General features: G+C 34.0%; 3 protein-coding genes, 1 non-coding gene and 1 pseudogene across 4 annotated transcripts; all 5 read left to right on the top strand.

Moving 5' to 3' along the window:
- Positions 1 to 11,245: 11,245 nt before the first annotated feature.
- LOC121230060 (small nucleolar RNA R71) lies at positions 11,246 to 11,352 on the top strand. Its single transcript, XR_005928012.1, has one exon. It is a non-coding gene; the product is annotated as a small nucleolar RNA R71 (small nucleolar RNA).
- Positions 11,353 to 43,676: 32,324 nt separating this feature from the next.
- Positions 43,677 to 44,727, top strand: LOC107960982 (uncharacterized mitochondrial protein AtMg00810-like; annotated as a pseudogene).
- A 1,294-nt stretch (positions 44,728 to 46,021) lies between these two features.
- On the top strand, positions 46,022 to 49,276 carry LOC107959899 (probable receptor-like protein kinase At2g39360). Its single transcript, XM_016896074.2, has 2 exons — positions 46,022 to 46,479; positions 46,612 to 49,276. Exon 2 carries the CDS (start codon positions 46,660 to 46,662, stop codon positions 49,153 to 49,155), a length of 2,496 nt encoding a protein of 831 aa, XP_016751563.1. The 5' UTR covers positions 46,022 to 46,479; positions 46,612 to 46,659; the 3' UTR covers positions 49,156 to 49,276.
- A 1,502-nt stretch (positions 49,277 to 50,778) lies between these two features.
- On the top strand, positions 50,779 to 59,744 carry LOC107959897 (uncharacterized). Its single transcript, XM_016896073.2, has 18 exons — positions 50,779 to 51,079; positions 51,723 to 51,944; positions 52,306 to 52,401; positions 53,337 to 53,389; positions 53,629 to 53,725; positions 53,820 to 53,893; positions 54,523 to 54,640; positions 55,062 to 55,175; positions 55,364 to 55,440; positions 56,155 to 56,221; positions 56,887 to 56,952; positions 57,529 to 57,636; positions 57,757 to 57,887; positions 58,081 to 58,147; positions 58,372 to 58,439; positions 58,518 to 58,593; positions 58,938 to 59,008; positions 59,090 to 59,744. Exons 1-18 carry the CDS (start codon positions 50,930 to 50,932, stop codon positions 59,478 to 59,480), a joined length of 2,046 nt encoding a protein of 681 aa, XP_016751562.1. The 5' UTR covers positions 50,779 to 50,929; the 3' UTR covers positions 59,481 to 59,744.
- A 4,957-nt stretch (positions 59,745 to 64,701) lies between these two features.
- On the top strand, positions 64,702 to 66,020 carry LOC107961476 (probable membrane-associated kinase regulator 4). The gene has a single exon (XM_016897598.2). The coding sequence runs from the start codon at positions 64,899 to 64,901 to the stop codon at positions 65,670 to 65,672; it is 774 nt and encodes a 257-aa protein (XP_016753087.2). The 5' UTR covers positions 64,702 to 64,898; the 3' UTR covers positions 65,673 to 66,020.
- The last annotated feature ends 6,069 nt before the right edge of the window (positions 66,021 to 72,089 follow it).

Below are 72,089 nucleotides of genomic sequence, written 5' to 3'. Positions count from 1 at the left end.
GCAGTTCAACAGGGGTGTGATTACACACCTTTTTCGGCTTTTGATAGTAATGGTTTACGGTGTACAGTTACACACCTATTTGCGAAATCATGCGGTAAAAATCTCCAAGTCTCAACCTTGATTAGCGAATGACTTTAAATCTCTTAAGACCTCCGATCAGGGTTGATCACACGCGAATGTCGAATATCTGTATTAAAACAGATCTTATTAACCCACACAATGATCAAATATGTGGCCTCAGTCTACAAACGTTAACTTACCAACCACAGGAATATACGGCGCAAAGTAAGAATAAGGTAGCAATCTTACCTTATAAGATTAATGAGCGGCAGAGTTTGATAACTTGCATAATATTTGCCCTTTTTCACTCCTCAGAACTTCTTACCCCAACGCACCCCACCTTGTGGGGAGGGAACAAAAAAATCACGATCAATAATATTAAGAAGCATTCGGCTTTTGAAAAAGATAGAAGAAGACAAATAGAGTGCATACAGAATTGTCAGAGAAACAAAGAAGAAACTTTGCAACTAGATACCGATTGTTAAATCTTCAGCAAAACTGAACCACCATACCACAGTGCACCAAATGATCAACCAAACACTGAATAAAGGACAAGAAACCGAAAACAAATAAGAGGGGAAGGAGGGACGGTCTGCTCAGAAAAGATCAAAAGAAAGAATGAAATGTTAGGGAGAAAAGGAAACTATATTCGGTTATTTCCTTAAGAAAAGGAAAGAGAATCAGAAACAGAGATGATCCAAGAGAGACTGTTCGGCCACTGTTGAGGAAAGGTGAGAGAGGTAATATAAAAGACATAACAATTCTGGCAGAGAGGGGAATATGGAAGATAAGAAGAGTCAAGAAGAGGCTTGGCATATAAAACTTTCAGCAAAAGAAGATAGTAAAGCAAAAGGAACTCAAAAGGTAAAGACACATTCGGCTAACACCAAAATGTAACAGAGAATGATCCCCAAAATGCAATATTCGGCCAAGTTAACACAAACAAAACGAATGCAAAAGAAACAACTATCAAAACCCCCAAAGTCCCTAAACAATTCAACACTAAGTCAATGACCGTATAGGCACCCATAGACTCCCAAATTCAGCCAACTCCTCCCCTAAACAAACTCCACGATTTTATCCACATAATCCTCCCCTTATCTCTCCATGATCCACTCCCAAGATCACTCCTTAACAACCTCCTCCATCAGAATTCCACTACAACTCAACCACTAGTCGAACCCAATTACAAAATAAATACCTCATTTTTGTTGTGCCACACTCGAACCTCAGACCTTAAGGTTCCCTTACACGCCACCTTTCCACCACACCATAGGCTCCTCTTGTATCACATTTTCCCTCAATAAACTATAAGACATATGTGCTAGTGTCCAGATTCACTTAAGATAAAAATTAAAATAAATCGCAAGAGCCAAGACTTGAACCCAGGCTCCCTTACAACCTTAATGATGCCACAACCACTAGATCACACTCTTCCTTGTGTCATTTATTTAACACAATAATTTAAAAGGCCTTAATCCATGCATCTAGGCTTTTATTAACTTAAAACCAAATTTTTTGCTAAAGCCCAGGTTTGAACCCAGGACTTCTCTGACACTCCCAAATACTCCTAATCACTTAACCACGACAACAGATAATCAATTGTGTCATTCACTTGCACAACTAAATTCCAATTCCTCCGATACGCGAAGCCCATTTCTTCTAGGCCCAAATTTGGGGTGTTACATGATCAGCCAAGGGGGTTTTTATAGCTGAATGTGGCAGCTAAAATTTGCTAAAAATGGCAGCCAAAGAGCCACCTCTTGGCCGGCCATCTATGTGGCAAAGTTGATGGCTTCAACTTTGCTAAATTTGGCTTGGGGCAAATCCATAAACCTACCAATTGTGGAGGGGCTTGAATGCAACTTTGACAAGTGTTCAAGGGCTTCTTTGCAAGCTTAATTAATCAACTAATAAGCTAATTTGGGTCAGTATATGGACGGTTTTGGGCTGCCCAATCCTTGGCCGGTTCAGTTCAATCGGTTTGGTTCAACTGGACCACTTTTTCCATAATTAATTAATAATAATTTGTTTAGCCCAAATTAAATTAGGTATAAATTAAAATTAATTATATTATGAATTAATACACATAATTGGACCATCTTAGGCTGGAAATTAATTCACCTCGATACTTCAAATTGCTTCTCGGTTTTGTGCTTCTAGCAGTGTCTACCGACCCATTTTTCACCCTTTGTGCAAATCTGTCGAAAATAACCAAAATTCATCAAAAATAATTATAAAATTAAATAAATTTAAACATGTTCATATTTTAAGTGCACTTTAATTATTTTATAAAAAATAATTATTTTTCAACAAGAATTTAACCGAATTCGCATGAATATAAGTTTAAAAGGTATGAAAAAGTGTGTAAATTTTTGTGTTTCCACACCCCCAAACTTAATTCATTGCTCGTCCCGAGTAATACACAAATTTTGAAAAGAATTTCTCGAAAACACCTTTGAAAAATTCTTTCAGAACAACATTTTTCTCAAAATTATGAATTTAATATACTTATGCTCAAAGACAATAAATTTGATAGTTATGCTACTTAAGTATACATATCGTTCAAATTAATCTCAACAACTATTATGATAGCAAAAATTAGACTAAATTCTTCCTAATAAAGTCATGTTAAACCTTACCAATGTAATTTTATTCCCTTTATTCAAGATTAAGCTGCAATCATTAAGTTTAACTTATGTCTTCATATGTTGTACGTAGCAATTTCTCTCCACTAATGTAGGTAACATTGGAACTTTTGAATCAATAGGTCTTTATCAAGGTTGTAACGTGGTTGGGCTTAAGGGTAGGTAAAAGATAGATAAATTTAGGCTTTTAAACTCTAGACTCAGCTTGTACCAGACCTTCGAAATAATTACCTTCAATACATCAACTTTCTTTGCTTTCATATGCTCTTTTGTACATCTTATTTTAAGAACTCAATTTTTTTTAAATCGAGCATTTTGCTGAATGCACTACAATTTTAGAGCATTCGATACTTCTTTTCTTCTTTTCAACTCCCCCAAACTTATTTTTAAAGAATACTTCGAATAATACTGAGTCTAGTGTTTGGGACCATTTTAAGATAGTTAAGAGAGAAGTGATGGCTAAATTTGCAAGGTTCAAATAAAATTAGGCCATATAGTCTCAAAGTCGAGTTTCAAAGGATAAAAATTTCATCATGGTTGGCTTGAAAAGCTCAAACAGTCTAACAAAAGTTACCTAAATCATTTTCAATGTTCCATGCTTCCTAGGATTTTCGCATCAAGAAACCACTAAGTCAATTCTAAAGACTTAAACTTTCATGCATGCCTAACTTTCGTAGGGAACTAAAATTTTATGGTACGATTTGCATGCTTTATTAAAAATACATTCATATCATTATTAAGCTAACATAATAATTTATTAAAATAATAGAACTTTATTTATACTAAAGTTTAGCATACTTAACAAAATTTCAAATTATTGAACAAAATATATCCTAATCATAATTAAAAGAAAATTTTATTCTGAATGGAAATAATTCAAATTCAATTTTTCGATCCCCCTACTTAAGATGAACAATGTCCTCATTATGTAAAGTGAATAGATACTATACACCAAGTAGGATTCTAGAAAAGAGGAGGTGAGTCAAATTGACTGCTTAAGTACCAAGCTCTCTCTAAATCCAATACTAGACATGTATATACCTATTGCCACATTTTATACTTTGCGACTTGTTTAAATTTTATTTATCATTTTCCTTTCTTATTATGCGAAAATAAAAAAAAATCCTAATTAAACCTAATCCTAAAATGACCTAATAACAGAAATAAAATAAGGTCAAGATCCCCCTTTTTATTTATTTGCAGACCCTTCCGAATTTGACTCATCTTTTATTCCATCATTATTACCTTTGCATGAATCGCTTTGCTCCTTCTTCGATAATGGACTCCATGGCTCAAATATAAAATCTGGAAATTTAGGCACAAAAATAAATGGGTCATTGTAAATTTTCTTAAGAGCCCTTCTTATCGAGTCATCCCCTTATTTTTTTAGTATCTCTAGTAAGCTTGTTGTTGCCATTACATATGTTGCATTATGTCCATCAACTTTGACAGTTCATCTCGAAGATCTGGGCTAGGCGGTGGAGCTTTAAACATTGAAGTTTCGTCATCAAGTTCAACTTCTGGTTCTAGTGGTTCCACCATATCAAGGACTTCAGCCGATTGCATTAGTTCGATCTCTGTGGGATCTTCTTCCTCTTTTTTGGGATCCTCACTTTCTTTAATTCGCTACTGTAGGACAGAATCTCCAGCTATTCAGTAAAGGTCTCAATCTGTGATTGTGCCCTGGCTATAACCTGTCTTCTTTACGTTTGCAAGAATTTTAGCTTTCAAGCACAGAATTGTATCGTAAATGGAAAGTAGGCTGGGCCAGAACGTCTAACGACACAATTCTGCATCTCTCTCAGGATGATTTTTCCCACATCAATGGTCTTTTCCAGTTAAGATTGAGTATAATAAGACCATTCACTCTAATAAAATTGTAGTCCCATGTGAGCTAGGCATAAGGCTGAAACGGATGAAATAGAACCATACCTTCGCAAGTGGTGTCAGATATTCTCTTTGACAAGTGTGGATTCTTTGCTTTGACACAATCCACTTAGAACCTGGAACTGTAAGTTCCTCAAGAATTTCTTGCCAATTTTCAGGCTTTATATTGCTCATCAAGGAAGAATAATCATCTTTTTCGAAAGCAGGCAATTCAAAGAACTCATTAATAGCATTTGAAGTTATTGGTACCTTGATTTCACGAATGGGAACTTTCGTCAACTCGCTTGAGGTTAAATTCGCATAGAACTCGCGAACTAGTTCCTCATCCACACTAGGACTCTTCTCACAAAATAATTCCCAATTGAAGGTTTCAACAACTTGACGAACACTGCCATAAAATCTTTGTAGTTACTCTCTTTCAATGTAAAACCTTTTTCTGGATGAATCTGTTGATTTTTGAAGATACTCTCGTATCTTGCTTTGGCTTCTTCACAATGGAACTTGTTTTATGTTTCATCAATTTGGGCGCAGGTACGAGTTCACTTGCGAGGCATAATTAACCTGAACATAAGATGGAAACAAATATTTTCTCAAAAATTTAATTAAATAAAAATTGAGAAACTAAATAATTAGATAAAAATGAAATTTAGGAGAAAAAAATTGTCTTACCACCATTTCTATAAAAATTAAGAACTCCTAAAAATAATTAATGAACAAAAGAGGTCAATTTAGGGTAGGTTAGAGGATTTCGGCTAAGGATATTGGTGTGGGGCTAGTGCGAGTAGTGGGGCTGATGTGTCGCACGGATGCTGGGCAGCAAGCAGACTCGTAGAGCAAGAGCAAGGAGCGGCACAACATGGCGTGATGAGCTGCACGGGCAACAGCCGGCAACATAGGCATGGGCGAACTGGAGCGAGAAGCAGGTGCAGCGCCAAGATGCAGGCCTAGCAAGTGCTGGAGCTGGACAAGCGCAAGTGTAGTGACGAGGAGTGGCTGCTGGGGGCACACGGTATGGGCTGCTGGACAAATGGCTGTCGGGCGGTGTAGTGGCTAAGGGGGCTTGCGGCACTAGGTGATTGGGATTTAGTAGGAATGGAGTTTGAGTGGTGAATGAAGGAGAAGGTTGGTGGTATTTATAGTGAGAGTAGTAGGAATTATAGTAGAATTCCTAATATGATTTAACAAATCAAAAAAAAAATCCAATTCTAATTCTGCTCAAAGTTAACAACAATTAATAATCAAATATATGCATATTAATTTATTAGTGCTATTAATTTATTTAAAAATAAAATAGACTAATCCTAATTCTATGCTAAATTGATAAAAATTAATATAAAACTATAATAGATATAATTATATAATAAAGATTATCATCTTATTAAAAAAAACTTATCAAATAAAATATGATTAAATTAAAACTAATCCTAACAGTAGATAAAATAAATAATAATTAATATATATTATAATAGATATAATTATATATTAATAATTATCATCTTCCTTTTTTATTAAACTAAAAAAAATTATTCTAGAAGCCTTTTGAAAATATTTACAAAAAGAGGCATCTAATTTTTATTATTTACAAAAAAGAGCAACCAAATTTTAAAAATACTACAATTAAGTCCCTAGACTTAATGAAAATTTGAAATTGAGTTGCAATTTAAACCTTGGATCAAAATTTACCCTTTTATTTGAAAAACCAAAAATTTAATTTTCTATTTAGGGAATAATTTCTCGAAAAATTATGTTAAAATCAATTCCCAGGAAATATTGGAGGGGTCACAAGCGGTCTCGCTTAAGTTCCAATCTTCTAGACAGAATTTATTTAAACATATTAATCCTGAAAATATACCCTAAATCATTTATTAAAAAGGAAAATAAGAAAATTTAAACATCCGATAAAATGAACAAAATTTGATCCCGTTCAATCTTATCTCCCCAGTAATGTTTCAGACGCTCAGCATTAACTTGAAAATTACCTCCCTTACCTTGGAGTTCAACAACTTCGTATGGATAGACGTGATGAATTGTAAATGGACCAGACCAACTTGATTTTAATTTACCTGGAAAGAACCTTAATCTGGAATTAAATAACAAGACTTGCTAACCTGCTTCAAATTCTCGAACTCGAATGTGCTTGTCATGCCATTTCTTAAGCCACTCCTTGAGTAATTTGGCATTTTCGTACGAGAACATTCGGAATTCCTCTAGCTCATTGAGTTGGAGCATCCGTTTATCCAAGTTGAGTTTTCGTTGAGCCCAGTAAGCTTTGTGCTCTAAACCCAAAGGCAGATGACAGGTTTTCCCAAAGACCAACCTATAGGGTGACATCCCTAAAGGTGTCTTGTATGTTGTTCTATAAGCCCATAAAGCATCATCCAGTCTTTTAGACCAATCTCATCGGTTCGGGCAAACTACCTTCTCAAGTATACCTTTGATCTCTTTGATCGCCAGTTCAGCTTGCCCATTCGTCTACAGCAGGTAAGCTGTAGCGACCTTGTATTTCACTCCATGTTTACCTAATAACCATTTCAACCACTTGTTCACAAAATGGGACCCTTCATCGCTGATAATAGCTCTTAGGGTTCCAAACCTTGTGAACACGTGTTTCTGCAAAAACTTAATTACAACCTTAGCATCATTTGTCAGATAAGCTTCAGCCTCGACCCACTTAGACACATAGTCTACTGCTACCAATATATACTTGTGACCAAAGGATGGAAGGAAAGGACCAAGAAAGTCAATACCCCATACATTGAACAATTCTACCTCAATGATGTTTGTTCGAGGCATCTCATTTCTATTGGTGACATTTCCAACCCTTTGACATCGATTACAACTCTTTACATAAGCATATACGTCCTTGAACAGTGTTGGCCGAAAGAATCCGGCTTGCAATACTTTGGCTGCAGTACGAGTACCTCTGTAGTGTCCCTCACTTGGAGCTGAGTGACAATGGTATAGAATCTTTTGTATTTCATCTTCTGCCACACATCTCCTGATCATTTGATTTGCACACTTTTTAAACAAATAGTACTTCACATCGTGAAGGAACTTTTTCCTTTGATGATACGTCTTATCAATTGGCATCAAACCACAAGCTAAATAGTTAGCAATATCAGCAAACCAAGGGGTATTATGGACATGATTTACCTTCAGTATGTGTTCATCCAGAAATGTCTCTCAAATTGGTATAAGAAGAGAGTTCCCTACTTGTGGGTCCAATCTAGACAAGTGATCTGCTACTTGATTTTCCATTCCCTTTCGATCTTGAATTTTTAAATCGAATTCTTGAAGTAGAAGTACCCATCGAATCAACCTCGACTTGGCATCTTTCTTAGAAAGTAAGTACTTAATTGCCGAGTGGTCCGTATAGACAGTCACCTTGGTACCTACAAGATAAGATCAAAACTAGTCAAAAGCAAACACAATAGCAAGTAACTCATTCTCTGTTACCGTATAATTCAGTTGAGCTCCTGTCAGAGTTCAACTTGCGTAGTAGATGGGATGAAAAACTTTGTTCCTTCTCTGGCCCATGACAGCTCTTATCGCGAAGTCACTTGTGTCACACATCAATTCGAATGGCAAATCCCAGTCTGGTGTGACGATTATGGGTGCCGTAACTAATCGACTCTTCAAATCTTTAAAATCCTTTAAGCATTCCTCATCAAATTCGAACGTAGAGTCCTTTTCCAATAATTTGCATAAGGCTTTAGCAATTTTTGAAAAGTCATTGATAAATCTTTTATAGAAACCGGTGTGGCCCAAAAAGCTTCTAACACCCTTTACAGATGTTGGAGGTGAGAGTTTCTCTATAACATCTACCTTTCCTTTATCTACCTCGATCCCATGTCTTGTTATCTGATGCCCTAGAACAATACCATCTCGTACCATGAAATGGCACTTTTCCCAGTTGAGTACTAGGTTTGTTTCTTCGCATCGCCTTAGTACCTTCGCTAGATTCGCTAAGCAATCATCATAAGTATCTCCAAATATTGAAAAATCATCCATAAAAAACTTCCAAATACTTCTCAACCATATCAGTAAAAATAGACATCATACATCTTTGAAATGTAGTAGGTGCATTACATAAACCAAATGGCATGCATCTAAATGCAAATGTACCGTACGGGCAGGTGAATGTTGTCTTGTGTTGATCTTCTGGTGCTACTATAATCTGATTATACCCCGAGTATCCATCGAGACAACAATAGTAGTCTTGCCCCGCGAGTCTATCCAGTATCTGGTCCAAAAACGACAAAGGAAAGTGAACTTTCCTAGTCGCTTTGTTCAGCTTCCGGTAGTCGATGCAAATTCTCCATCCCATAACCGTTCTAGTCAGTATCAACTCAATATTATCATTTTCAATGACTGTGATACCTCCTTTCTTTGGCATGCACTGGACCAGACTTACCCATGAACTGTCTGAGATGGGGTAGATTATACTCGCATGTAACCATTTAATGATTTTTTTCTTTACTACCTCTTTCATGATGGGGTTCAGTCTTCGTTGGCCATCAATAGTCCCTTTTTTGCCATCTTCAAGGATAATCTTGTGCATGCATACAAATGGACTAATTCCATGAATATTGGCTATGGTCTATCCAATAGCCTTCTTGAATTGTTTCAATACAAGGATGAGTTTCTCTTATTGCTCACTAGTTAATTCTACTGAAAAAATCACATGCAGAGTAGAAGCGTTACCTAAATAAACATATTTTAAATATAAAGGTAGTACCTTGAGTTCTAATTTAGATGGCTCATCGATTGACCCTTTTGGTTGGGCATAATCGCTTTTTTCTAATTCCAAAGATTCAGAACAAGACTGCAGATTAAATACCTTTCGATTAGCTTCTAGCAATGCTAAGTATTTGTCCTCCTCTTCATCATTCGAAGGATCTAATGTCAAAATCTGTTCCAACGGATCCTCAACATAGTTGAGCTCCCTCTCCACTATTAAATCCTCTAAATCGGCTACAGCAGAACAATCATCAATTGTGCCAGGAAATCGCATAGACTTAAAAATGTTAAGTGTTACCTGATCATCCTGAACACGAATAGTAAGCTTGCCCTTTTGCACATCAATAAGGGTCCTTCCGGTTGCTAAGAATAGTCTTCCTAAGATAATTGGCACTTCTTTGTTTGCTTCAAAGTCTAGGATAACAAAACTAACAGGGAAGATAAATTTATCTACACGTACCAATAAATCCTTGATTTTTCCTTCTGATGTGCTAAAGATCAATCTGCTAATTGAAATGTAACCGTAGTTGGTCTAACTTCACCTATCCCCAACTTCCTAAATATTGACATAGGCATCAAGTTAATACTCGCACCTAAGTCACATAATGCCTTACCACAATGCGTTGCTCCAATGTTGCAAGGTATGGTAAAACATCTAGGATCCTTCAACTTTGAGGGCAATTGGTCTTGAAGATATGCACTGCATTCCTTCGTCAGAGCTACCATCTCAAATTTTTCGAGTCTTCATTTTTTGGAGAGGATATCCTTCATGAATTTGACGTAGTTTGGCATTTGCTCAAGTGCTTCAACCAACGGCATGTTGATATGAAGTTGCTTGAGTACGTCTAAAAACTTCTTGAATTGAATCTCTTACTTCTACTTTTGAAGTCTTTGAGGGTAGGGTCTTTACTGGAACTGGTTGATTCGTCTTTTGTGGTAATTCTGCATCTAACGGAGTTGTTAGTTGATCAGAATTAGCTGGTTCTGAAATTACCTTGTCAAGCATTACAGATTTTGGTTCTTGTGAAACTGGAATTTCAACACTCGATTGAACTTCCTCTGAATCTTAAGCATCAGCTTGCTCCTTTTTAGCTTCAATGGCATTGGGCTCTACTGTCTTTCCACTCCTCAATGTCAACGCTTTGCAATGCTCCTTCCCTGGATTCCTTAAATTCTCCGTATCAATAGGTAAAGCACCTGGTGGTCGGTTTCTGAGTTCAGTTGCAAGCTGGCCCATTTAGTTTTCCAGGTTTTTCAATGTAGCTGCTTGACTTTAGATTAAGGCATCATTCTTGGCCATGTATGCGTTCAACAGATTTTTTAAGCTATTAGATGGTTCAGATTGAGTTGGTTTCTAAACTTGTTGGGGGAAACTAGGCAACTGGGTCGATCTAGGTTGGGCATAAGTATTACTGGTTCTAGCCCCTTGGTTACTCCAGGAAAAATTGGGGTAATTTCACCTGGGTTAATAAAATTGGATTGCAGTCCTTGCCTTCCTCGATTTTGGTTTTGGTTACCTATGTAGTACATGGATTCTGGGTTTGATGGACATTCTTCAAACAAATGTCCTTCACCACAATAGATACAGGCTATATTTTAAATTGGGTTGGTGGTTGTGCTGCAAAACTATTAGACCCATTAGTAGTAAGTTTTTTAACATTGAGGATATTAATGATTCCTGAGATGCGAGTAAAGCAAGAGTGTCTACTTTATGTATTCCGGAGACTCGTCTTCCTTACGCTGCTTGATTGGTTGGCCATTGGTAATTGTTACTGGCAATCCTCTCAATGATTTCATAATCCTCATTATAAGACATAGAAAGGAGAGCACCATTAGCAGAAGCGTCCACTACCATCCTCGTGTGAGCATTGAGACCATTATAAAATGTCTTAAGTTGGATGCAATATGGGATTCCATGATGAAGGCACTTTCGTAATCACTCTTTGTATCTTTCCTATACCTCATACAAGGACTCATCACCCATTTGTTGGAAGGCAATGATCTCGTTCCTTAACTTAGCATTCTTTCTAGGCGAGAAATACTTCATAAGGAATCTTGTTGCTAACTCTTGCCATGTGAAAATTGAGTTTGGTGGCAAGGAGTTTGACCAGGCTTGAGCTCTGTCTCTTAGCGAATATGGGAACAGCTTAAATTGTAATGCATCTTCGGGTACTCCAGCTAACTTGAAAGAATTGCTCACCTCCATAAACAGTCTTAAGTGTAGGTGAGGATCTTCGGTAGGCATTCCACTAAATAGGCCCACTGTCTAAAGCATATGGAACATGACTGGCTTTAGCTCGAACTATTGTGCCTCTATTCCGGGTCTCCTAATACCTGGATTAAGATCATTAAATACTGGCACGGCATACTATCGTAAAGCTCCATCCCTATCATCAGCATAAGGTTAGGATTTTGAGCAGGGTTTGCTCTATTTCCTTGGATCAGATTTTTGAAGTTCATCTCTTCGATCCTTCTCTGATTTGCTTGTCTTCTTCGATATTGAAAAGTTTGTTCTATCTCAGGGTCTACAGGGAGTAGGTCAATAATTCGGTCAATACTCATAAACACCTGAAATAATCACAGAAAAATTAATTAAGTTTAAAAATTAAATAGAAAATTAAACCAAAATGCAAAACTAACAAATTCACAAATAATGACTTTTTAAAATAGTCCCCGGCAACGGTGCCAAAAACTTGGAACGACGAAAATGTGCAAGTGTACACAATCGCAACAAGTAATAAAATGACAAGTAAATGTCGAGTTATCGTACCCACAGGCACTGTGAAAAGGATTATTTATGAATGCAATTTAAAACACTTTGGTGAAGAAAAATATTTTGTTTTAAAAAGGGTGATTAAGAAAAATAAGATTTTAAACTAAGTAACTAAAGAAATAAATCTCAAATGCCCGATTTCAAAATATGATTTAATCAAGATAACATAATTGTGTTAATTTAATTACATTTCTTTAACTTAGAATTATTAAACTCATGCTTATAATGTTACGAATAAATTCACGGTAACTCGGGAATTTTATAACTTATGAACATATTCACCTACACAAATCCATTCATCTCTTAACATATCCCTATGTTAATTCAACCGATTAAACAGATTTTAATAAGCAAACATGTTATGGCACATACATACTCATTAAATTGAACTAATCTCTTGCATATCCCTATGTCAATTCAAACTATTAATTAAATCTAATAAGCACATAAAAGACTATGTGAGGTAACAAGGTATTCTTACCTTGAAACAGTTTAACCACAATAATCTTGCAAGTTATGCAAGGAAAGTGTATCGCCAGATACATTGCTAATTTAACCTTCAACTACCTTAGAAGAATAAACATGCACTGATTAAATATTGTGTCCATTAATTACAATTGCAATCCATTTAAATAATTAATTCATTAGCTACCTCACAATTGTAATGCAAGAATAACTTAGGCATGATTTTACTTAATCAAGCATTTTACCAAGGCCTATAACAACATAACACAATTTTAATAATTTAAGCAGATGAAATGAAATCAAACCAACACGAATTAAATTCAAGCTGAATTGATTAAATTAACATTCCAACAACATCAATATTCATAGATATGTTCATCATAACAACAACAAAAATTAAAGAGATAGGGAACAATAATCAAATCCGGTGTTTTTCCGAGGCTTTGACAAAGTTGCTCCGTTCTTCGTTCTTTGTTGTCCTCACTGATCAAGGCTTCTATGAACACTCAATTTTTGCTCCAAAATGGCTGAAGAAGAACACTTTTCCAAGGGGAGAAATCGACATAAGAGCAATGGACTTGAAATGGAAAAATGAGAGGAGAAAGTGAAAGAGGAGAGAAGAGATGTAAATGAATTGAGGTGTGCTTTGAATGATCAGCCAAGGGGGGTTTTTTATAGCTGAATGTGGCAGCTAAAATTTGCTAAAAATAGCAGCCAAAGATCCACCCCTTGGCTGGCCATCTATGTTGCAAAGTTGATGGCTCCAACTTTGCTAAATTTGGCTTGAGGCAAATCCATAAACCCACCAATTGTGGAAAGGCTTGAATGCAAATTTGACAAGTCTTCAAGGGCTTCTTTGTAAGCTTAATTAATCATCTAATAAGCTGATTTGCGTCAGCATATAGACGGTTTTGGGCTGCCCAATCTTCAACTGGACCATTTTTTCTATAATTAATTAATAATAATTTATTTAGCCCAAATTAAATTAGGTATAAATTAAAATTAATTATATTATGGATCAATACACATAATTGGACCATCTTAGGCTGGAAATTAATTTGCCTCGATACTTCAAATTGCTTCTCATTTTTGTGCTTCTAGTAGTGTCGGCCGAGCCATTTTTCGCCCTTTGTGCAAATCTGTCGAAAATAACCAAAATTCATCAAAAATAATTATAAAATTAAATAAATTTCAACATGTTCATATTTTCAGTGCACTCTAATTATTTTATACAAAATAATTATTTTTCGACAAGAATTTAACTGAATTCGCTTGAATTTAAGTTAAAAAGTGTATGAAAAAGTGTTTAAATTTTTGTGTTTCCAATAGCATCGACACATGAAATACATTTGGATCCTTTCCAACTCTGTCGGTAAAGCTAACCGATAAGCCACTAGCCCTATACGGCCCAATGAAACATGGACTCAACTTGCCTTTACGACCAAATCTGAGAATTTCTTCTACGGAGATACTTTTTGTAACAGACTGATTTAGACACTAGTCAGAATAGTGGTTTTAGGACCACAAATTTGAGTAAGAAAAATATTTTAATATTATTTTATGTACTTATAGCATGATAGCATATATGTGCGAAAGTTTCGCGAGCTAATTTTATCGTTTAATAGCTCAATTTGATAAAAGGACTAAATCGCGTAAATTGAAAAAGTTGCATGCTATTTGTTAAATGTGCTTAATTGCCATGGCTTATTAAATGGGAGGTCCTTATGATGATATTAGACCACTAAATGCATGAGTGGACTTATATGGACAACCATTATGTGTTATAATGTTTTATTATTAAGAGTAAAAATGGTATTTGGTAAATTTAGTTATTTATAATAAAACAAAATAACATATGCATTATTTTGATTTTGTTTCTTCACCCGAAAATGGAAGAAGAGAAAGCCATAATATCTTGAAGCATTCGGCCATGGAGAATTGAATGCATGTAAGCTCAATTTTGTTCCGTTTTTTAATAATTTCTACGTTTTTAAAATCGTTGCTTTGTGTTCTAGCTAGTCCATGCCTAAACTTTTGAATTTTTCAATAATTTTGTGAAGTGTCATTGATGAATGCTTGAGCTTTTGAATGTTTGATAATGGAAAATGATTATTTGTTGATAAATTTAAATGTTTTGTGAAGTGATTTCTGACAAAAATGTCAAAAATGGATTAAATTGTGAAAAGATGAAAATGTGGGGTTAAAGTGTGAAATGAACAAAGATATGGGCTGCTATGAAGTTATATGAAATTCGGCACACATGGGTTTGTAATGAATTGGTGTAATTTTGTATATTTTGTGTTTTGTGAAATAAGGACTAAATTGTGAAAAATGTAAAATGTTAGGGGCTAAAGTGCAAATTGCCCTTGTATATGTTTTTGAATGAATTTGACTAAATATGTTATTAAACAAGACAAATTTGTATTGAATTAGATCAAGAAATGAGGAAATCGGATTTGGATCGGGGAAAGTCGAAAATTGTCGAATAGTCATTCCGGTCTGTTCGTGTTAGTATGAGGTAAGTTCATAAGAAAATAAATATTTTTAAATTGAAATGTATGTGCATTACATGTGCTGAATTGAGTTGTAAAGAAATATATATGTGTTGCCGAATTGAATTGAGCTTTAGAGAATCTATTCCGAGAATGGATTGATTAAATATGTGAAGTTGAGAAAGTTTCAACAATGTGACGATGTCTGAAAAGCCCCGTACTAACCATAGGAATAGTTAGGATACATATGTAATGACATAGGATTTCGATATGTGTTATCGTGTAAGACCATGTCTTGGACATTGGCATCGATTTGTGATTTATGTGTAAGACCATGTATGGGACAATGGCATCATATATGATTTCATATAAGACCCTGTTTGGGAAAGTGGCATCTATATTTGATTACATGTAAGACCACATTTGGGACATTGGCATTATACGAGCTTATGATAAATCCGAATATCCTTATTGATTCTGGACGGTACAACGGGCATTCCAAGAAATGAATAAATATGTGAAATTTGTATCCGATTCAGGTACGTGTGATTTGTTTATAAAATTCATAAATGAAATGTGAGTATGTATCATATGACCATATGTGAGATATATAACAATGAATGATATGAATTTATACAAATGAATGATGTGATATATACGCTCGTTATATGAAATTGTGGTCCTATGTTTCAGACAAGAGAATTATGAAACATGAAACATGGCTTTGATGTATGATATGTAATAAATGACCATGGATTCGTTGGTGATGTAATTAATATGTGCGAGCTTGATTTATATGATTGAGCTAATGGTTTTTATTCGAATTTGAAAGCATGGTTATATGTTCAGTGATAAATAAGATAAGTGGAGTTATTTAATGTGGTTATATGAATTTACAAGTACAATGATATGATTGATATTTGTTAAATTCGGTTTAGTGATATTGAATTATAAATGTCATTGGGATGATTTATTTGCTTATGGCTTCTAAGCTTTCAAAGCTTACTCTGTGTGTTTCTCCTATGTTTATAGAGTTTCGAAGACTTACTCGGGTTAGAAGTCGTAGGAGACCTCATCACACTACCCAGTTATCGCTTCGGTAAATAAAAGCTTTAAGTTTTTGGTTATGTGGCATGTATAGGCTAGAGAACTTTGGATATGTTTTGAGATGTGTATATCTATCCATGTGATATGGCTTGGTTATGGATGAGATTATGAATGAATTTTGGTATATGTATTGTGTTAAAAAATAGTATGTTTTAATGTGCTCATGAATGGCCAAATGAAATGGTCAATTTTGGTAAGTTTTATGGTTGATTTGAGAAGTTGATATGATGAGAAATGCTATAAATTAAAATGGATTAATATGATGTATCAATCATATGTTTTTTATATGAAGTTAGTACTTTGAATTGGTATGTTTGAGTTGGATTTGTATATGAGAATGAATGATGATATTATAGGTCAATTAGTGCATGATTTGGTATGTTTCTGAATGCCTTTTGGACATGAAATATGTTTGGTTTGATGCTTGTAGGGATGACCCAAATTGGGTGGCAAAGTGGCCATGTAAATGGCCTATTTTTGTCCACACGGGTAGAGACACGGGCGTGTGTCTCAGCCGTGTGCGACACACAGCCATGTTACACGGCAGTGTGTCCCCTGCGGTAGCCTTCTGAATTAAGGAAGTATACCCTACAGTTTTGACACGGACTAGACACACGAGCGTGTCTACTGGTCATGTGTGTCACACAGGCTCACACACAGGCGTGTCACTGATCGTGTGACATAAGTAAGTATACCCCCTTAAATGGCACATGGCCTAGCACACAGGCATGTGTGGCCATTTCGAAGGGTACACGGGCTAGACACACAGACATGTGGTCAGCCGTGTAACCCAAGTCAGTTTCGACCACGGCCAAGGCACACGGGCGTGTCTCCGGCTGTGTGGTTTAGGTCAGTATGTATGCTCTGTTTTCACATGTTCTATGACACGGGCGTGTTTGGTAACCATGTGAGGCACACGGCCTGTTCACACGGGCGTGTGATCTCGATAAAATTGTTATGTTTCGAGAAATTTTATCGAGATCAGTTTAGTCTCGAACCTTCTCCAAAGCATGTTTGAGGTCTTGTAGACCTATTTTAGGAACATTGTGAATATGATTGAATGTGATTTGATAGTTTGTAAGCTATGTATGTGATATGTTTGTAATAGGTTATGAAAGGTTCAGTAATGCCTCTTAACCCTAGTCCGGCGACAGTTATGGGTTAGAGGTGTTAATTTATTGGTATCAGAGCTATGGTTTAGTAGGTTCTAAGACTACCATAGCGTATGTGAGTCTAGCTATATATGCCACGTTTAACTTGTGATAGTGTGATATCTCCCGACTCTGACGAAAATTGTTTTGATAAGACAGATATGTTTTCCAACCGAGTTAATTCTGATAGTACAGAATTTTGTACTCAAACGTTTGAATGGAAATGTGTTGGTTATGAGTTGAAACTCATAAAGTTATGGATCAAAGAGTATGACATTTTTGTTATCGATAAATGTTAAAATTATATGAGCATATGAGTTATGATATTTGGATTATGATTATTACATGAAATGCTTTGATAGTGAATTAGTGATTTGAGTTGGCATATGAATTATGTGTTGAGAACAAAAGTAATTAAAAGCAAATGTTTATTAAATGTTTTGAGAATGTCAAATTAGAAATGAACTAACTATTTGTGATAGTATGTGTTAAGTGCATGTAAGAGAGAGTTAAATTTGAGGCTTTACTACCCTCACCCCCTTATCAGTAAAATGTTACAATGAAATTTATAAGATTTGGATTGAATAAACTCATGAGGGTAGAGTTACAGAAGTTCTTGTTCAGAAAAGTGAATGAATCAGCAAATGAAAACAATATTAAAAGAGATATTGGATAGTTCTGAAGACCATTCAGATTATGTGACGTCGCTGTTAAAGAAGAAATTAACTCAGATTAAATGACCTATTCAAGTATGTTTTCTAAAGAAAATATTAGCTAGAAGCTTTTCTGAATTGACTTCTTTTAATGAAGGGATAATGTGAAAATTTCTGATGACAGGATTAGATAGTTGAAATAATGATTGAATTGTATTGATGGCTGAGTGAAATGATTATAGTCGAGCAGTTACTATGATTCCTTCTGGGCATTCTGTGTGTATAATTATCCTCAGAAGTATATGTGACTGTTAGTTTCAGAAAGAATACTTATCGTATGAGAACAATAGTTAAACATATTAAAAGATGAAAGTATAGTTGGTTTGTTTGGGTTATGTTCGATATTGTATGTCCATCTCTGGTATTTATTCCCTTAAGTGAATATGAAAATCGACGGTAAAATCCGTATAAGGCTAATATTTTATTTCTACTGGCTATTGTTCTGTTGAATATACGTGAAGAATATATTACTTCCATTACTGTGGATTTCAATATTTATGAGTGATATTGTTCTTTCTGGACAATTTCTGGGATATCATCGAAATTGATATCATTCTATATGGGTTGTAATTTTTCGATATTCTATGTAGCTTCAAATGTTGAAATTTTGTTATTCTGGTTTTCTTATGATTCTATGTGATTATCAGTAAGAAATATCTATTTGACGAAAATGGCTATATCTATTATAATTATAATTTTCTTTTTTGAAATTTGGGAGTACTGCAATACTGTTATCAGAGTCATAGAAGTGGTGCTTCAGCATTGGTTGCTGTTTAAATCATATTTGATTTTCTTCTGTGTTCAAATGCATTATTAATAGTCGCAATGTTATTTATTGTTACGGTTAAGACGTCAGTCTTATTATGACATTATAATTTCTGTTTGATGGTTGTGGCTTCTATATAATGATATGTCTGGGTTATGTTTTTTTAACGAGAAGAAAAGATTTCTTTGAAAAGACCGATTCAGTGGTTTAGTCTAATCTGAATTATTTGATTGAAAAGTTAATTGGGTTATATGTGTTTGAATCTATCCACCGGATTGAAGATAAACTTTGAACGTACATGTGTGAAATGAAGGATAGTCTAGAAGAAGAATTCGTATTCTTGAAGACTTGATACAGAATTATATCTATCAGAACAATTCTATCTGAGAAATGTATGGTAATTAAAGTCAGTTCGATTGTTGAAGATTTCTTTTGCAATAAGATACTGCTAATTTAAACATTAGCTTTGGTTCAGCCTGAGTTGAATAAAGAGTTTATAATTTTCAGTCATACGTTATTGAATAGTTTGAAGTGTGTTCTAACAAAAAAATGTACAGTGATATCTTATGATTCTATACCTGAACTCTTAAAATACCTTGAGTTAATATTTGATGTTGCAGAGCGAGATTTGAACTTGACACAGCAAAGATAGCTCGAATTGTCGAAAAGTTTTGAATTAGTAAGTGATTGTTATCCAAGGAAAATGATTATAGTTCTGAATGTTCCGAATAGGAAACTTTCATGTGTTTTACGAGCGATGAATACATGATTGATCTTATCAGATAATGAACATATGTTAACTGAATTAGTAGTTAAATTGATACTTACTAAGTGAATTTGCGAAACTTAAAAAGAGGTTCAGCATAAATTGATTCATGATTCAGAAGTTTAGATTTGAAACCGATGATTATTGTTGTTTCAAGATAGAGTTCGTGTACCGAGAATTCCAGAGATTATGCAACAATTGTTACATATGGCTTACAGTGGTTATTTATTCATTCGAGGAGAACTTAGATGTACAATAATTTAAGACAATTATTCCAAAACTCTGAATGTGTATGAAGCGTGAAAATTCTAATTTTATATCCAAATGTCTGATCTATCCGCGAGTTAAAGCCGATCATCAAGTGCTTTTAAGACTGTTATGGCATGTGTTGCTATCTAAGTGATAAAAGATAGATGTTATCTGAACTATTGTTGATCATTTGAAGAAGTCTACACATTTTATCTTAGTAAGTACAGATGTCTCTCTTGATATATTAGCTATGTTATATATGTTAGAGACTTTCAAATCACACAGTGTATCAGACCCCATTATTTCAGGTGGCTAATCTGAGGGAGTGATTCAGATTTTCAAGGTAATGTTTCGTAGTTGTGTGTTAGAATTTGAAAGCAAATGCAGATGCTGATTCTTTAAGTCAAAAATCCTTATTTGCTTAGTGTGTGATGAATACTCAAATAACATTGTGTAATGATGATTTGATTGTGGCTGAGATGAAAGCAAGACCATTATATTTACAGCAGATTTACGAAGCTCAAAAAGTCGATATTGAAATATTAAAAAAATGAGATCAATATGATTCGAACCTTGATTTAGAATTTCAAGTTGATTCTGATGATTGTTTAAGATTTAGAGTCCAAATATGTATTCCAAGAAATCCAGAGTCAGTCTTTTATCTGTTCATTCGGGAACTACGAAATTGTATTTCAGTACTGCTTTTCACCCACAGACGGATGGTCAATTCGAGCGAATTATTCAAATACTCGAGGACATGTTGAGATGTTGTATTCTTGAGTTTGAAATCGGAGATAAAGTGTTTTTGAAAGTATCTCTATGGAAGAAAATACTCCGATTCAGCAGAAAAGGCAAATTGAGTCCGAGGTTCATTGGACCATTTGAGATTATTGAGCGTATCGGGCCAGTTGCATATAGATTGTTATTGCCATCTAAGCTAGAAAAGATCCATAATGTGTTGCTCGTATCAATGCTTCGACAATACAAATCTGATCCCTCGCATGTGATTTCTCCTTCAGAAATAGAAATTCGGTCTAATATGACATATGAAAAAGAACCGATCCGTATTTTGACTCTCGAGGTTAAAGAATTACGAAATAAGAAAATTTTTTTATTGAAAGTGTGATGGCATAAACACAGGGTCGAAGAAGCTATGTGGGAACCCGAAGATGTTTTGAGACAACAATATCCGAATCTGTTCAACGGTAAGATTTTTGGAGACGAAAATCTCAAAGGGGGAGAGTTCTAACAGCCCGATTTAGACCCTAGTCGGAATAGTGATTTTGGGACCACAAATTTGAGTCAAAAAATATTTTAATATTATTTTATGTGCTTATATCATGATAGCATATATGTGTGAAAGTTTCACGAGCTAATTTTATCGTTTAATAGCTCAATTTGATAAAATGACTAAATCGCGTAAAATGAAAAAGTTGCATGCTATTTGTTAAATGTGCTTAATTGCCATGGCTTATTAAATGGGAGGTTCTTATGATGATATTAGACCACTAAATGCATGAGTGGACTTATATGGACAACCATTATGTGTTATAATATTTTATTATTAAGGGTTAAAATCGTATTTGGTAAATTTAGTTATTTATAATAAAAAAAATAACAAATGCATTATTTTTCTTTTGTTTCTTCAACCAAAAATGGAAAAAGAGAAAGCCATAACAGCTTGAAGCATTCGGCCATGGAGAATTGAATGCATGTAAGCTCAATTTTGTTCCATTTTTAATAATTTCTACGTTTTTAAGATCGTTGCTTTGTGTTCTAGCTAGCCCATGCCTAAATTTTTGAATTTGTCAATAATTTTGTGAAGTATCATTGATAAATGCTGGATCTTTTGAATGTTTGATAATGGAAAATGATTATTTCTTGATAGATTTAAATTTTTTGTGAAGTAATTTTTGACAAAAATGTCAAAAATGGATTAAATTGTGAAAAGATGAAAATGTGGGGTTAAAGTGTGAAATGAACAAAGATATGGGCTGCTATAAAGTTATATAAAATTCGGCAAACATGGGTTTGTAATGAATTGGTGTAAATTTGTATATTTTGTGTTTTGTGAAATAAGGACTAAATTGTGAAAAATGTAAAATGTTAGGGGCTAGAGTGCAAATTTCCCTTATATATGTTTTTGAATGAATTTGACTAAATATGTTATTAAACAAGCCAAATTTGTATTGAATTAGATCAAGAAATGAGGAAATCAGATTTGGATCGGGGAAAGTTGAAAATTGTCGAATAGTCGTTCTAGTCTATTCGTGTTAGTACGAGGTAAGTTCATAAGAAAATAAATGTTTTTAAATTGAAACGTATGTGCTTTACATGTGCTGAATTGAGTTGTAAAGAAATATATATGTGTTGCCGAATTGAATTGGGCTTTGGAGAATATATTCCGAGAATGGATTGATTAAATATGTGAAATTTAGAAAGTTCCGATAATGTGATGATGTCTAAAAAGCCCCGTACAAACCATAGGAATAGTTAGGACACATATGTCATGACATAGGATTCCGATATGTGTTATCATGTAAGACCACGTCTGGGACGTTGGCATCGATTTGTGATTTACATGAAATACCATATCTGGGACATTGGCATCATACTGGGACAATGGCATCGATATTTGATTACATGTAAGATCATGTCTGGGATGTTGGCATTGTACGAGCTTATGAGCTATCCGAGTATCCTTATTGATTCCGAAAGGTACAACGGGCATTCCAAGAAATGAATAAATATGTGAAATTTGTATTCGATTCAGGTACGTATGATTTGTTTATAAAATTCAGAAATGAAATGTGAGTATGTATCATATGACCATACGTGAGATATATAACAATGAATGATATGAATGTATACAAATGAAGGATGTGATATATACACTCGTTATATGAAATTGTGGTCCTATGTTTCAGACAAGAGAATTATGAAACATGAAACATGGCTTTGATGTATGATTTGTAATAAATGACCATGGTTTGGTTGGCGATGTAATTAATATGTGCGAGCTTGATTTATATGATTGAGCTAATGGTTGTTATTCGAATTTGAAAGCATGGTTATATGTTCAGTGATAAATAAGATAAGTCGAGTTATTTAATGTGGTTATATGAATTTACGAGTACAATAAATGTATATGTGATTGATATTTGTTAAATTTCGGTTTAGTGATATTGAATTATAAATGTCATTGAAATGATTTATTTGCTTATGGCTTACTAAGCTTCAAAGCTTACTCTGTGTGTTTTTTCTATGTTTATATAGTTTCAGAGACTTGCTCAGGTTGGAAATTGTAGGAGACCTCATCACACTATCCGGTTATCGCTTCGATAAATAAAAGCTTTGAGTTTTTGGTTATGTCGCATGTATAGGCTAGAGAACTTTGGATATGTTTTGAGATGTGTATATCTAGCAATGTGATATGGCTTGGTTATGGATGAGATTATGAATGAATTTTGGTATATGCATTGTGTTAAAAAATAGTATGTTTTAATGTGCTCATGAATGGCCAAATGAAATGGTCAATTTTGGTAAGTTTTATGGTTGATTTGAGAAGTTGATATGATGAGAAATGCTATAAACTCAAATGGATTAATATGATGTATGAATCATATGTTATTGATATGAAGTTAGTACTTTGAATTGGTATGTTTGAGTTGGATTTGTATATGAGAATGAATGATGATATTATGGGTCAATTAGTGCATGATTTGGTATGTTTTTGAATGCCTTTTGGACATGAAATATGCTTGGTTTGATGCTTGTAAGGATGACCCAAATTGGGTGGCAAAGTGGCCATGTAAATGGCCTATTTTTGTCCACACGGGCAGAAACACGGGCGTGTGTCTCAGTCGTGTGCGACACACAGTCTTGTTACACGACAATGTGTCCCCTGGGGTATCCTTCCGAATTAAGGCAGTATACCCTATAGTTTTGACATGGCCTAGACACTCGGGCAAGTCTATTGGTCGTGTGTGTCACACGGGCTCACACACAGGCATGTGACTGACCATGTGACATAATTTAGTATGCTCCCTTTAAATGGCACATGGCTTAGCACATAGGCGTTTGTGGCCATTTCGAAGGGTACACGGGCTAGCCAAATGGGCATGTGGCCAGCTGTGTGACCCAAGTTAGTTTCGACCACGGCCAAGGCACACAGGCGTGTCTCCAGCCATGTGGTTCAAGTCAGTATGTATGCTTTATTTTCACACGGTCTTTAACATGGGCGTGTCTGGTAATCGTGTGAGGCACACGGCCTGTTCACACGGGCGTGTGATCTCGATAACTTAGAAAAAAAATTGTTAAGTTTTGAGAAATGTTATCGAGATCAGTTTAGTCCCAAACCTTCTCCAAAGCATGTTTGAGGTCTTGTAGAGCTATTTTAGGGACATTGTGAATATGATTGAATGTGATTTGATAGTGTGTAAGCTATGCATGTGATATGTTTGTAATAGGTTATGAAAGGTTCTGTAATGCCTTTTAACCCTAGTCTGGCGAAGGTTACGGGTTAGGAGTGTTACACTTTCAAAAATACTTTAGCACCAACCTAAAACTCAATCTCTTTTCTTTTCACATCCCCCTATGACTTCTGTTTATCTGAAGCTACTTTCAAATAGTCACGAATTACTTTCACTTTTTCTTCAGTTTCTCTGATCAAATCAATCCCATGAATCTGTTTCTCACTAAGCTCGGTCCAATACAAGGGCGTTTGGCACTTGCGGTCAGACAGTGCCTCATAAGGTGCCATCTTTATACTCGAGCTAAAACTATTGTTATAAGCAAACTCGACTAATGGTAGATATTTTTCCCATCTACCCTCAAATTCTAGAACATAACATCGGAGCATATCTTCAAGAATCTGAATTCCTCTCTCAGATTGACCATCAGTTTGCGGATGAAAAGCGGTACTAAAGTTCAGCTTCGTACCCAAAGCTTTTAGCAACTTCTTCCCAAACCGCAAAGTAAACCTCAGATCTATCCGAAATAATAGAAATAGGTACTCCAAGTAATCTTACAATTTTGGCCACATACAATTCAGCTAACTTATCAAGAGAATAGTTTGTACATACCGGGATGAAGTAAGTAGATTTCGTCAATCTATCAACCACAACACATACGACATCTTTCTTTTTCGGAGTCAAAGGCAAACCCGTTACGAAATCTGTTGTAATCCTATCCCATTTCCACTTGAGCACCATCACTGGCTGAAGTAAGCCTGAAGGCATTTGGTGTTCGGCTTTTACTTGGTGTTCGGCTTTTACTTTTTGACAAATCAAACATCTCAAAACAAACTCTGAAATATCTCATTTCATACCTGACCACCAATACAATTTCTTCAAATCATTATACATTTTTGTACTACCCGGATGTACAGATGAACAACCATTATGTGCTTCATGAAGAATTTTCTGAATAAGTTCATCATTTTTTGGCACACAAATTCTACCTCAGAACATCAAACAATTATCGGATCCGATATGAAAATCTGAATCACCACCTGATTCATAATGAACTCTTTTGGCTTGCAAATTACTATCACATTTCTGAGCTTCACAAATTTGTTGAAGGAATAACAATCTAGCTCTCAACTCGGCTAGAATTGAACCATTATCAGAAAAAGTCAATCTCATATTCATAGCTCCCAAAGCAAACAAGGATTTTCTGCTCAAAGCATCTGCAACTGCATTTGCCTTACTCGGGTGGTAATCAATTACTAGCTCATAATCTTTTAGTAACTCGAGCCTTCTCTGTTGCCACAAGTTTTAAATCCTTCTGAGTCATCAAGTATTTTAAAACTCTTATTATTAGTAAAGATATGGCATTTCTCACCATACAAAATGATGTCTCCAAATTTTTAAAGCAAACACAATGGTGGCTAATTCCAAATCATGTGTCGGATAATTCTTCTCGTGCAGTTTCAACTGTCTCAAGGCATAAGCTATCACTTTGCCCTCTTGCATCAATACATATCCTAATCCATTCGATGACGCATCACTATAAATTACAAACTCTTTTCCTGACTTAGGATGCACTAAAATTGGTGCCTCGGTCAATAATGTTTTCAACTTTTCGAAGCTTTGCTGACATTTTTCGGGCCATTCAAATTTAACATCTTTTTGCAACAGCTTGGTCATAGGAGTAGCAATCATCAAAAATCCTTTGTAGAAATGTCGGTAATACCCTGCTAAGCCCAAAAAGCTTCTAACTTCAGATACATTCATTGGCGGTTTCCAATCAACAATTGCTGAAATCTTACTTGGATCAACCCGAATACCATCACCAGGAACAATATGTCTGAAATCTGACTTCTCAGAGCCAAAACTCACTTTTACTGAATTTAGCAAATAATTTCTTACCTCTCAAAGTCTGCAATGCAGTTCTCAAGTGATTGGCATGCTTGGACTCATCTCGAGAATAAATCAGGATGTCATCGATGAACACAACCACAAACTTATCAAAATATGGTTGGAAGATTCTATCATCAAATCTATAAAAATAGCAAGAGCATTAGTTAATCCAAAAGGCATAACAAGGAATTCATATTGCCTATACCTTGTCCTGAAAGCTGTTTTCGGCACATTCGACTCTTTAACTCTCAACTGATAGTAGCTAGATCTCAAATCAATCTTCGAGAACACTGTTACCCCTTTCAACTGATCAAAAAAGTCATCATTTCTTGGCAACGGATACTTGTTCTTTATAGTCACCTTGTTGAGCTGTCGATAATCGATACAAAGTCTCATAGATTCGTGTTTCTTTTTTACAAATAACACTGGAGCACCCTAGGGAGAAAAACTCAGTCTCGCAAAACTCTTATCTGTCAACTCTTGCAACTGAGCTTTTAATTCTTTCAATTCAGTCAGAGCCATTCTATACGGAGCAATAGATATCGGTGAGGTCTCTAGTACAAAATCAATACCAAACTCAAATTTTCTAATCGGAGGTAACCCAAGCAACTCTTCTGGAAACACATCCGGATATTCACAAACTATTGACACTGGTTCAATTTTTAATTCAGACATCTTTGTATTCAACACATAAGCAAGATAAGCTTCACAACCTTTCCTTACATATTTTTGGGCAGACATCAGAGAAATCACAACAGGTAACTCACCCGACTTATTTGAATCAATCCGAAGAGTTTCACCATTTTCACATTTCAATTCAATAATCTTTCTTTTACAGTTCACTACGGCATTATGTATTGTCAAGCAATCCATACCTAAAATAACATCGAATTCATCAAATGGCAACAACATTAAATCAGCCAGAAAATAGTGACCTCGAATCGTCAAGGGACAATTCTTGCAAACTCTATCAACTAATACATGTTTGCCTAAGGGCTTTGACACTCTAATCACAAATTCAGTAAACTTAATAGGCAAGCTCTTACTAGCTACCAATTTCATACAAACATAAGAATGAGTCGATCCAGGGTCATTCAATGCAACTACATTAGTATTATAAAGAGAAAAAGTACCAGTGATAACACCGGGAGATGTCGCTTCTTCGCGAGCACAGATGGCATAGGCTCTAGCAGGTGCTCGAGCTTCAGATCTCACAACTGAATCTTTCGTCACACCTTTACTACTAGTTCCATTTCCGGTATTTCTCGGTGGCCTACCCCTGTTGGTAGTATTACTCGGCCTTACACTCTGAAATTTTTCTTTCTCAGCTATTTCAGGGCAATCTCGAATAAAATGCTTCTGAGAACCACACTTGAAACAAGCCCGGTCATTCATCCTACACTTGACGGGATGTCTTCTTCCACAATGCTGACATTCGGGTTTGTTAGACCTTACATTACCCACACTTGCCATTGAAGTAGCTTGAGATTTAAAACTCAAGTATTGCTTCCCATGGTCTCTATGCGAATACCCAGCTGATACATTAGAACGAGAATACATTTCTTTAGATTTCTTTGACTAAAATGGAAATGACTTACTCGTCAGTCTTTTCCTCAAATCTTTAGCTTCGTAATCAGCTTTCTTTTTCTCTTTATTCAACTCTTCAGCCTTACAAGCTCGCTCAACTAACACCAAAAATTCTTTCAGCTCTAAGATCTTTCAGGTCTAAGATCCCAACTAACATACAAATATCCTCATTCAATCCATCCTCAAATCTCTTACACATGATAGCCTCAGTGGAAACACATTTTTGAGCATATTTACTGAGTCTAACAAATTCTCGCTCATACTCTGTCACTGACATTCGACCCTGTTTCAGCTCAAGAAATTCCTTGCGTTTCTGATCGATAAACCTCTGACTAATATATTTCTTTTGTAACTCCTCTTGAAAGAATTCTCAGGTAATCCTCTCTCTCAGTATCACAGATACTAGTGTATTCCACCAGTGATATGCAAAATCTCTCAGAACTGAGATGGCACACTTTACACTCATCTGGTGTGCAAGACAGCTCATCAAATACCCTGATGGAGTTTTCGAGCCAAAACTTGGCTCTCTCGAGATCATTATCCACATTAGCTCTAAAATCTTAAGCCCCATGCTTTTGGATCTTATCAACCAAGGGCTTGTTCATTCTTACAAATTCCATACCTTGTTGAGCTACAAGAACCGGTCGAGGAATAGGTAGGGGTTGAGGAGGTTGGGCATTCAGATTTGTTCGATGATACGTGATATTCGTGACAAGTTTTAAATATTTATAATGAATCGTTCTTGAAACTAACTATTATCACGATGAAGGCAAGTGTACCTATCGAACAGTAGTATAGCTTTAGCAAGACCGAATTGTCGAACCCAAAGGAACTAAAAGTACTAGTAATAACTGTCTTTTTATTATCTAGCCTAAGAATAATGGAGTTCTTTTTAACTAACTAATTAACTAAACTAATAATTCACAGAAAATAGAATTGGGGAATTACTTTTGGAAAACTCGATTGATTGAGACAATACCTAAGGAGAAATCCACTTAGACTTCACTTGTTATTTGACTCTGAATCGGACGATTTATTCATTTGACTTGATCCGTAGAAATCCCTAAGTTATATAATTGTCTCTCTCGAGACTAACAATGTCTAACCCTAGGTTGAATAATTGAAATCTCTTTCTAATTAACTCCCTAGGGTTGCATTAACTCGATCTATGGATCCTCTTATTAGGTTTCACCCTAATCTGGCAAAATCTTGTCACCCTATCTCTAGGCGCGCAATCAACTCCGCTTAATTATGACGAATGTACTCTTAGACAGGGTCTATTCCTCCTCTGAATAAGAGCTTAACTTGAATCAATATCCTGGAATATCAAAACAAGAATTAAGAGCACATAATTAAGAACAAGTCAAATATTTATCATACAATTCAGATAATAATAACAAGATCTGTCTTAGGTTTCATTCCCCTTAGGTATTTAAGGGTTTTAGTTCATAACTAAAAAGGTAAACATTTCAGAAAAATAATGAATACAAAACATAAAGAAAAACCCAAAACTCCTAGAGGGAAATTGAGGGGAGATCTTCAGTCTTAATGATGAATCCGGCTTCTGAGATGGATCAATCTGCTTTTCTTGAGCAGTTCCCTCCTTCCGTCTCTGTGTGTCCTTTTCCTCCTCCTCTAGGGTGTATTTATAGGCTTTAGAATACCTAAGAACCCTCAAAATTGGCCTTTTCCGAATTAGACTCAACTTGGGCTTGGCAGGGACACGCCCGTATGACACGCCCATATGCGGTTCCTTCAGGCCATGGTCAAGCCTGTTAAATAGGCACGGACGTATGGTCCACCCGTATGAGTCGTGCTTCGATTTTACCAAATTGACACGGTCATGTGGTCTGCCCGTGTGAGGAGGTCCAAACCGTGTTGATTTCGTACGTTGGCCCATTTTCTCCGTTTTTGGCCCGTTTCTCGTTCCTTTCACTCTCCTATGCTTACCTAAGTATAAAATATGAAATTAAGGCATTAGGAGCATCGAATTCACCAATTTTAAGGAAAAATCATCCATAAAATATGCTAAGCATGGGATAGAAATATGTATAAATTACGGTTTATCATTCGAACAAACTCCGTATACCACTAGTTCATCATGTGCAAAAAGGTTTCCCTAGCCCCTTCTCCCTAACTAACTGTAGGAGGTCTACTATCAGACGGCGCTGCCCCTTGAGCGGGAGTCGGTGCATTACTTTCAACGTCATCAGTCTCAGCTCTATCAGGATCCATTTACTATATGAAAACACAATTCAAAATTGTCAGGACTCATTACACTATCATAGTTCAATTATGGCATGTATAGCTACACTCTTACACACGCTATGCTAGTCTCAGAATCAACTAAACTGTAGCTCTGATACCACTAAATGTAACACTCCTTACCTGTATTCGACACCGAAATAGGGTACGAGGCATCACCTGACTTAAGCATAAGAAAACATACATTTCTGAGCCATATATTTTGCATCAAAATTAAAAAATTTTGAAATCAAGCATAAAGTCCTTAATACGAGCCTACAAGGCCCAAAACATGCTTCGAAAGCGGTTCGGTACTAAACTGAGAACTTTAGAAAATTTTACAACACTTAGAAAATTTTTCACTAAACAGGGGTCACATGCCCGTGTGGATATGGGACACGCCCAGGTAGTCAGACCGTGTGGTCACACACGCCCGTGTCTCGGCCCCATGTAACTCTCTGACTTGTAACTCATGACCAGATTGAGCTCACACGGCCAATCATACTCCTGTATGCTAGGCCGTGTGGAAAATTAATATTCATAAATTAGGTGCATACTTCACACGTCTAGGGTACACGCCTATGTTCGAGGCCGTACTGTCCACACGGCTGAGACACATGCCTATGTCTCTATCTGTGTGATTAATTCTAAGCATTCTGCTTTACAACAATTAAGGTGCAAGGGACACATAGCCGGAATGCACGTATAACAACCCTTACCCATACCCGAGACCGGGACAAGGTACGAGGCATTACTAGACATATACTCGGACACTTTCAGAAAATACGGGTTATAAAATCTCATTCTAATTTAAAACCGATAAATAACATCATAGTGTCCCGATTATGGACCTACAAGGTCCAAAACATACATTAAAAGAGACCCGGGACTAAACTGAGAACTATAGAAAATTTTAGTAAAATTCCTAGGGTTATGCCTCACACGCCCGTGTGGAGGCAAAGCACACGCCCGTGTGCCCCACCCATGTTGAATTATTTGGATTTATTTTCAATTTCAAACCAATAGGGGTTTTCACACAGCCAAGCACACGCTCGTGTCCCTGGCCCATGTCTCTCACACAAACTAGACACGCCCGTGCCATCACCGGTGTCCAAAAACCCGGACATTCTGTTTATGATGTCATTATTCATTTTGAGGCACACGGCCGAGGCACACGCCCGTGTGCTAGGCCGTGTCCTCCACATGGTTGAGACACACGGTCGTGTCCCTGCCCGTGTGTTTACTACCATGCAAACTGACCTAAAATTTTAGGTGCAGGGGACACACGACCAGGCAACACGCCCATGGGGGCTGACCGTATGTCACACACGATCTAGAAACATGCTCGTGTGTCTACCTGTATGGACCTTTTTAGCGCTATTTTTCAAGTCTTTGGTCACCCTCTATCATCCACACACACTTATGGACTTTAATGGTATTTAACATGGCCTAATTATATTATTAAACAACCTTAGTATAATTCATTGCATGTTAACCTCATCTCATCGGTTTAGTACATGCTAAATTATCCTTTTCGTATTAGGGATTAACATAGCACATCTTACATTTAACACTTAGGCCATATTATAACCATATTCCATCATATGCTATGTCCACTCTCAAATTATTAAGTCTCATTTCAATCATCCATCCATGATAAACCTCATCTTCATATCTCATGAAACATTTGAACATAAACATGCATCATTAGTAGGTTTACAACCTACATCAATATGAGCCATATCTTATGGCCATATACAAAAAGAATAAGTATACCATTTAAGCCATTACAATGGCTAGCCAAATGACACATATAACAAAATAACCAAAAATCTTATACATGTCATTAAACAAAATAAAAGTGTTTATATACCAAAGCGGGACAAGTCGGTAATATGTTGATTCTCCAACCGTCTTCCAATCTTCATGAGTCCACGAGCTCTGTAAGACAAGGAAAAGAGAAGGGGGTAAGCATTTATATGCTTAGTAAGTCCAGATAACTAGAAAGTAAACTTACCGGTTAATTAGCATACAACCATATTAAGCAGTAATTCCAACAAGCATGAAATAGTTTACCTATCACATGCACTCAATCATCAAGTTAGTCTCATAACAATACATCATGTCATTAGTCTTAGATGAGCTCATCAATTCAATATTCCCATTTTTTATTTCAGCATGTTAATCCCGTTAAATTTCTCAAAAAATCTCGATGGATAGCCATTTACCGTCAAATCATACAAGTGATCATCTCGAGTACACACTCCCGTGAACCTTATATCTTACGGCGAGAGTACCAGTCCAGGCTAAATCTCTCGTAATAGTAACTCATAGAGCAATGTTAGGATTACCAGTCCTGGATAAATCCCTTCTTCACGACAATTGCTCTCATAAGCTCGGATCTGAATTGCCAGTCCAGGCTAAATTCAGTCCTCAATCGGATTACCAGTCCGGGCTAAATCCTTAATGCACTATATTCTTCGGGAGGCTCGATCACTTAAAGAACACCCGTACAAGCTAGAACTTTTCTATTTGAGATCATTAGATTACCCGTCTGGGCTAAAACCTTTTCTGTAACACATGCAAGATCTTATGTCATGTAAGCCATAGTTTACCCATCGGATTTCCCTTTTACATTTCAACCAGGACATTTATCATCTTTCTTTTACACAAGCACATTTCATGAATTATCATGCAATGAATATCTAAATTTTCATACATTCAAGAACATGCATGTTTAAGTATATTAAAAGTTTACTTCGGGTTATACAAACTTACTTGGTAATGGCTTCGGTTTTGTATTTCGGTTATTTTGAAACCTTTCGTTTTCCACGGTCGACCTCCGAAATTGGTTCCTCGGGATCTATATCAATAAAATTAGATTATTAATACATCACATTATTCATTTTAGGCCTAAAACTCACCCATTTTGCCTCTAACCTTTCACAATATTTACAATTTAGTCCTCAGTCTCGTATAATGAAATGCATGTAATTCCTTGGCCACCCAAGCCTAGCTGAATGTATCATAAGCTCATACTACATTTTTCTCCATGTCACATTTCTACCCCACATTTTATACCTTTTTCAATTAGGTCCCTTTTTGGTGTTTTCATGAAAAATCACCTAGCAAAAGATGTTTATCTAACATCTAACTTTCATAACCCTCCATAAATCATCAAAGAAAAACCATCTCATGCATGGGTCAAATTTCTAACATAAACCCTAGCTTGAAATATGGGTAGAAATGGATAAAGCATGTTATGAGGGTTTCAAAAAAACGAAGAACATTAAAAACAAGGCTAGGAACACTTGCTATTGAGCTTGAAATGTTGGAAAACCCTAGCTATGGAGACTCCTTCAAATTCAGCAGCATGGAGAAGAAAATGAGTGAATTTTTGCTTCATTTTCCCTTTTTATTTCATAAATTAACCAAATGACCAAAATGTCCTTCTTTACTAACTTTCCAAATTTTCTATGCATGCCCATTTTTGTCCAAAAACTTAGTAATTGGGAAAATTACTCTTTAAGGACCTCTAATTAAAATTCCAAAGCAATTTCATACAAATTGCTTCTAGAATCCAAGTTTTGCAATTTATTCAATTTAGTCCTTAATTTTCAATTGGAGTCCTTACACATTGAATTTCTTCATGAACTTTAACACATGCTTATTCTCATATCCTAAACCTCATAATGATCATAAAATAATTATTTTAACGTCGGATTTGTGGTCCTAAAACCACTATTTCAACTAGGCCCAAATTCGGGATGTTACAGCATGCCCATGGGGCAAGCCGCGTGTCATACATAGCCTAGACACACGCCTGTGTGTCTACCTGTGTGGACAAAGCTAAGGCTATTTACCAAGATATTTTGCGACCCTTAATGCACACACCTACACCACATAACATAACATCAATTCAAGCATATACATACAACCAAATCAGTCACAACCAAGACATTAACACATCATTCACTTGATACCATTTATCATACACAAGCATCAGACACTTATCAACTCAAATCATGTAATTTTCCACATCCATGAAAAGCATCATCATATGTATATACTTGTACCAATTTTAGCCAAATTCAAATGGCCTTATACAAAATAAACTTTCTACCATTATAGGCCAATACATTTGGCCAAATAAATTATGACATAAAACAAAATAACCAAGTCTTCTATACATGCATTAACTCAAAATGTTAAATTCATTGGTACCAAAATAATTGTTGATAGTGTGAGTGGATCTTCAACAGTCTTCGATCCCCGAGCTAGCTTGATGACACTATAAGGAAAGGGAAAGGAAAGGTGAGTAAGCTATATAGCTTAGTAAGTTCCTATGCAAGTAATAAGCATCATATCCAAACATTTAATGTAATAGCCTAAAATTGGGTCTAGTTGGAATAGAGGTTTCGGGACCACAAAATCTGAGATATAAATAATTATTTTATGATTATTTTTAGGTCTATGATATGATTTCATGATTGTGTGAAAATTTCGTGAAGAAATTCTATGCATAAAGTGCTTAATTCGAAGTTAGGGACTAAATTGAATAAGTTGCAAAACTTGCATTCTAGAAGTTTATAGTATGAAATTGATTTGAAATATTAATTAGGAGGTCTTAAATAGCAATTTAACCAATTTATAAGTTATGGACAAAAATTGGACATGGATGAAATTTTTGGAAAGTTTAGTAGTAAGGGTATTTTGGTCATTTAGGGGTAAAATGAATTAAAATACAAAATTAAAATCCAATTTTGCTCATCTTCTTCACCATGGACGTGTATACCAAGGGAGACTCCATGGCTAGGGTTTTCAAGCTTCCCAAGCTCAATTGTAAGTCCGTTCTAACCCCGTTTTTCAAGTTCTTTACGTTTTTGGAGTCCCGGTAACTTGATTTAGTTTATGCTAGCAATAATTCAACCTAGGGTTCATATTTGGAAAAATACCCATAGGTAAAATTTGTGTATTCTGGTGTTTTATGATACAATATGAGGTTTTAAATTATGTTAGACAACTTGTGCTACTCGGTTTTAAGTGAAAACGAGCAAAAAGGCTTAATCGGTAAAAATACCTAATAGTCATAAGTGTATGTTAGAGTGAGAATTTGATGTTGCCATAGAAGGGAAAAGTGATCATCATGTCATAAAACATAAGAATAAGGGATGAAGTTTAATTCCCGAGCCTAGGGGCAAAAGTGTAAATATGCAAAAGTTTAGGGGCAAAATTGTAATTTTTCCAAAATTTGAGTTAAGGACTGTTTTGAATAGTACATTAATTAAATAAGTAAAATATGATGTTTTAGATCCCGAAAAATGAGATTTGAACCTAGAATGAGAGAAAAATCAAAAATTGGGAAAGTTGGTAAAATGGCCGTTTTAATATCAAGGTAAGTTCATATGTATAATAAGCATTAATTTATGCATGTTTCAATGTAAAATTGATATATTTACTATGATCTCCGAGGTGTTGAAAGTATGTAAGTTGGTATGATAATAATACAATAATAATGCTGTAATTTATATTTGAAAGTTAAATTTAGTGAATTAATTGAATTATGTTAAATTAAATGATTATGGTACCAAGTTTATGAATTGATTTAAAAATATGTCTATGGTACATGAAATGCATTGAATTATCATACATAAATGTGATTTCTATGATTATGGATATTATGGGAAATTGTAAGTTCATATGATTTTTAATAAGACAATGTGTAATTTAATGTTATTGCGTTGATATTAAATGAGATGTAAGTTTATATGTAAGTAATACATCACTATTACTTGTATTATGATATTTTATAAAAATATTGGAAATATGTTTGTAGATAATTACTTGATTGGTGAAATTGTTGGAAAAGAGAGAGAAATCTCGGTTGAACCTTTGGAAAGATTGGATGATACAGATGGTATGTAGCTAGGTCACATGTATAGTGCTGAGTGCACATCATGTGTACAAGAGAGCTACAAGACATTATGATGTAGCTAGGTCGCATGGGTGATACTATGTGTACACCATGTAGACAAGAGAGCTACGGGATATATGTAGCTAGGTCGCATGCGTGGTTCCAAGTGAAGGACACCATGTAGACAAGAGAGCTACGAGATAAACTGGCTAGGTCACATGGGTGGTACTAAGTGTTCACCATGTGTACAAGACAGCCAAACTATATGATAGGTGGAGCTATGTGCTGAAACCACCAAGTATCGAGATTGATCCGAAGTGTTCAACGGGAGACTCTCTATGTGTTGCTTTGTGAGTTTTGTGATGAATATGTGCAGGAACTTGGTTATGTGAATGATGTGTTCATTAAGTGACCAGGATGTGGTAAGGTTATAAACAAGTAAGTTATACATGAGGATGATTTTATGGTGACCTTATGATCATGGGCCTATACTTGTGATGTATGAAATGTGGTGAAAATGATTTGTGATATGTATGTTAAAATGAGGTTAATACAAAGAAAGTGTGAAAGAGCGAATTAGCAATAAAACTGTTTTGGACAGTAGTAATGATGTGATTTTGAAAAATCACCAAAAATATTATAAATGGAATCAGAGACTGAATGAGATATCAAATTAACGTTTAATGAGTCTATTTTCATATAAAAGAAACATAGAAAGCAAAGGAGTTCTATATTTTGAGATATTTATGTTTTCGTGAGACTGATTCAGAATGATTACGTGATCCCCTGTTCTGACTTTGGAAAATCACAAAAATTTGGATAAAAATAATTAGAGGCTCAAAATTATATTTTTAAAATCCATAATGAGTATATTTTCAAAATAAATCAACAAGAACATTATCCGAGTTCTGTACTGTGAGATAATTATTTTTTAGTGAAGAGAGGTCAGAACTGTCAGAAAGTGAAACAAGGGAAATTTTAATGAATAAACTGTACTAATTGGATAAACAAAAAATTATGAAAATTTTATGGTGGAACGATATGTGAGTCTAGTTTCAGGGGAAATTTACAGATCTTAATTTGGAGCTCTGTAGCTCGAATTATAAATAATTAAGTGACTATGACTCGTGTGGACAGTTTGATGTGAACATTTATTAGTAAATTGTGAAATCGTACTTACAAGAATGCTATATACATTAAAGATGTGGAATGGAGAGGAGGAGGAGGAAAATAAATATATGTGGAATACATGGAAACTATGGTATATGAAATATTGATATAACGAAATAAATTATATGTGTTTATAAGAAAACAAAAAGAGAATGTTATGTATCATGACATGTATATATATATATGACAAGTCTCAATGTAATGCTTGTTGGGTATCGAATTGAATTGAAATGTTTCAGGCAAACATGTTATTCTGCGCATCTAAATCATGGTATTTTATAAAGATATCATCTAGCTTTAAATATGAATGCTTGATGATTAAGCTGAAGATATTTGGTAAGATGATAATCTTGGTATAAATGTATAAGTGGTACTATAATAAACAAGGTAAAATGAGTATGAGAGACACATGTATGATGACATACAAATGCTATGTTTGTGGTTTAATTGAGGATGTATAATCATTAAATGAATACCATGTTATATGCTTTTGATTTTGTATAAGTGTGTAAGAGATCAAGGTTGACCAAAGCTTGGAAAATAACCTAGGTATATTCCACACAGGCAGAGACACGACCATGTGTCTCAACCGTGTATGGAACACGACTTTGGGACACGGGCGTCTGGAGCCTTAAAGCATGAAATTTCCAAGATTTTCGTAAGTTCTCGGTTTAGTCCCAAACCCTTTCTAAAGTATGTTTTGGGCTCCGTAGACTCAAATGAGGGACTATGTGTAAGAGAATGAACGCTTTGAAATATGAACAAAATTTTATGGCTCGTATTTTAGTTTAATGTTTATATGTTTGTCTGGTAATGCCTCGTACCTTAGCCCGGCCTCGGATACGGGTAAGGGGTGTTACATTTAACATACAATTAAGGTGATAATAATTGGCATAAATATTATTAAGATCTTATAATCATAACTTACTCAATCATTACATTACCAAAGGTTCATCACATATCGAGCTCATTACGTATGAGTTTTACATACATACCTGAGTCATCTCGAATTGGATTTGCACACAATTCATCTTTGACATACTTATTAAATTACCCATTGACCCACTTGGAATACTAAAGGATACTCGGGAATCTCATACACAGTACCGTACCAATGCCATATCTCAAATATGGTCTTACATGAAATCTCGTATCGATGCCAATAGCCCAGCTATGGTCTTACACAAAGTCTCATATCAATTCCATATCCCAGATATGGTCTTACATGAAGTCTCATATCGATGTCATATCCTAGATATGGTTTTACACGTAATCTCAGTAACCCTAATGTCATAACATTTGTATCCTATTTATTCCTAAGGTTCAACTGGGATTTCATGCTTGTCGAAACTTTGTTGAATACGTCCAAGGGTTAATCACAATTCATACAATAATGAAGCATTTAATAATAAAGCATCTAAAACATAATTAAAACAATGCATTATTTGCATACGAACTTACCTCGGTACAAAAATAGTAGAAATGAGGCCTAATTATCAAACACTTTGTTTTCCCCCGATCTAGATCTAAACCTCGTTTCTCTTGATCTATAATAGCAAATTTAACTCATTGTTCAATTCAGCCCAAAAATTAAATTTTGAAAAAATTACATTTTTGCCCTCTAAACTTTAACATTTTTACATTTTGGTCCCTAGGCTCGTAAAATGAAATGGATTAAATTTCTTCAATTCCTAAGCCTAGCTGAATTCTTTCATGCTTATAACAGCCCACATTTTCCATTCTTTCACATTTTTACTACTCATTTTATAACTTTTTACAAATAGGTCCCTTTTAGATGTTTCAGCAAAAATCACTTAGCAAAAGTTGTTTATCTAACATCAAACTTGCATAATCTACCATTAAACATCAAAATACACACATGTCTAACATGGTTCAAACCTTATACCTTAATCATTTCTCAAATTAATGGTAGAAATAGATAGATCGAGTGACAACGACTTCAAAAATGTAAAGAGCATTAAAAACAGGACAAGAATAGACTTACAATCAAGCTTGAAAGTTTGCCAAACCCTAGCTATGTCTTCCTTCTAATTTTCAGCACAAGGGAGAGAAGACGGACAAGATTTTTGGCTTGATTTTAGCTTTTTAATTCATTTAATTACCAAATAGCCAAAATGCCCCTAACATAAAACATAAAATTTCTCTTGCTTCAAGTCCATTTTTGTCCACTAACTTAGCAAATGGTCTAATTACTGTCTAAGGACCTTTAATTTAAAGTTTCATAGCAATTAGGCACCTCTAGCTTCTAGAACACACATTTTACTCCTTTTGTAGTTTAGTCCTTTTGACTAAATTGAGTGCCCAATCAATAAAATTTTCGAACGAAATTTTTACGAAATCATTCCATAAAACTGTAGACCATAAAAATATAATAAAAATAAATTTTTCTACATCAAATTCACGATCCCAAAACCACTGTTCCGACTAGGCCCAAAATTGGGCTGTTATAACCTAGGCATACGGATACTCTTTCGGCCTCACCGTTTGACACAAGTTATACTCAACAGGATACCCTCTCGGTATCACCTGTTTAGATATTTTACTAAGGTTTTCACTTCCTAGTATACTACGTACTCTTGAATAAACACCCAATTTTAGATAAATAATTACTTAATCAATAAATTAGTCCCATAACCGAAACATGCAAGATATAAAATACGCACAAGAATTTATCTTGATATTCATACAAACGTTATTTGATCAAGTTAACAAAATATAAATAACAAAATAAAATAATAAAGGAAAAGAGAATGCTTATTGATAAATAATTGAAGTGCGGTTCCAAAATAATCTTCACTCTCAATCGTCTTCACATCGGAATAGAAAGATTTTGATTACACGAACTTAAGAAAAACTAAAATTAAAAATGAAAGAACGAAAGAAAACTGAAAATAAAGAACGAAAGAAAACTGAAAACTAAAATTAAATGTATGAAATATGTATGACGACTCCCTAAGGTGATTCCCTAGGTTGACTACCCTCTAATGAGATTATAATGAGGTTTATATATGCTAAAATTGAAGATTTTAAGTTCCTAAATTGTCCTTGAAATAATTAGGTTTTTAACGGGACAAATACACCCTCAACAGCTACCAAAACATGGCCACATATCTTCAGAATTTTGTCGCGTCGTCGTGACGTGGAAGAAGCCTTCTTCATGACGTTGTCCTTATTTTAGCCCTAGATGCTTCGATGTTCGATGTCGTCTTTTATTAGCCTATGATGTCTTGGAATTGTTGGTTAAGGTTTTGGGTCCTTAGCACGAGTCCTACCATATGCAATTGTGATGTGTGTTTACAGTCCTAATATGTATTTTCTAATGTAGTCTTAGATTTGAAACATTCAAATAAATTAATAATTTTCATCATCATACTTTTAAATGATTTTTTATTTATAATTTTATCTTATTTTTGAATTAGTATTTTTACCTCTATAAATAGATATTTCTATTAATAAATTAAGTGGAGCCATTTCATAAGCCTCGAATTATACTGTCAAGAGATTAGGGTATTATGCTTCGAACCTATGCCAAACAAGTGTCTAACAAGAGTATTAACCATCCTTTCATTCAAATCAAGAAAATTGTCAATATTCTAGTAGCAATGTTAAGAATATTTATTTTATGTTTTTTAATAAAAAAATTATATATATATATTTAAATATGCATTTTATTTTATAACTTTCTTAAGTTGAATTAATTTTATTTATTTATAATATAAAATCAAATAAAAACAATATAAAAGAACAAATAAATTATAAGTTAATGTTAATATTATTTATCCCTTTTAATTCTACACTATTTTATACACTATTTTGGAAAAAAAGTCATCTCTAAAAGAATATTTTTCTTAAAAAAATAACTGTATATTTTTTCAATAAATAAACATATATGTATATTTCTTTTAAATCACTAACATTAAACTCGACTTGTCTAAGAGTACAAATACCTATCAAATTGAAAAGCTTGACATACTAAGGTTGAACCTTGTAAAAGATCTTTTATAAAGTGTCCCATTAGTTGGTTCGGGTAGCTTTATTCCCTTTTGGTTGGTATATGTAAGATGTTTTGCCCCACTTTATTTGTCAATGTTAATGTAAATCTGTATTAATCTGGCTCTAGCATGATTCTAGCATGCAAATTAGGCTTATAATATAGGATTTCTGTCTAGTTAATTCCCATGTATAGTTCCTAGGTACTAGTATAAATACCTAGCACTTGTACAACAATAGACATGCAAAAATTCATTCCTTTTTGTTTCTCTTAAGTTTATAACATTGTATCAAGAGCTGAGGTTCCCTTTCTCTTTTTTTTCCTCTTTTTTTTTATCTTGTATCTAGTTTTGTCTTCTATTTCCCATGCTTTACATTTCTTTGCTCAAGCTGAGTCTCTTCCAAGCCGAGCCATCATACTCAAGCTATTTTGATCCATTGACTACTCCGTTAACCAAACCACTCCCACCATTTTTCGTCAATCTACTCTTATTTCTTCACTCTATTTTTATTTGATTTGTCTCTATCATGGAGAAAATGGAGATTTCTAGCCTTGACAATGTTTTCTATAAAAAACTGTCATCAGAATAGTCCTTAACTCTCCTCCTACCCTAAGGTGGAATGACGTTACTGTCATAAACATGGCCATCTCATTCTCCTAGCTCCGAAGGAGTTTTTCTTCTTCTTGGTTCATCAGTTGTTGCTACTACTTCCACGGATTCTGCTTCCTTCTCATTAAGTGACTTTGTACCTCTCCTAAAACAGGTTTTATCTTCCAATTCCTCTTCACATTCCATCTTGTCTATTAGTCCGAGTAATTCTACTTGTTATAATCATATGACACCTAATTTAGAAAATTTCTCCACATATGTCTCTACCTCCTCTCTTTCACTTTTTCATACAACTAATGATACACAAATGTCTATCACACATGTAGGTTATGCATCCACCTCCACTCTTAGTGTCCTGGACACCTATTGTGTTCGTACATTAGCTTTTAATCTCACTTCTATTAGACATTTTGTGATCTTGGTTTTAAAGTTAATTTTTCTTCCTCTAGTTGTCGAGTGCAAGATCTTACTACAGGGAAGATTCTTGGAACAAGCCAGAAAGTAGGGAGATTATTTAAGCTCGTTATGCTGCATCTACCTAAGAAAACTATCTCTGTCACCACTTTGCAACCTTCTTTACTTTAGTGGCATCTTTGACTTAATCATGCCTCTAAAAGTAAACTTCATCCATTAGTGTCTCATAGATTATTAGGATCCACCAAATTTGAGTTGTTTAAATGTCTTGAGTATCAACTTGCTAAACAACCAACTTTGTCTTTTACTAGTAGCACTTCTAATACTACATCTCCTTTCGAACTTATTCACTTTGACATTTGGGGTCCTTCATCTGTTTCTACTGTTAGTGGTTTTCAGTATTTCATGATTTTTATTGATGATTACTCTTGTTTCACATGGATTTACTTTATGAAAAATAGTTTCCAATTACCTACTATTTTCTATTACTTTAAAAACTTTTCGTACTATAATGTTGCAGAATACAAAGAATCATTTTTTTTTAAATTCTTTTCTCAATAAGGTACTCAGGTTCAATGTTCTTGTCCCTATTCTTCTCAATAAAATGGTCGAGCTAAGCGTAAACATAGACACATCCTAGACTCCACTAGGGCCCTCCTTTTTTCGGCTAAATGTCTTGAAAAATTTTGGGGGAAACTGCTTTAACTATTGTTCATACAATCAATCGTACACCCAATAAAGTTCTTAATGATCTCTCTTCACATGAATGCCTTTTTCACAATCCTTTAGATTATTCAATTTTTAAAACCTTTGGATGTGATTGTTTTGTACTTCTCCAACCTCATGAACATACTAAACTTGAACCTCATGCTCATCTTTGCTATTTTCTTAGGTATGACATTGAGCATAAAGGCTATACTATTGGATCCAATATCTAATAAATCACGTATCTTCCAGCATGTTACCTTCTAGGAGGATGTTAAGTTTTCTTCTTTGTCCACATTTCGTTTTTCCTTGTCCTCTTCTCTATCTTTTTTCATAGATGCTTTTGTTGAGTTGTTCCTCTATTCTGATGCATCCGATGAGCTCAATTCTCTTTTATCTTCCACTTCTACATCTATTGAATCTGAACCAGTTGAAGATCCTGCTCCTACTTCTATTATTCATCAGTCTAACCGGGTAAGAGAACCACCTTCATACTTAAAAGATTATAATTTTTTTGCCTTTGTCACTCTCTATGAACCCCAATCCTATCGTGAGGCTAGTACTAATTCTTCTTAGCAGCAAGCAATGTCTCACGAACTTCAGGTGTTGGAGAAAACTCATACTTGGGATCTGGTTGATCTTCCTCCTGGCAAGATACCGATTGGCTGTAAATAGGTGTACAAGATCAAGACCTGCTCTGATGGATTTATTGAGTGCTATAATCCTTGACTTGCAACCAAGCAATACACTTAGGAGTATGGTATTGACTATGAGGAAACATTTGCTCCTATGGCTTGTCTCACTTATGTTCATAGTCTTTTGGCCATATTTGTAGTTAAACATGGAAATTGCGTTGATAGATGTCAAAAGTGTCTTTCTTAATGGTGATTTACATGAGAAAATCTACATGCATCCTCCACAAGGGTACTTTCATTTTCCAATCAAGTGTGCAAACTTCAGCGTGCTTTGTATAGTTTGAAACAGGCCTTTCGAGCTTGGTTTGCCAAATCTAGCTCTACTATATCTGCACGTGGCTTTGTATCAAGTCCTTATAATTCTGCATTATTTATTCGATGCTCTAATCAGGGTATTTTCTTACTTCTTCTCTATGTGGATGATATGATTATCATAGGGGATGACACAAATTGCATTATTGAACTGCAACAGTACCTTAGTTAACATTTTGCGATGAAGGATCTTGGGCCTTTTAGTTATTTTTTGGGTATTGAGGTTTTCTCTAATCATGATGGCTACTACCTTTCTCAGGAAAAATATGCTTCCGATTTGCTTTCTCATGCCAATATTACTAACAGTAAAACCGTTCCTACTCCCTTGGAACTAAATGTCAGACTTATTCCATTGAATGACACTCCTCTTTCTGACCATACTTTGTACTGACAACTTGTCGGCAACCTAGCCTATCTTACAATGACTCGGCCTGATATTCCTCATGCAGTTCATATAGCTAGTTAGTTCTTGACATCTCCCATATCATCTCATTTTTCAACAGTTCTTCATATTCTTCAATATGTCAATAGTACACTTTTTGTGGTATTCATTTCTCTACTTACTCTTCCTTTGTTCTTCTTCGATACTCTGATGTTGATTGGGCAAGAGATCCTACAGATTGACATTCAACCACTAGTTATTGTTTCTTTCTAGGTGATTCCCTTATTTCTTGGCAAAGTAAGAAACAAACTGTTGTTGCTCGCTCTAGCACCGAATTTGAATATCGTGTTCTTACTGATGCCACTTCGAAGTTACTTTGGCTATGCCAACTACTTAAAGATATAGGACTCTTGTCTCCTATTGCTACTATCCTACATTGTGATAATCGCAATGCAATTTAGATCGCTCATAATGATGTGTTTCATGAACGTACAAACACATAGAGATTAACTATCATTTTGAATGACATCATGTTACTCAGGGAACTCTACACCTTGCTTTTGTCTCCTCATTAGCTCAGATCGTAGACATTTTCACAAAGACGCATCTTCCAACCATATTTCAAGACTTAGTTTCCAAACTCAAGCTACGGTCCACAACACCACCTTGAGTTTGAGAGGGATGTTAATGTAAATATGTATTAATATGATTCTAGCATGCAAATTAGGCTATAATCTAGGATTTTTGTCTAGTTAGTTTCCATGTATAGTTCTCAGGTACTAGTATAAATATTTAGCACTTGTACAACAATAGACACACAAAAATTCATTCATTTTTCTTTTTCTTAAGTTTATAATAGTCAAATTCTAGATTTAGATCGATCTTTTCCTTCACCCACTAACTTTGAAAGGCATAGGTTCGAGTATATGAGGTAGGCCTATTGACTTGGGATTTAGGTGTTGTTTGATAAACTGAAAATTTAAGTGATAAAAAAATAAGTGCTAAAAATTTAAGAACTGAATTTAAGTTATAAAATTTATTTGATATATTACTTAAAATTAATATATACATTTTATCCTTATTTTTTAAAAATTTTACCTTATTCTAAAAAAATTAAAATTTTAAATGTAAAGTTTTTATAGAATAATATAATATTAAAATAAATAAATTTTAATTTAATTAATTAAAAATATTCTCTATTAAGTGATAAGTAGTTCTCATTTATTTACTATTTTTCATATTTTTTATGTAAAAATATTCTATTTAATTGTTTTAATTTTAAATTATCATACCTGTCTAAAAATTTAAATCTATTTTCAATAAATTATGGACTTAGTAACCTATCATTGTGGATTTTAACTGTCTATCAATTTTTAGTAATGAATTCTTTCTTACAAATATTTTTTTATTTAAATTTAATCATAACATAATTTTAAATTTTTTTATATAATAATAGTATCTTTCATAAATTATTCATAAAAATATTTTAATATTAATAAATAATTCAAACTTTGGCTAAAATATTTGATATTATGACCTAACGCATATAGTTTCAATAATATGTTTCATACGTAACCCCAACCAATAAACATATTTAAGCATTATTAATACAAAAGAGATGCCGCAAACTTAAAATATTTATGTGAACCATTTAATTCTAAGTTTGATTTGTAAACTGTTTTTTGGTTTCCTTACACCAACCAAGGACATGGAACTGATAAACTAAAACCACCAAACGTACGACAAAGGCTTTTTAACGTTATTCACGACAGGAAAGTGAGACTCAGCTGCCCTTCATAGCTGTCTTCCTCTTCCCTCTTCAACCTTTCTATTTTATATTATTTTTGAAACTACAATCTTATCAACTTTCCAATCCATTTATTATTTTCTTTTCAATCCCATGAACTTGTCAAACATCCCACACGTTGATCCTTAACACATTTTAATTATTTTTGGGTTTGAAGTTCGCTTTCTCGTTACCTGTTTGATTTTCTTATCTGGTGCTTTGAATAGCTACAAGTTGTGGAGCTCATGAATGTGACGGTTTTTGTTTGTATTTTCAACTTGGGTTTTTTATGCGGTTGTTGTTTTCATTAGTCGGCTATCTTCTTTCAATCTTTTCTCTTTGATTAATTACTGTGTCAGGTGACGTTTTCAGGTCACCCTTTTTATTTATTCATTTGTTCATTGGGTGTTTCTCAAATTGCTCCATCGGTGAAGTAACAACCCAGCTCTCAACTTTTTTTTTATCACAGGTTAGCCTGTTTTCTTTTAGTGTACTGTGTCTATATATATAGGTTACTGTCTGCTACAATTTCTAATTTTTGCTACTGGGTTCTTGACCATCTCTTGTTTTTAATGCATTGGTCTCTCTTGATTATCTCTAGTATTTGCCATTTCCACCGCAATCTTTGTCCTCCATTGGAGATTCTTTCATGGATAATCCTGGGAATTTTGGTTTCATTATTTGGATTTTATCCATCTATGGTTTACTTCATCTTTCACTAGGATTCAACCCTGTAGATAACTATTTGATAGACTGTGGATCCATTAAGAACATATCAGTGGGTGATAGAATATTTCAAGCTGATAATTCCACTTCATCATATAATCTTTCAACCACACATCAGATTTTCGCAATTTCGAGTTCGAATTCGAATCCAACCTCACTTTACTATGATTCACCACTGTATCAAACGGCTAGAATCTTCAACGCAACTTCCCATTACAGTTTTCCAATCAAACAACAAGGGAGGCACTGGATTCGGCTTCATTTCTTTGCTTACGTATTCGAAAAGTTCGATATGAAGAAGGCGAAATTCTCTGTTTTCGCGCAAAACTTTACACTTCTCAGAGAAGCTCAAATGGGGGATGGATATATTGTTAAGGAATATTGCTTGAACATTACTTCTAATAAACTGGTTCTTACTTTTAGACCTGCTGTCAATTCATTTGCTTTTATCAATGGCTTGGAAGTTTTCTCAGTTCCGGATAATCTCTTTCCGGAAGAGGTCAGAACAATTGATCTGCAAGGTGGTAACAAGAGTCTACAGGAGCAAGCACTGGAGACGGTTGCAAGGGTCGATATGGGGAACACGACTGTTCTTCCTCAAAACGATACCTTATGGCGACTTTGGATCTCAGATAATGCGTATCTGATACACAATAATCTTGGATCATCGGTGTCAAATGTCTCAGCTGTGAATTTTACTGAAGTGACTGAGGATATTGCTCCTGCATCGGTATATGGCACTGCAACTATTTTGAACTCGAGTGATCCAAATCTGAATGCAAACTTGACATGGACCTTTGATGTTAACCCGGGTTTCGATTATCTTGTCCGGCTTCACTTTTGTAACATAATGAATGAACCTACTCAGCAAGCCATCTTTCTTGAAATCTTTATTGATTCACGTCATGCAGGTCACCTTGATCTTGGTTCAAGGACATCGGATGTTTTCGGTGCCCCATATTTCATGGATGTCTGCACAAGAGTATCCGGTAGTACTAAGCTTAATGTAAGTGTTGGTCCATCTAAGCTCAATAACCCTACGGTCATCCTCAATGGTTTGGAGATCATGAAGATAAACGATGCTAGGGGCAGTCTTGATGTTCCCGATGTTGTTTTCTCGGGACATTCTGAGATAAAAGTTGTAGTTATAGTTGTCATTGCTGTCGGATCGTTTGTCGTTGTTGTTTCAGTTGTGATTGTCATTCTTTTCTGCAGAAGAAGAAAAAGAAGAAGAAGAATGAAGCCAATTCTGGGGAAAGAACAGCACTTTCTGATGAATCGGGGACGAAAAGTTCATACTACTGGTAGTACATACTCTAATGGAACTTCCATATTTTCCAGCCCAATGATTGGCTATCGATTTCCTTTTCTGGCAATTCTCGAGGCTACTGATAATTTCAGTGAAAATTTGGTAATCGGTGTTGGTGGTTTCGGTAAGGTTTATAGAGGAATATTGAAAGATGAAACCGAGGTTGCAGTCAAGAGGGGAACTCCTCAATCAAACCAAGGGCTTGCAGAATTCCGGACCGAGATCGAAATGTTATCTCAATTCCGACATCGACATTTAGTATCACTGATCGGTTACTGCGATGAACAAGATGAGATGATCATAATTTATGAGTACATGGAGAATGGGACACTCAAGAATCATCTATATGGCTCAAATCTTCCTAGTTTGAGTTGGAGACAAAGGCTTGAGATATGCATTGGATCAGCTAAAGGGCTTCACTATCTTCATACAGGTTCAGCTAAGGCTATCATACACCGCGATGTCAAGTCTGCAAACATATTACTCGATAAGCGTTTCATGGCTAAAGTTGCTGATTTCGGACTTTCAAAGACCGGTCCTGATATTGATCAGACACATGTGAGTACCGCGGTCAAAGGAAGCTTCGGGTATCTTGATCCAGAGTATTTGACAAGGCAGCAACTAACAGAGAAATCAGATGTGTACTCCTTTGGTGTTGTCTTGCTTGAAGTCCTTTCGGGAAGGGCGGTTATTGATCCATCACTTCCCAGAGAAAAGGCAAATTTGCTCGAGTGGGGGATGAAATCATACCGAAGTGGGAAACTGGAAGAAATTGTGGATCCTTGCCTTGTTGGTCAAGTAAAACTAGATTGTTTAAGGAAGCTTTGGGATATTATTGAGAAATGCTTGGCAGAAAATGGGATTTGCAGGCCTTCAATGGGAGAGGTCCTATGGAACTTGGAATACGCACTTCAACTACAAGAGAATGAAGAAAGATCCAATCAAAACAATGAACATTCTTCACATATCAGCCGTGTTAGTACCTCAGAAACGAGTCGGCAATTCAGCCGAGCCAGTAGCGGCGTCAACGATGATGAACTTGCTGGAATTTCAATGAGTAAAATGTTTGCTGAAATGGTGATACAGGAAAGACCTGTAAGAAACATCTGAATTCAATATTTATGTGAAATCGAAGCTCAACTCAGCTTATTTATATCATTCTATAAATCTTTATATCGAACTGTACGCAAAAGATTTGATATTTGTATAGAATAGTTATTTAGTTTATTCATGTTTAATTTTTCTGCTTCGGATGGGATTTTTTTTTCGCTTGGAATCATTTAATATTGGGATAAATCTCAAAACTATGCATGAATTATGATTTAACGTGCAATTGTATACATGAACTTTGATTTTATATAATTTTATACATTAATTTTTCTTATTTGATCCAATTCTTGTAAATTATTAACCCAATTATTGATATAACGTCATTTTTTATGTCGTATTGAATGATCTCGGCTGCTTGCTTTCTGCTCATATAATGCATGCTGCTCTTGTTACTAGCTAGGTCAATTCAATGGCTCTATATGAATTAGCTATTTTTTATCCCTCCAATCCCGTTCTTGATTCAATGTGAAGACAATATATATTCGTTATAGCCTTCATGACTCGTTTAGGAATAAATTCATGGGGCGGTTGGAGTATTACAAGGGGAACTATAACAAATCTGAGTATTTAGAGTTATGAAGGTGTAGCCAGAGCACATATTGTGTTTTCTGGCTTGTGCTTCTTGCTAACAATCTGACATTGGGTATATTGGGATTTAGAAATTTTTGTGATAAGCGCATAGGAAAATTTTGTTGGAATATGGGTGTCAAACCCTTGTGGACTAACTGACAAGGTCCAACCTATAAATCCGGCATGGGGTATGAAAGGTTTTGATCCTTTTGTTTCGAGAGGAATAGCCTCTCATCATTTTGCAACAGGAACAATATAAAAATAAATTAATATATTTATTTCTTTAAATGTATATGATTAAATTAAAATTAAATTTTTAAGTATATATTTAAACCATAATTAACATTTCATTTATATAGTTACACCGAATAAAAATTTATATATACAATTGCACATTAAATTAAAATGACGTATAATTTATCCTAAAATTAGATGACTATTTAGTGCTTTATAGGTTAAAAATAATGTTTTTGTTTATTTTTTATATGATATGAATTAATGGTTAAAAACTTATTAAAATATTTATTAAAAAAAACCTTATTAGAATATAAATTAAAAAATTTTAAGATTTTTAATACAATAAAATATAAAATTTCATATCATATAAAATGTTGAGATTCTAGTGTTATTTATAGTATTAATAAAATTTTTAATTAATTTAGTATTATAAGTTAATGGGGTGTCAACTCAATTAGAAAATAATTAATATATTATTTTAATGACCTTTTTCTCTTTTCATATTTTTATATTATTTTAAAATTGAAAAAAAATAAAATTAACATGAAATAATATTAAAGATGTAGGTTGGGAGTAAAACTGACGTTGCAGCATCCTGAAAGTTATAAATTAAAGTTAAATTTTTATTTAATATAATAAAATATAAATAACTTATTTAAAACCCTTAATAAATTGATAAAATTTAGAGAAAAATGAGAAGAAAAAAAAGGGGACTTTTAAAGACAGACAAGACTGGTAGAAGGAGGTTGCGTACGAAACGACGTCGCAACTTTTTAAAAAGTCAACGTCCAAACTTGGTTTTCTTTTCTTCGTCGTCGTTCAAATTACAGACAATAATAAATTAAAAGAGTTTCCCCCATTTCTCTCTTCTTCAAACTCCAAAACCCTGACAATTCCTTGGCGAAAGAAAATTAATTAAACCGAATTGCATTGATCGATTCAGCGGCGAGAGAGGGAAAGAAACGAGATGTCGTGGCTGAGAACGGCGGTGAACAAAGCGGTAGAGGTTGGAAACAAGAATAACCTTACTCGAAACTTCAGGAACTACGCCGATACCGTTGTTCATCATGCTGGTCAAGCTGTCGCTGAAGGAGCTAAACTCTTGCAAGATCGCATTGTACATTCTTTTTTTCAAATTAAAAATATAATTTTATTGTTCCTATTATTTATTTGCATGTTGAGGTCTAGAGATTCTAATTTGAGACTGAATTTTAGTTAGTATGAAAGGCTTGCATGTCGAACTTTTGTTGTACCTTTTTCTTTTTCTTTTTTTTTTACAATTTTGGAGTAACTTTTAAGACTCTGTTTTGTTATCTTTAAATTGCAAGAATGTTAGTTTTTATTTCCAATTATATTTTGATTTTTCATTCAGAGGATAATGACTTATAAGTAGTACTGTAAAAAAAAAATCAAAATGGGATTACATTTGTATTATAATTTCATGAGTTGGCTCTGGTGATTTCCCTTCCAAAAATGGATAGGAAAACATTTAGTCTAAATTCAATTTTGACATGTCAGTAGTTCTTTTTGGCCATTTTTTAGGGCAGGACCTGATATCAACCAGGACATGAAATCAACAACAGTGGCTTAGTTAGAGCTTTATGATCTAGTCGTTTATCATATTAAAAACAGCTAGCATTCCTTATCTTGAGTTAATGTACTAATACATTTTGTTCTGTTTAGGCATGGAAATTCTTTCTCTTGTTGTGGATATCTTGTAATATTACTATCTGGCTTGCTTAAGATGTATGCTTATGCAGGCATCTCGGAATGTCAGGAGTGTAAAGCAAACTGTTAAAAGATTAGAGGAAGCAGCAATATCTTGTAGGGGTTCTGAGCGAGTTATGCTGCTGAGAAGTTGGTTGATTGCACTCAAAGAAATTGAGAAGTTAGCCAGTTCATCATCTGAAGGCAGTCAAAAGAGCCTTGGGCAAATTCTTGCTTCTGAAGATGAAAGGGAGAACCCTAAAAGAACATCTATGGTGAGTTCTTCCTTTATGTTAGTGAAAATCAAATTTAAGTGTCTTATGCCTTGCTTTACTTATTGAGTGGTAAATGATATGTCTAAGACTTTCAGTTAAATATCTGCTCAACAAGAGGAAAAGGTAGGTCCATTTTTCCAAATAGTCTGCTGTAAATTATGTATTCTTTCATGACTTAGGTTAAAGATTACCGTATCATCGTTCCACATATTTTCCTTTAAATTGTTTTACGTCAGTTGGATTTTGAAACTATTGATGTTGATGGATGGTTGTAAGTTGCGTGCCTGAAATAATCTGGCATGTTCAAAATTCATCAGTGTCTTGTATCTGATATCTTTTGGTTCTTCTTAATGATCTATAGGTCTTGTATTATGACTCTGATATTGGGGGTGCACCAATGGATTTTAGAGAGGTTTTTCTTCAGAGCCAGGCTTTGGAGGGCATAACAGTATCTATGGTATGATTTTGCATCTTGGTCATTTGTGTTATTATTTTTCTTTTGATCAGTAATGTCTTTTTCACTAATGCTAATATGATGGTTTAGAAAAATCAATATTTCAGATTATTGTGGATCTTAATCTTACCCAGGAAAATGATAAAAGAGTCTAACATGATTTAAATAAAGAAAGATAGAAATTGACATTATCATGAACCTGGTGAAGTTTTTGATATTGTCTATTGATTACTAATGAATTATGATTTTCCAAACAGAAACAAATTAAAGCCTAGTTCCGGCACTTCATGTAACCAGGCTGCAATGGCTTTACTGGAAATTGTCCTTAGTCTGGAGTGCTATGCAAGAAGTGGAATATTACTCTTTTATGTGTTGTCTAAATCAATCAGTTACTATCAATTCCGGTGAATTGTAAGGCTGCTTCAAGGCCTTTTATGCCTTATGCTATCAAAACAATCTATTTTTGACTACATAAAATGGGTTAGCGACAATGTGGAGATAATAAAAGGATACAGATACGATATATTAGAGCTCAATTTTACTGCCTCAGTATGACAGCATGTCATGGTTCCGTTAATTGTGCACATACCATTAAGTGCAAATTTATTGATTGAATCATCTTCTACGAACATTACCAAAAAGCTCTAAGTCTGTTGTGTTTTATCCAATTTAAGTGCATCTAAGATTTTTATAGATTTGTTATCTTTCTGCTGGAGTATCATGGATACTTCATGTAAGTTTGGTTTTCTGAAAATTTCATCTAATTATGATCAGGATTTGGAGATCTTTTTATCATTATTAGCTAACTTTAATGAACTAATCTTATGATAGAAAAAGCTTGTTTTGGGAAAATACACAAGTTGTTTGTTAAAAGTTTTATGGCTTTAGAGCATCTGATAATTGAGATTAAAGCAGGTTGAATCTTTTGTATGGTTCAGATTATTGAAGCACCAAATGATGAAGAAATTTCTCTGCTCTTGGAGATGTTTGGGTTAGTCCTCTCATTTTAGGTCTATTGCTTTATTACATCCCGGATACCATATTTAGAGTTAATTAAGTCTGTTCTCATTGAATATGTTGCAAAAGATGCTATTTCTCCTACCATAAAATGATTTTTACAATTGATTGCTTCTTGTAGGTTAAATATAAATAACTTATCATTATGAATATTTAACTTGAAACGTAAATTGAATTTGGCAATTGCCTTTAATTATATAATAATACTTGCAGGCTCTGCCTCACCGGAGGAAAAGAAATTCACAATGCAATAGTGAGCAGTATACAGGATCTAGCTACTGCTTTTTCTAGCTACCAAGATGAAGTGCTGGTAACCAGTCAAACCTGTTCTGCATTTTAGGAAGATTTGCATTTTAGCTTCTTTCATCTTTTTTTCCCCATCTTTTTAATATGGGACCATATAGGTTAAACGGGAGGAACTGCTTCAATTTGCGCAAAGCGCCATAACAGGATTGAAGATCAGAGCAGATCTTGTAAGGTAGTTCAAAACAAGGAGCTTCCATTTCCTGGCTTGTGTTCTGTACTTTGGCTTTTTCTCAGCTCATGCTTGTGATAATGCCAAAATCTTGTGTGTTTCTGGCATTAGTTAAATGGATTTTTATTTCATAGTTTATACATATATTTTATTTTCCTCTTGGGAATTGAGTTTTAACCTTCTAATATCTAGCTAAGATATTTCTGTTAGGCTTGAATAAAATTTACTTTGATCATAGTTTGCACATTCCAATTTTGCATCTTGTTTAGCATAAATCTTCTTCTTCATTTTATTTTTATTTTTTTGTAAGGCTAAGGTATCCTTCATGTCCGTTTTATGGTTCACGAAGATTAATCCTTTCGGGGTTCATGGCTGCCCCTCCCAAGAATGTTGTCTCTAGGGTTCGAATCTGAGTTCTCTCCCTGGGAATGGAATGTGCCTTACTAGTGTACCCAACACTTGCCCGTTTTATTTTAAGAAATTACGAATGTGCTGCTATCATTTTTTTTGGTTCATATTGTTGCGCAGCCACAATGTTAGCCAGAAAATTTTAGGATTTGAATGTGAAGTGGTCAATTGCCCATACTTACTAAGCAAGAGAGATTAACCTTTTCTTTGATTTCTGATGACAGAATGGAAAGTGAAGCTTCTGATCTGAAGAAAAAACTTGACCAAATGAGCACTTTGCTGAAGCTTCCAAAAGGAGGTCATGATAATGCATCTGAAACGACGACTGAAGCAACTATTGAGGTGAGCAGTGAGCTTGATTTGAGTTTACAGTCAAAATAAGCTATAGGACGTTGAATATTGATTAAAAAACCTGTTTAAAATCTAGTAAACAATTTGAGATATTCTTGTTTAGTTAATCTCTTTTTTTTGGGGGGGAGGGGGGGAATTGCTAGTGTGACATTATACTGGTTCATTTTTCCTTTTTATCTTGTAATTGCTTAATGCTAATTGTTTCCTTTTTCTTCATGGTTGGTTATGTGCATAATCCTTTAAGAATTACAAATCAAATAAACCATTTTCTCTAGACAGAGCTGCACAAAAAGGAAGTAGGCACTGGGAGTTCCTACAGAAATAAAATGTTGTCTATAACTATAGCTATGTCTCCCCTAAAACAGATGCTAAACTTCCCAATTGAAAGCTGATCATCCTATCTTTATGGTAGGATCTGAAAGTAGCACTTGCAGAAATACGAATCCGTTCCACTTTGGAAGGAATTTTACAGAAAAAGAAGCTTGCTGTAAACAATGGAGACTCTCCTGAGATTCATGCTCAAAAGGTAAAACTTTCTTGCTATTTGGTTGTTTCTTGGTTATTGTTTTAACAAGCTTGAATATGTGTATGCAACCTGCTTTTTGTTAAACTTTGCTTCCTCTTCCTAAAGAAGGATGAGTGTGTTCTGGCAAATGCTGCATTTCTTGAGGCTTCAGTTTGAACTTGTCTGTTTTATATTGTTTATTGGAGTAGGTTGATAAATTGAAGGTCTTATCAGAATCTCTTGCCAATTCCAGTATAAAAGCAGAGAAACGCATTTCAGATCACAGGTATATTAAGGATTTTTTAGAGTTGTTCAAAGTAATATTTGACTTTACCAATGCTTTATTCTACATAAATATTAATCACCGTCTTTTCATGTGGTACATTATTAAAGGGTCAGTGTGAACTAATTGATTTATTTAATTTTAACATTTAAGCATCTCATTAGATAATTCTGTTTTATGAAAAGAAAATTTGCAGTGATTATTTTCGGTGGTAAATAGTAAAAAGCAGTACTGCGTATTTTAGATGGATCCTATTTGAAAATTTTAAAGAAAGTAGAAGCATGTTGTAGAAACATGTACTCTCTATCTGGTCGACAGAATCACTGTTGCTTTAAAGGATGTCGGCTGAACTGTTTGGTGTGGTTTTATATTTCTTATGTCTTGCGTATGACCTTTGACCTAACTTTCCTTCTTGTTGATCTTATTTATCATTAATGATGAAAAGGTCAGCCTTGGGTTGCCATGCTATTTGGCACAAGTGGTTAAGGGATCAGAACCTGTATCTGGTGATTTCATGGAGTGCTTGACTGTAACGCTTCTACTTGTACTTCAGATAATGTCTGGATTCTGGATGAATTTCTTGAAGACAGAATACTGAAGCTAGATATAAAGCAATCTTAGCCTCATTACTTCTGATTCTGTTTAAAAATCATCTAAATATTTACTTCTGAAAGGTACATGTTACATATGAACTGGTCATTGTTGTATTACTGGCAGACTTCAGAAGGAGGAGGCCTTAACTGTTCGTGTGGTCAAAGCAAATGAAGCTGATGAAAGAGAGAAGGTTGTTTACTTGTGCTGATGTGTTCTCTGTGTGCACTGCTAGATCAAAAAGAAAATCTTGTTATCTTTCAACTTTAAGTTAAGAGTACAAGATTTGAATGCTAGAATTTTTCTCTGAGCCTAATGCTACCTGTTTTCTTGCTGTCTACAATCAAGTCCAGTTTCAACTTTAAGTCACTCTGGGGAAGATTTTTTCTATGCTTCCAACCATACATCTTTTATTCAGCGTCTTTAACTAGTTGATGACATTGGCAGTTTTAATATAGTATATATCAAAATATTTCCTGGCCGGTTTCCTCTAACTGGCATACAAAGGAATGGTCCTATATTTTAATGATTTCTTGCATCATGGTACTTCATAGCAGTAATACATTGTTGATTAGATGGTAGCGTATGCTGTTCAAATAGCCCCCTAGGTAGCATGGGTAATGGTTAGAACGTGAGACTCAACTAGGTAGTCTTATGTTTGCATCTTGAGGATGAAAAAAGAATGAAGGTTTATTTATTTACTTTTGACTAAGCTTTCATTAGCATTCATAAACAATATAAGCTTTTCATCGAAACAATGAAAGCCATGCAGGTCTGAGCAATTCAGCTTGTGAGTTTTGGTGTATTTACTTGTTTTGGGTGGGAAATCTGAATTTGTCCTCAATGAATAATATCCAGGAAATAGTAGCTGAGATTTCTGAGCTCGAGAAACAAAGAGATCAACTTGAAGCAGAGCTGAAAAAGGTCTTTCTACTGCATTCTGTTTCTAGTTTCTTGTTGCTTACATTATGGAAAATGTAGACATCTTATGGAATGTGTTTTGCATGTTTGAGTCTGATTACATACATGTATTCTATTTTGTTCCCTCTTTTACTTTTTACTTGTATAATTTCCGTTTCTTTGGTCAGCTTTCTTTTAGTTATTCATTTATTGGGATGTGACTGTATACTTTTACTGAAGCAAATCTTTTATATACTTAATTACATTTTAGGGGTGAGTGGTGAAGTTATGTCACTAAAGCTTGTAAATTGATTACCATGAAATGTATAAGAATGGTTTTTATGAATGTTTTATTTCTTTATACTATTTAAATCTTTTTTTATTATAATTTGCTGCACTTGATGGGTAATGAACGGATATTATTTCCAATTATGAAGTACTGGAGCTCCCAAAACAACCATGCTAATACAGCAGCTTGGTAAACCTTTAGGTTTGAACCTTCTTTGGGTTCATGTTATAGAAAGTTCTGTCTGTGTTTAACTACCTTCTGTATATAAAGGTGGATTCTGCCCCATTACCATTTTGGTGGAATATTTGTAGGTTCATATCTCGTTGGTTGCTGCTAATGCACGTCTACACAATGTCAGGGAAGAAAGAGATCACTTCTATGAAGCTAATGATCAGATTGTTGCCCATCTGAAAACAAAGGTGGTGATTTTTTTTCTTTCCTAATTTCTATATCTTTTTATAAAGTTGTAATGTTTATAAATTACTACATCTTGATCTTATGGTTAAAATATGTAAGAATTCTTCCTGATATGTTAACAGGAAGATGAACTGTCAAAATCGATTTCTGCATGTAAAGTAGAAGCAAAAGTTCTCCATACATGGATTAATTTCTTGGAAGATACTTGGCTTCTCCAGTCCTCATATGTAGAAACTAAGAACAAGCAAGTCGTGTATGTAATCTGGCATTCTTTTCTTCTGTTGAGTACAGACATTATGTTTCTCATTATCCTCCTTCATTGAAGGTTTTTCAAATTCTCTGCCTGAAGAAAGAAAATATTATGAATTCTGCTCTTAATTCTATAAATTAAATACTTAAATACTGGCCTTTTAACATTTTGGTTGATACTTGTTTGCATTTTACAGTGAGGAATTGGAGCGACATGAGGATTATTTTGTGAACTTTGCCATTACCCTTCTCTCAGCTTACAAGGTATGCAGTACATTCTGTTGGAAAAAATACTTACTTTGAGAACTTAAGTGATGGATAGCTCTCCCTATGTTACTTGGACCTGGGTGTACATGTCGGATACAATATATGTTCGGCATGGGAATGTTCTATTTTTTTTTTTTTTAGTTTTTCCATGTATTTAGTGGAGGGTCATATCCCTTTGTCCTCTTGGAATTATTCCTCTTGGAATTATTGTACTCTTGCAGAAAGAGCTAGGCCCTTCAATTAGCCGTATCAGTAAATTTGTAGAGAACCTGAAGAAGTTGAGTGAGAGGTAATCTACATTTGCTGAAAAATTATTCTGGCCTATATTATTTCAGTTTTTAATTCTTTTTCTTTTTCCCGAATCTAGTGCAAGAAATGATGATTCTAAAGAATCAAATCCAAGGAAACATCTTGAGGAGGAATATTTGGGTTATGAAACCAAGGTAAAAGTCTCATAACTTTTATTCTTCAAAAGGTGTCATGTCATGAGTTGCTATTATCAGCATTTATGCTCCACATGCAAATCTCCCTCCTCCTTTTTCTTCCTTGTCTGATTCTTTCTACTTTTAGTGGATTTTTGCACCAATGAAAAGATATATTGCTTACTTTCTGACATTTTACTAGTTTCAAGCATTTTTCATTTTAGTCCTGGGTTTTTGTAATTCCAAATTTTAAGCTTAGGAGATTTGTGAATCTAGAAGTTGTAATTGTATGCTTATTTATCAGTCTTTAAAGAATTGGACCTGCCTGGTTCTAGAGCTATCTGTTAACTGTTTCACCATTTCAGATTATAACAATCTTCAGTGTGGTTGAAAACTTGAGAGAGCATTTTAATGCTAAGCATGGGACAACTTCAAGGTGAGATAACAAGCAATCCTTGCATTTTTCCAATTTACTGTAAATTAGGTTTTTAAGCCAGTCTTCCTCTCTCCTATACAGGAAAGATGATCCAAAGGTTAAAGGGCTATTTGATGACATTGAAAAGTTAAGAGTGGAATTTGAAACCATTGAAAGGCCAATTTTAGAAATGGAGACTCCAAAGGTTGATAGTCCCAATGAAAGGCCGCTGGAAATTTTATCTCCACACCCACCTCTGGAATCAACACTACCTAAACTTGATACAAAAGAGAATCCCAAAACACAACCTAAACCTGATACAAAAGAGAATCCTGAAACACAGCCGGTGCTAGATGCTGCAGCTGAACTGGCGAAGCTAGAGTCAGAGTTTGGGAAGGTTAACCAAGACTACACTTCGGAGGAGATAGGTGATTGGGAGTTCGATGAACTTGAAAGGGGGTTGATTTCTGGTGATTCTGCATCAGGTAAATAGATCAGATAAATTAACCTTGTGAAGAATGTAATTACGACATGTATCAACTATCAACTATGTAATTACGACATGTATCAACTATGTAATTACGACATGTATCAACTATCAACTATCTACCTGCCAAAAAACTGCATTTAAGAAAGAAACAAGCTTTCGCTGTTATTTCTGTAAAATTGGATGGGGATTTCCATTAGTTGATTCTTCTGTAAATACTTTCACTCTGTAATATGGAATTTATAGAACACATGAATCAGTATTTAGTTATGAACCTGTACAATTTACGGGATGATGTCTTCAGCCTTAAGAAAGAGTAAATTTAAAGCTGATGTGAAAGATTCAGCCTTTTCCTCAAAAAACATATGGGACAGATGGATGAAGCAAGAGGCAGTGGTGAACCCCATGAAAACAACATCATCCGCATTGAAAAAGGTTTCCGGATATGTGTTTTTTCATCTTTAGAATAACAAATTCATTTTGCAGGGGAGGCTCTGATGCTTTCAACACCAGGGAATGAAAGCTAGTGGGATGTGAGCTTTCCACCATAAAAAAGTCTCTTCCAAAAGGTAGGTCCAAAATGACTTGGCCAAATGGTTCTTGCTAGCAGTTGTGTTGTTACTGTAGAGGTTTTCTTTACTTTTGCTGGTGGGATGCCTGGCAATAGTGTCCCTCATGTCAAGCTCTCTGTCAAATCCTACCCGAATCTAAGAGTTTTCCACCTTCATAATCTATTCCAAATGGTAGGGTCCAGAATGAATTAGCAAATTGGTTTTTTTCTTAGCTTTTTGATGGTGTTGTTGCTGGTTAAATGCCAGGAAATGGTGTCACTCTGGCCAAGCTTGTCAAAGGCTCTTCTTTGTCAACTGCTGCCTGAATCTAAGAGCTTTCCACCTTCATAACCTCTCTTCTAGAAGGTAGGGTCCAAAATGACTTAGTCAAATGGCCGTTGCTAGCAACTTTGTCGTTGCTGTTGCATTGTTTTTCTTAAGCTTTTGCTGGTGCTGGCAATGGTGCCTATCTGATTGAGCTTGAAGAGGTCTCTACTTTGTCAATTCCTACCCCACTCTAAGCATCCCTGGACTCCCCATTCTTTTGGCGGGGATTCATTTGGGCTAATACTATCTTTTGCTGGTACTATTTTGGGGGGACATAAATAGTGGTGGTAACACGGCGTTATGGTCATTATTTTGGTTCATTTCATCCTGACAGCACCCTACCCGGAACTCTCTTTTTCTTAGTGGTAGGTCATCGACGGTATTCTTTTTGTTCATACATGAACGGTATATATCTCTTGCTCTTACTTTTCCGGGACATAAATAGTGGTCGCATCCCATTATGTGTATTATTTTGTGATTTCGTTCTTTCCATCATTGCTATCTATTATAGATGTCTACTGCGATTGATTATCGCCATTACGAATAATGTGGTGAACTTAATTGATGGTTGGCTCAATTAAATAATTATTAGAAGTTCATAAAAATAAATATATATATATCAAAAGACCAATTAACCAATTTAATTGGTTTGTATTAAATTAAGTTGATGCTTCATTTCAGATTGGTATTTTAGTTGGTTTTTAGTCTGACTGATTAGTTCAGTTTTGTTCATACAATCATGTGATAAATGTGATACGATTGAAAAGGTTTTTTATTTTTTTTTTCTTCTCAATGTTTGATATGGCTTTTGTCTAAGTATTTTTCCATATAAGGGAGTTTCAGTCTGCCAAGTTTACAATCAAACTTGTCATGAAATCGTGGCGCAATGACATGAGAAATCCTCATATTCGACAATAGCAAATCCATCAAACAGTTATTATTTGAGTTGTATTTTGATTTAAGTAATGTTTTCCATTTTCTTTGTGTTTGTTCCACGAACGGAAAATTACTTTATTTATTTTTTCAAGAAATGTCTGACATTTTTTTGACAACTGAAATAATGGAAAAGTGTTGAAATCAAGATACTGATATGTATTGGTTGGTACCGACGTCTTACGGTTGTACCGTTTTGGGTTATCAATATTTTTAAATATTCTTCTTACATATATTAATTTCTTGATAGATTATGTATTTTAAAATATTTATATATATAGCCTAATTTTTTAGTTTCTTAACAAAGTATATATTATTTATATATATACATGTAATTATATCTCAATTAAATTTATATAAATATATTTATTGTAATATAAATTTTACAATTATTAATCATGTTCAATAGTTTAATTTAATACCTTTAATTTTAAATATAATTATAGAAAATCTAAAATAGTTAAAATAAAAAATTTAAAATATAGTTTAAAATATTAAAATCTTATACCAATTAGTACGGGACGGTATGCACCGGTACAAGCTGGTATTGATTAAAACACACTAAAAAGATCAAAACGCACTTGAATTTTGACCGGGATGGGACAAAGATTAGTTGGTAAGGATTTAGAATCAAAATTGTACACATTAACAAATACAAGATAAAATACTAACTATCATCATTAAAATCGCTTTTTGAAGAAAAAAAAGTGTAATAATTGTATGTACAGAACATTTACTTATATTACATTAAATTTTAACAATGGAAAATATCAAGATTCCATTTCTCAAATAATAAGGCAATGCATTTATCATAATTGTTGAAAAGAAAAAACTCAAATCATTATTGTTGTTGTCGTTTGTTTATCATAGTTGTCATGTCCCGTCTCAACATAGCAATGTCTAACCTTGTTTCTTGTTGGTAACATACAAATTTTCTTTACAAAACCCAAAAGGGCTCCCAAATAAATCAATATATATGTACAACATAAAACACTGTACCTATACAAGCTTCTAAGACATGTACTTGCATTCGTCTTTATTCTTCGCTATAAGAAATGCCATTTTGCTATAATTAATCTTAATTGAAATCGGAAAAAAAATGGAAAATATAAAAGAATCCAAGGACTAAATTTTAAATTTCCCATTATATTGGATGGGATTGGGAGCTGAGCAATGATTTTTCTTAAATAGATTGGTCTGGGTTGTATTATTATTTGTTATTTATTTAAATTTAATTATAAATGTTATTTAAAATAATATTTTAATATTATAGTAAATAGTTATATGAGTTTTTTATAACTAAATACAACTTTGATACAAAATGTTTTGGAGCCACTAGTGGAATTTAGAGGGTGTTTGGGTGCTTAAATTGGAGGTTAATTGGGACAGTTGAGTGCTTGGACTCTTCATGGAGATGGAGGCAACTTATATAGAAGAACTTGGTATGGACCCTTTTGAATACATGTCCTACTTGTAGGGTCGATAGTAGAGTTATGAATCGTTGATAGTAGATTCATGGAGTGCTTTATTAAGGTGCAGCTAGTTAGTAATAGAATTATGTAAAATTTTATTAAATATGATAAGAGAAATATTTGAGTGAATCTTAATATGATTTAGTGATGATTCAGTGATGATTCATGCGACAAGTATTTAAGAACTTTTAATTGAGCAAGCTTTTCCTTAATACAAAGGGATGACTTAAAGAGAACTTCCAAGGAAGGTAATTACATAGAATAAAAAAATTGAGGCAGCAACCTCCTTTGAAGTGGTACGGTGAGGAAACAAGTTGGAAAAGATGAATAGGTAGAAACATTAGTTGAGATGTATTTTCCTTAGGTTTGTTTATTCATAAACCAAAAACATATACAACCACTCCAAAGTATTTAGATTTGTTTTTTGGGCATGATTGCAGCATATATTGTTTAGTGGGTAATAGTGGGGAGTGAAGGAGGGAATAATGCAAATCAACAAAAACAAAACACATACAAAAAGAAATAAAAATTTATTTTTTTAAAAAAAGTGATGAGTTATGATAGAGTGTTGTCGTTCACAGTTTCCCTCCCTGTATTCTCACTCATCACTTAAGTGCCCATCATGTATTCTTTTCAACAACTCATACATTCTTTCAGCCTCTTCTATTTATTATTTAATTAGTTTCTTTATATTAATTAAAATATAATTTATTTTAAATTTAATATTTAAAATCTTTAAAAAACTTAATGACATGTAAAAAAAAATTGAAAGTAAAAACATAGAAAAATATATGTTAAAAATAAAAAAATTTAAATACTATTATTTAAAATAAATTTATAGTTTCTTGGGTATATTAATTAATATATTAATTTATATATTAATAATAAATACTTATTATTTTTTAATTTATATATTAATTAATTACTTATATAATTGTAAAAGAGATAATATGTTAATTTTAATATATATATTGAAATTATCATTATAATTTAATTTATTTAAGAGATAATATATAAATTATATATATATTAAAATTAAAAATTTTCTAACCCATGCATCTCTAGAGGAAAAAAATTAATTAATAAATTGTAAAAGTTATTTAAATTTCCTAAAATATTGAAAAAATATATAATTACAAAAGAAAATTTTTTAAAGCTTTTTTGTTTTTTTTTGTTTTCTTATCTAAAAAATTTATATAAAAATTTTAAATTTTATCTAATTCTTTTAAATATTACTTAAAATTTCAAAAATTATTTATTCAAAATTGCTATGAAAGATATAATAATTCAACATAAAAATTGTTGATATGTCATTAAAATAAGTTGCGGACATGAACTTTAATTTTAGACTATATAATGTAATATATATATATAATGTAATTTTAAATTTTAAAAGAAAACACACACACTAAAAGGACAGGTTAATGACTAAAATGAAGTTTGTATAATCAGTTATATAAAATGTGATATTCAATATATATATATAATCAAATTATTTACTTAAAATGATAGGAATTGAGAAGAATGAAGAAAAAGAAAATTGAGAAATGGGAGTATTTATTTATTTTATAGAAAGCTAAAGAGATGCAGTATGATGGGATGATTTTAAGGAGAGAGATGTGGATTACTTGAATCCCCAATAACTAACAAACAAACAAACTCAAAAATAAAACAAACCCCTGGAATCCTGTAAAACTCAACTTTAGCTGCTGGATCACACTTTTTATTATTATCATTACTCTTACACTAACCAAACCAAACATTTTTTATTCATTTTGGACACATTCCACTGCTTTTCAATAATAAACACTCTTTTCTCATACTCTTAAATTTAATTCATTTAATTTTTATAATTTAAATATAAAAAAATAATACAATATAATTAGAGTAATATTGGAAATATGTGGGGAGCGGTTTCCCACATCTCCAAAGTCAACCCAGAGGACCGCACATAATTAAATTTAAACAAGAGTAAATTTAGAGACAAACCTGGGGCATTGAAAGTTCGTCCAAGCCCAACAATGTACACGACACTCGGTTGATCAAATATTATATATATACACCCTCTGTCGCCATCGCTATTTTGTTGCCTAAACTCCATTGCCTCTCCTCCTCACTAAGCTCTGCTTAAGCTTCTGAAAATGGCTGCACTAAGCCACTTCTCAAATAACCTTGAAGAAGGAGAAGAAGAAGAAGAAGAAGAAGAAGAAGAAGAAGAAGAGGATGAATACATTGACATGGAAGTGAGCTCACGTTCTAAGAACACGGTCTCCAACCCCATAAGCAGAGAGTTCGAGTTCCAAATGTCTTCAGTTTCCATTGAAAAAGAGCCCACAAATTCCCCAGCTGATGAGCTTTTTTACAAAGGGAAACTCCTTCCTCTTCACCTTCCTCCTCGCCTGCAAATGGTGCAAAAATTGCTGCAAAACTCCATTACCGAACCTCACAAGAAAGACATCTCACCTTCTTCCGAGTCTAGTGGAGATCAGCTGGAGCATTCAAATGGCGGAAGTGGTGAAAACCCGAAGAAATCATGGACCAAAAAGCTTAAGCTGATGAAGCAATCCTCCATCGGTTCAAAACTGAAGAAGGCTTCTAGGGTTTATCTCAGATATTTGTTTGGTAATTATAAATCAACAAAGAAAACTCCATTAGAGCAAGACATGAATGGAAATGGACATAGAAGATCGTTTTCAATGGCCAGCAAACGCCATTCATTTGGATCTTCAAATGGACAACAGCATTTGCTGGTTCTTAAACAAAGCAGCAGTGTAAACGCGGAGATGGAGAGCCCCATTCAAGGAGCCATTGCACATTGCAAGCAGTCTCAGCAGGCATGGGTTAGGTCAAGAAGAACAGTTAGCGAAGTTGGGGTGTTCTCATTTTCAGCTTCAGACATGAAATGCAGTTGGTGAAGATGAAGAGAGGCCCCACATTTGCAGTTCATTTTTGTCTTTTGTTTCCCTACTTTCTGATTTTAATTCCACAACAAAAGATTTTCAACAAATATTTCTCCATTCCTCGTACCATGGGCCTCATCAGGCCAATAGTCTAAATGTTATTGGGTTGTGGCCTGCTTTCGTCGGACCAAGTGAGTGGGTGAAAACTTATTTTTATGCAAATTTATGTTAGGGGGACTCGTTGATTGGATCAATGTAAGTGGTCTGTGCTACAACTTGTTCTGGGTAAACCTGTTTGGATTAAAAACATTCCGTGCTCAAATTTTGTGATGAGATTTCTTCTTCCTCTTTTTTAAACATAAATAGGTAAATTTAGTAATGAGATTCAACCTCATATGAAGTCACACACCAATACGAAGACTTCGTCGTAATCCTGCTACCATGAATTGCATTTGATTTTTGAACCAAAAAATAAAATATTCCATGAATTCCTCTATTGCCTTGTAGGGTTTGGGCATGAGCTCATATTATACCATCTCTGCATATCATCTTCGACACCTTCATTAGAACCAAGACCAATTGACATTTGACACCTCTCCTAGAGCACTTCAATCATAATGAGTCAATCATCACTTGTTAAGCTACCCTATACTGTCACATCGCCAGTTTAAAGGGTCACATTACTTCTCCTCTTAAGAAACAAAGAAGCAACTCATACACCAATAAGATGTGTAACGATTCGATTCTAAGTGGTGTTGAAAAATGAGATCTCGGGATCTCATTTCTGTAAATCAAGTTTGTAAAGACGAAATATAAAGTTTAATAAAGATATTAAGATAATATATAGATCGGTTAAGTAATTTAACCGAGAAAATAGTTAATTAAAGCTCAGGGACTAAATTATAAAATTTTAATCTCTATATAGTTTTAATTTAAAAAATGCTTGCGGACCTAGATAACAATTACCTAAAGGGCCTTAATGGTTATTAAACCATTATTTTTTATGTTGTTAGTGCAGAATGATGATGAAACTACTAAGCTTTCATAATCCCAATTAGTAATTAATATGCTTAAATTAAATGAATTGAGTTAAACTAATTAAGGTTAACTAACCCTAATCTAAGTATATATATTAAGCTAAGTGGAAGATTGTCATCTTCTTTCTTTAATTAAACCGTACAAGCTTGCGAAGAAAGAAGAAAACTCAAGCTTGGTTCAAAACACTCAGCTATTAAATTATATAAGGTACTTAAGATAAATTCATGAAATTTTTATTTAGATAGCTCGTGTATCAATTTATTCAATTGTTAAGTTCTTAGCAAGTTACTATTATAGAGAAATTGACTAATTAGGCTTGAATTTGATAGTTAATAAGCTTAGACCATGATAAAGACTAAATTGGAAATCTAATTAAGCTTGTTAGATAACTTTGTAACATTAGGGACTAAATTGAATAAATTAAAAAAATTTCATGAAATTATGTTATGATATGAAACTGAATTTTAATCTGATGTTAGATATTGGAAAATATGTGTATCTCGAATATAGAAACTAAATTGAATAAAATGAAAAATATGTTTGGTTATGTATTTGAATGTTAATTGGATGTAAACTGATGTTCCTTCTATCATTGAATTATCAAATGTAGCTAAAGATGTCCTTAAACCGTCACAAAAGAAAGGAAAGTTAAGAGTCATTGACGAATAATCACGATTTCGGTTTGTACTTTTATTATTCGAGTTTAATATATATATACATGCATGATTGTTGCATATTAACTATTAAGGTAAGACTATTACTGTAACATTCCTAGCTTGTCCCGGTTGTTGAGATTGAGCTACAGAATGCTACAGTACAAAATAAGATAGTTATAGACATTTAACAGATAAATTGAATCAGAAATCATTAACTACCATCATATGAGTCATTTAGTACAAATTATACTTTTCTTGAGCGTTATATGAGCTTTCATAAGCTCAAACATTGACTCGAAATCTAATAAGAACCAAACTACAAAGGTTTCAAAAGTTCAGTACGACATCATGATCTGAAGGAGTTCCTCGTCGTGACATCGCCAAAACAGTTTGTCATGTCACGACATAAGTCCGTTCAACATTGTGATGTCACTCATTGTTTGGGCTTGTTGAGATAACGGGGCTTCTCGTCTCAACGTGACATTACAGGCCTTTTCTCGTCGGGATGACCACCATACGGTGTTGCGATGTGAATCCTGTTTTGGGTATATTAAGGTCATTTAACACTTATTTCATATCATCTTTCAAAATAGCCAAAGGGGCGCATTAAACACAACCTATACCTGCTCCAAACACATCAAATTCATACTAAATACACCATTTGAACATATTTTTGAACATCTCAACCAATATGCCACATTTGCAACAAAGATACATGAATTAATCCAAACTATTCCACCTATTTATACCATGTCATATCACTTATTCATTCAAAACAACAAGTTAATTCAAACATTCCAAACTCATTATAAATACATATTCATATATGCATATTAATATACCAACACTTTGAACATGGGCGAATTAACATAATCATAAGTGCTCAAAATCAACTATGCCTCAAACATGTTTAACATTACAAATGAATTGACACTCATAAGTACATGCCACATATAACCGAGCTCAAAACGTTCAAAAGGCTACCAAAACGAGAGATGAGTGTGAGCTCCAAAGTGATCTAATCGTCATACTCTACGGTCAGAAATCTACAATAAGTCAAATTAACAATAAGTATATCAAATACTTAGTAAGTTCATATGAGATTTAACTAAACTTACCTAAGTATTATATCATTTAATCAATAGGAATTCAAAGATGCGTAACGTTATAATCTTTTGATATGCGTAAACCTATTTGTACAATTTCACTAAACCATCATCAAATTAACATATTAGTACAATAATCTCAAAGTGTTTAGATCACATATATATTCCATATAGTGCTATACCATTTCAACTTATACGATATTAAAACCATGCCAACCAAGTTTCTTATTAGATTTTTCAACCATTTCTTTTATCAATTTGTCTATATCTTTGCCGGAGAACTATGATAATTTAGTTTCGGATATTCAAGATTGAATTGCTCACACAAGCGATAACATATAATTTGCTGACACAAGTTGTATAACTCGGGTTTGCTCACACAAGCTGTAAAGAACCTGAAACATATGCTGGATCTCAGTCATCGATAACTAATTCCCTGACCAGCACCCAATCTGTATCACTTGGGTTTGCTCTCACAAGTTGTAGGTCAGGATTGTTATGTTAACTCTATACTATGTTGCTCGCACAAGCTGTAGAGAATAGGCAACATATGCTGGATCTTAGCTATCGATAAAGTAGTCCCTAATCAGTACCCAATTCCTTTAAAATGATAAAGGTTTGCTATTCGTATTGTAACATTTACTAAATTCTCATGGCATTGTTCTGTATTCTTTCATTTTGATCGCTCTAATATAATCATTTATACATACCGCTTTACTATATAAATATTTCATAACCATCAATCGCCACATATTTATTCAAAAATGTTCTATATTACATACTTTGCAACTTAATCCACTTAGTGTTACAACTTAACATTTCCACAACAATTCAACTAAAAAACAAGATACTATAATACTTAAATAATTAAAATTAACATAATAAGTTCTATATGAACTTACCTGGAAAAAGCAAAAATTGACAAGGTGTTAGGGACTAATCCATAATTTTCCCCTTTTCGCAAATATCCTCCGATTGGTTTAAATCTCAATCTAAACCATAATTTAATTCAATTATCAATTGAAAATATCATTTAACAACATACTATAACTATATATTTGTTCAATTTCATTGATTAGATATTCCCTAAAGCTTTTCATTTTATTCAATTTAGTCCCTAAAATCAAAATTGTTATAACTTTGAAATTTGAGCTTCGATTTCAAAACCGATCTCAATATCATCCTTCTACAGACCTCAACAACCTATATTTATAGAAATTTCATGCTAAAATTGAAATTATTGCACTTAAGTCCCTATGTTCAAAATTACTCATTTTTCTTTACAAACTAGTCCTTTTTCATAGATAAGCTCAAAACCTATCAATTTAGTACCAAAATTTTCAAGATTCAACAATGGAAACTTTTGTAAACTTTAACAGTTTTACAAATTAATCCATGGGTTAGCTAAATCAAGCTCTCGGGATTTCAAAAACATAAAAATTACAAGAAAATAACTTAAATTGCCTTAGAAATTGAAAAACCTAAGCTTCGACAATGGAAAACCTATTTCCTCTTCTTTGAATTGGTTTTGGGAAGAAAGAAAGAATGTCTTTCATTTTCTTTTTGTTTTTCTTTTTATACCAAGTTTAACTATTAATTAACCTCAATTAGCATTATTAATCTTTAATTATTGAATGATAAGTATGTTTAACTTAACTTTGTGGAAACATACATCATCCTTCACCAACCATCAAAGCAAAAAATTCTAATTGCTAAATTAGTCCATTAACTAATGAAAAATCTATAGTGATTAAACTTTTACCGTTTTTACAATTTAGTCCTTATACCTTAATTAATCACTAATTCAGCAAAATTTCCTATCCAAAATTTAATTCATCTATATAATAAATTTGAAAATATTTAATATAAATATTTACGAGCTTAGTTTACGAAAATGAGGTCCTAGTACCTCATTTTTTTACATAATTGACTTTAGGGTCAAAACACTTATACCCTGACTAACTGTCTCATTTAACAAATTCGTCAGACCAAAATTCAATATAATTCTAAAATAGACTCGTAAATATCAATAATAATTTTTACTGACTCGATCATCAACAAATGGGGTTCTGAAACCATCGTTTTTGGCACCACTAAAAAGCAAGTTATTACAATTACTTGTCTTGTGAATTAGATTATGTTTAACGATATTGAATGTCAAGAATTGAATTGTTTTGAGCATAGTAGAAACAAGCATGATAGCAATTGCTAAATGATATGTGATATGAATTGTTGATGGAAATGGTATGGAACTATGATATTGAATTGGTATATAATGTGTAATTGAAACATTAGTTACCCTATTAATTGTTTGAGCAACGTCAAATATAGTTGGCTTGCCATAGGGTTAGGTATAATGATAGCAACCCGATGTGGTAGAATGTACATATTCTAGTAGTCATCATTGTCGGGCAACCTGGGATGACAGAGTAAACAAATTGTGAAAGCCATCATTGTCGGATAACTTGGGATGGTAGTATGTACATGTTTTAGTAGTCATTGTTGTCGAGCAACCTAGGATGACAAAGAAATAGATTCGTGTATCCCTGTTGAATTTGTGTCCAGTTAATAGGGTTTTAAAACATGAATTGATTATAATGTGATTGAATTTGGTATATATATACATTATATATGAAATGTGGAAATGTGAAAGACCATTTGAACTGATTAAAAAGGAGCACTTGGGGCTGATTTGAATATGAACAAGCTAATAGTCTCGAGAGTGAATGAGATGGTAAAATGAAATTGAGCACCAAATTGGTATATATATATGAATATGTACCTAGATGATGAAATGAATGGAAAATGATTGTGATATATATTAGAAAGCATGGTATGATATGGTCTTTTTGAATTCCAAAATGAATTAGTGCACCAAATTGGTATCTAATTAAATCATGTAATGACTTGTATTGATTCTTATTAATGCTAATGTTATTGAAATGAATCATGAAAGTACCATTGACCTTTATCACTCAACGTACAGTTTGTTTATTTATGTGATGGATCTCAAAGTCCCAAAAAGTGATTTAGCATCCAATCTGTAGCTTTCGACCCAACAAGTTTATAAAGTTTCTTTATGTTCTCGGTAGCTAGCATGTACCTATGTTTTGAGTCGCTTTTGTATCATAAATGGTTACTTTGGAACATTTGTAGCTAATGTTAACTTGAATTAAGCATTTGGTTGTACATTGTGTATGTAAATGGTATAATATGGTAAGAATGATTGAAATGTTGTAATTGGTAAATTGTTTAAGTGATTGTAAATTGGCATCATATGGACCTTGTGAAAATAAGCAATCTCATTACACAGTCGAGTCCTTAATTTCATGAGGAGAAATGGACAGTGAGTTACGTCGCGACCTGGAACCCCCCTCCAAAGTCATGAAATTAACCCCATAGTTTGAAATTTTTTTATTTTGGTCTTTATTCAACCTCAAGTGATCAAAAGAGCTTCTTTAAGCTTGTTTTAACATCGAAATTGATTACATAACATGTTATAATGAAGTATTGAATAGAACAGTATGTATAAATTGTTACATTAAATTGTATTGAGATCATAGTTTCTTTGGAAACGAATGCGGCATCTAGTAACTCAGACCCGACGATCAGGTCAGGTATAGGGTATTTCA

The sequence above is a fragment of the Gossypium hirsutum genome, chromosome A05 (genome assembly GCF_007990345.1).
Source record: "Gossypium hirsutum isolate 1008001.06 chromosome A05, Gossypium_hirsutum_v2.1, whole genome shotgun sequence".
Lineage (NCBI taxonomy): Eukaryota > Viridiplantae > Streptophyta > Magnoliopsida > Malvales > Malvaceae > Gossypium > Gossypium hirsutum.
The sequence above is the reverse complement of the archived record's forward strand: the minus strand, read 5'-3'. Positions and strand labels throughout refer to the sequence as shown.

Bases quoted from the DNA above. Each gene is read 5' to 3' on its own strand.
- LOC107959899 (XM_016896074.2), top strand. From the start codon at position 46,660: ATGGATAATCCTGGGAATTTTGGTTTCATTATTTGGATTTTATCCATC.
- LOC107959897 (XM_016896073.2), top strand. From the start codon at position 50,930: ATGTCGTGGCTGAGAACGGCGGTGAACAAAGCGGTAGAGGTTGGAAAC. The intron at 53,390-53,628 runs GTTAGTCCTCTC...TAATACTTGCAG, and splicing joins CTGCTCTTGGAGATGTTTGG to GCTCTGCCTCACCGGAGGAA. The intron at 55,441-56,154 runs GTATATTAAGGA...TATTACTGGCAG, and splicing joins AAACGCATTTCAGATCACAG to ACTTCAGAAGGAGGAGGCCT.
- LOC107961476 (XM_016897598.2), top strand. From the start codon at position 64,899: ATGGCTGCACTAAGCCACTTCTCAAATAACCTTGAAGAAGGAGAAGAA.